The 72,089-nt window shown below is 40.0% G+C and overlaps 2 protein-coding genes across 2 annotated transcripts; one reads left to right on the top strand and one right to left on the bottom strand.

Annotated features, from left to right (window-relative positions):
- Positions 1-18,810: 18,810 nt before the first annotated feature.
- On the bottom strand, positions 18,811-32,218 carry LOC127527412 (uncharacterized). The gene is made up of 5 exons (XM_051926055.1): positions 32,078-32,218; positions 22,638-22,712; positions 20,300-20,616; positions 19,564-19,892; positions 18,811-19,467 (listed from the first exon to the last, which is right to left on the bottom strand). The coding sequence occupies exons 1-5, from the start codon at positions 32,216-32,218 to the stop codon at positions 19,271-19,273; spliced, it is 1,059 nt and encodes a 352-aa protein (XP_051782015.1). The 3' UTR covers positions 18,811-19,270.
- Positions 32,219-32,486: 268 nt separating this feature from the next.
- LOC127527411 (zinc finger and SCAN domain-containing protein 2-like) lies at positions 32,487-50,523 on the top strand. Its single transcript, XM_051926054.1, has 5 exons — positions 32,487-32,568; positions 34,446-34,515; positions 40,772-41,232; positions 48,978-49,343; positions 50,369-50,523. The coding sequence occupies exons 1-5, from the start codon at positions 32,487-32,489 to the stop codon at positions 50,521-50,523; spliced, it is 1,134 nt and encodes a 377-aa protein (XP_051782014.1).
- Positions 50,524-72,089: the final 21,566 nt, after the last annotated feature.

The following is a 72,089-nucleotide window of genomic DNA, read 5'->3' as shown; positions in this document are numbered from 1 at the left end:
GTGAATGATCTGAAGGCAGCTGGACCACCACAGTCCCCGAGAACACCAGTGGTGACACACTACGCCGTCATGGATTGAAATCTCGATGTGACTGCACGGTCCCCCTGCTCACAAAGGCATAGCACTTTCTCCTGAGCTGCCTTCTCTGAATCATTTAGATGTTTACTGGCAAAATTCATACAGGCCTGTACAGTACAAGTGCCTTCAGTCCAAAAATTGATTTCACTGCTGTATACTTATGGAAACGAATTCACATAAAGTAATTCTTCAAAATAAAAAAACAAAAAGTTAACTTTGCAATGCTCTTAATAAATGGATCATCAATAAGGAGTCAACAGGACCACCACGCTGCAATATATAAAGACCACACACAAATCATGAGGTATATGACCAGAGAGGTATTTACAAATCACAAGTTATCAGAAACAGGAATTGAATAAACCTCTGACACTCTCAGAATTACTAGACACTATAAACTCACTTCAGAGTGGAAAAGCACTAGGTCCGGATGGCTACCCTGCCGAATTTTATAAAAAAAATAAATAAAATTCAACAAAGTTAGCTCCCATTTTATCAGCAACATTTATAGAAGGCATAGACAAAAAATCCTACCTCAAACTTTTTGCCAAGCATTAATTACAATTTTTTCTAAGAGAAATAATGACTTATTACAATGTGCATCATTCAGACCAATCTCACATCTGAATAACTAGGGGGCTCCGCCCCCTGCTCGCTTCGCTCGCCAACCCCTGGTGTTGGGAATGACAAAGAGCGTGATGTATGAATGAGATATAGAATAGTGTGACGGTGTAGATGATGCAAATAGAAAGCAAACAATAAAGTGTGTGGCACAGTGTAAAGGTTTATTGGAAAATTTCTTTGTACACGCCGTTTAAGTGTAAAAGGTAATTCCAGGTCAGAACTTGTAAGGTCAATGAAGATGGTTATTGTTGTGATCAGAGTCAAGTTTGTCAGAGCTTAGAAAGAGTTGTGTCTCTCCAGGAAGTAATGCAATGACTTGGGTATTTATGTTTTCCACATTAATATTTTTTGGACATAATATAGTGCGTTGTGTTAAAAGGGGCATTTGGTCTAATGAGATTGCTGTTCCAAATGTCTCTGTAACTAAGTCATCGCAGATAAAGGCTTGAGGAATTGTAATAATATGTGGCTGAAGTCTATCTGTATTGGTGAGTGTACCATCTCTCAGTTGTAATAAGCAATTGTTATGATCTGGTTCTGGACATCGTATCTTTTTTACTAACTGTATCTTTTGAAAGCAATGCCAATTGTCTGTGTATTTTAAGGTGCACTGAACAATAGCTGAGTGCATGGCATCTAGAAGAATAGCTAATTACTGTTTAAAATCTCCTCCTAATAAAAGTACCTTTCCTCCAAATCGAATATTATTATTCATAAACGTTTGTAGAAGTTTATGAATGGTGTTGAGTAAGTGACTTCATGCCATTGTACATTCATCAATAAACAACATTTTTTGAAGACGGATGTCACGTGCAGTGCCACCGTTAATGTTCATAGTGGATACCGATTTGTAGGATCTAATGCAGTTGATAAAGATTTCACTTTCAGGTACATCGTCAGTTAGAATCTTCTGTAGATATTCAGTATATGAATGTAAAGAAGGCAGTCTAATTTGACCCTTTTGACAACAACGTCTAAATGTATTACTTGTATTGCCAGTTGTTTCTTCAGGGAAGTGAACTGAATGACAATGATCGCAAATGACATTCATTAATCCGAATGAATTTTCCCGGTGTATGTTTTGCTTGTGCCGTTTGAGAGGCGCGTTGTAGCATATGTAGTATTTGGGACGTGTTGTTTTGGAGCTGTAATCGATTTGCCTGTGCTGTGTGAGACGCCCGTTGTAGCCTTCCTTGCCGTTAACGTATGTCTGAGACGGGAGGTGTTTCGTTTTGAATCCGTGCCTGTTGCGATGCAGCACTTTGATTGATAGTTTGCGTCATGTGGATCCAGGATGTAGATTTGTGCATATTTGCGTTGTTGATTTGTTTCAGGGTGCACTGTTCCAATGCGATGCAGTATTTGTGCACATATGGGAAAGCAGTATGGGCCATTGCCTTTTGGTGGCCTGATATTTACTAAAAGCAAATGAACTATTGTAGGATCTAACGCAGTTCATAAAGTTTTTTACTTTTAGGTACATCGTTAGTTAGAAGCTTTAGTTGAGCTTTGCGTTTTTGGAGTCGAGACATTTTTTCTTTTAGAAATATGGATAAGTAATAAGGAGTATTGCACTCACTGTTAATATGGAGCCTTTTCTGCGGTTGAACGGTTAATAGTGCCTTATTGTAATGAGATCCACCTATGCTGCATAGCCGTCTATTTTGTTGTTTCTTTCGTGTTCGTGTGTTTGTTCCTGTTATCCTTTCCTTTTCGTTTTGTACCCGTGACCGTGTATTCATGACTTGTTTCTTTCTCAGCATCCGAAATATGGATAAGTAATAAGGAGGGTCGCAGTCACTGTTAATATGTTTCCTTTTCTGCAGTTGAACGGTTAATAGTGCTTTATTGTAAGGAGATCCACCAATGCTGACACCTATGCTGTCTAGTGTGAAGGTGTTCATGTTCACTTTAGAATATGTGGCTTTGGGTGTGACTTCTTATGGATGTGGGTGGGGGGGGGGGGGGGGGATTGTTGAGGATTGTTGTTGCGCGAGCGTCTTCTTTCTTTTTGTGTTCCTGTGTCTTGTTGAATCCCCCTCTTTGTGTGTGTCCCGTCCCTCGCTTGTAGGGTCTGTGGGGTGGTTTTGTGTTCCATGGGCTTGTTGAATCCCCCTCTTGGTGTGTGTCCCGTCCGGTGCCTGTAGGGGGGGGGGGGGGGGGGGGGCCTTGCTGTTGTGCGCGAGCCTCTTTTTTTTTTTTTCGGGTCTAGTTTCGTGTGCAATGTGTTTCGTGCTTTTCCTGCGTTTGACTTTGCGCCTCATTTCTCCTTTTTGTATGTGCTCACTCCTTTTTTCTGTGGTCTTGTCCGCCACTCGCGGCCCCTCATCCGCCTTTGTCGCCCTCTTTTCTCCGCCTTTCTCCGACTGTCGCGGACTCTTTTTGCGCCTGCGCCTCTCGCGGCCCCTCATCCGCCTCTCTCGCCCTCTTTTGTCCGCCTTTCTCGGCTCCTCAGCCGACTCTCGCGGACTCTTTTTGCGCCTGAGCAGTACGTCTTTTTGCAGCTACGGCCCATGGCCGGATGTGCCTGCGTCCATCATCCGGTTTAGCATTCTCGGTTAGTAATATGGATGATGCTGCATCCAAATGGTGCCATCTGTCGCATTTACGCCTGGTGCAGCTGCGTTGTTCATATATGTGGGTGGACGTTTCTTGTGGGTAGAGCTTCTGTTCTTTCTCTGATGTAGAACCCTCATCCTCATCTGAGAACTTGACTGAGAGAATAAAACCGACCAAAATAAAAAAGTGTTAACCTTTACAAGTACCATACATTTACACCGGCTGTTACAGACTCAAATCAAATGTATGTTTTTATTCTATAACAATAACAATAAGAGCAACTCGCGATTCAAAATGGTAATTCTGGCTAGCGGCCAGACTCAAACCCACGACCTCTTGATTATGAATCAACAGTTCTTACCGCTGCACCACCCAAGCGGTCGTGTCAATGTCGTACCCTAACCTGACTTCTTTTTCTTCAATTGTTATATTTTTGAATAAAAGCGCACTTGTTCTGTTATGTTTGTACCTTTTGTGAAAGTGTTTGTTTGATATTTTGACTTCAGTCTTCACACATTATACACTTCATGTCAAAATGTTGTCGTTAGTACTAAAACATGAAAAGTTTGTTTTAGGTATGTGTTCAACATTTCTTGCATTTCTCACATTTCCTGTCATCCTACATTTACACAGATTGTTGTAGACATGGAACACAAATGAAATGTATGCTTTACAAATGATGATATATTGTGTACCCTGTACAACTCCAGGCTCCTCACACCCAGATAATCAGACTTGAGCTCTGAGAATTTTCTGTGTGACTTGAACTGCATCGGTGGAGGGATGGGATAGCAGGCTGCTTGCTGCTTGTGCTGATCAACACATTTACAAAATAAAAGACGCTGACAGAGAGGTGCGAACGGATTTAAGGTGGCCCGGGCTTACGTGTTTTTTCATAGGCTTCAGGGATTCCAGTGTTAAAGATCCCAGAGTACAGTGAGAAAAGGATCTCTGGAGTGGAAGGCAGCCACGCACAGTTATTCAACTTAATCTTTTATGGAGCACATCTATCCCTATTAAAAATGTCCAAAATGTTTCCAGCACAAAATTAACCTGTGAACCTCGTTGCAGTCGAGCTCCAGCTTCACTGGGCCACATGTTCTGGGTGATTACCAAATTAACATCATTCTGCACCAAAATCTTTAAATGCCATTCAGACCACCTTGGTGTCCCAATCCCTCCTAATCCACTGACACCTGTGTTTGGTGGGCTCACAGAGGGCTTAAACTGGAGCAGGACAAACAAACTGTAATGGCCTTTACTTCATTTTTAGCATGTAGACGTACCTCACACAACTGGAGGAATTCTAACTCGTCTCTTTATAAGTCAGTGGGTATCTGATGTTATAAACTCTTTGAAATTGGTAAAAATCAGATTCGCACTTACAGGAGCTGTGCAGAACTTTTTTAAAACCTGGCAGGACTTGAACATTTTAGAATAAGCATTTAAATTGGGGATGAAGACTCCTATCTCTCTTTACTACTCTCAACTGTTTTACTCGGGCGGTTGGCCTTCCTCTCTTTTTTCATGGGTAGGGGTTTAAATAAATTTTGTTTTGTTAAGTTTGACTTGATTGTATTGAATGTTTTACATATTTTTAATAAATTCAATAAAAGATGAAATTTTTTTTAAAAAAGATAATAAAAATGTGATAAGTATGCTTTGATATGAAATGTATGGGTTTTTTTACAACCCTGTTTCCAAAAAGTTCTGACATTCTGTATAATATATAAAAAAAAAGAACCAGAATGCAACGATTTGCATATCAATTAAACCCACATTTAATTGAAAATAGTACAAAGAAAAGACATGACATGTGGAAAGTGGGAAAATGGATTGTTTTATGAAAAATATATGCCCTTTTGAATTTGACGCGTTTCAGAAAAATTGTGACAGGGCAACCAAAGACTGAGCACGTTGTGTGGTGCTAAATAAAAGCACACAGCTGGTGGAACATCTCACAAGTAATTTGGTGAATTGGCCGGAGTGTTACTCACATAGTTGGGTATGAAAAGGGCATCCCAGACAGGTGGGGTCTGTCAGAAGTGAAGATGGTGAGGGCTTCACCACTCTGTGAACGGCAAATAGTGCATCAATTGAAGAATAATGTTCCTCAACAAAACATTGCAAAGAATTACAGTACGTAATATTCTTAAAAGATTCAGGGAATCAGGAGAAATCTCTATGCACAAGGCCGAAAACAACTACTGGATGGCCGTGATCTTTGTGTCCTCAGTGGCACTTCATTAAACACAGACACAATTCTGTAGTTTAAATCTCTAATGGCACTGGGGAGCTTTAGTACACATGGCATGGGTATGCAGCATTAATCCTGAACAATACACTGCGGTTTTTGGAGCTACATGTGCTGCCATCCAGATGATGTCTTTGTCAGGAAAGGCTTTGCTAATTTCGGCATGTATCACACCAGCATGGCTCTGTACCAGAGGAGCCTGTGGTGCTAAACTGGACCTCCTGTATCCACTGAAAACATCTGGCACATTACGAAATGAAAAATTTAACAAAGGAGCCGCTGCACTGTCCTCGATCAGGCAAGAATGGGACAGCATTTAACTTTCAAAAATACAACAGTCGCTCTCCACGGTTCCCAAACGTTTACAGAGAGTTGTAAAAAGTAAAGGGGCTGCAACACAGTGGAAGACTGACCCCTGTGCCAACAATTTTGAAAAGCATCAAATTCAAAATGAGTATAGATTTTTGAAAAACCAATAGCATTTCTCAATTTCAATATCTGATGTACTGTCTTGATACTATTTTCAGTTAAATACGGGGTTTAAATGATTTGCTAAAACTCACATTCTGTTTTTATTTACTTTTTACACAGCGTAACGGCATTCTTTGGAAACAGGGCGGTAGAAAGGGGTTTGTAAAGCCATAAAACAGAAGGTGTGTCCAGCTTCGTTTGTAATTTAGAATATTCAACGTTGGAACATAAGAGCGTAAGAAATTTGACAAACAAGATGTGACCATTCAGTCAATGAAGCTTGTTTGTTTAGCTAATAGCTATGGTGTCCCGTCTGTTAACAGCTTACTTTCACTTTAAATTCAAAAAATGGAACAAATCTCACAGAAAAGCTTTGTCTGTGTTCCTCTGCCATTCTCATTTGTATTGTTTTGACTTTGTTAGCAGAAAATGTACAATCCAGGCCATGTATCTGTGAGAATGTCACCTGCACCATCAGTTGTCAAGGTAAGCTGACAAAATGTGCATTGAACTGTTATTCTAATTAGATAGATAGATAGATAGATAGATAGATAGATAGATAGATAGATAGATAGATAGATAGATAGATAGATAGATAGATAGATAGATAGATAGAGTGAAAGGCGCTATATAACACATAGATAGATAGATAGATAGATAGATAGATAGATAGATAGATAGATAGATAGATAGATAGATAGATAGATAGATAGATAGATAGATAGATAGATAGATAGATAGATAGATAGATAGATAGATAGATAGATAGATAGATAGATAGAATTCTATTTGTCCTCTAAGGTAAAATGTGCTTTTTTTAACAGAGGCTGAATGAATAAATAAATTAATATAAAATGAAAAAAATAGCCAATCCAATAACACTTTGAGCTGTCTAATGTTCATTCTGCAAGCAACAGTTGGGGCTCACAACTCTGAGGCAAAAGCTCAGCTGTAGAAGTGAGTGTCCCTTTGAGTGGAGAGGACAATGGGACATAGTAGACTTGAAAGTGATGTAGAAGACTTTCATCAATCTTTTACCATGGATTTCAGATAATATTACTTATCCAGGGTTCATTTTGAAAGCAGCAGATAGGGTGCACACAAGCGGATCTGCTCCAGCCATGGAAATGAGTGTTCCCTGTAGGGGATAGGATACAGACACATAGTGGAGAAGATTATATTTAAAACTATACCTACGACCTTTTAAAATCAATTTTGCATAATTTTACCTCTCTAGTGTTTATTTTTTAATCAGCAGTCAGAGGGCACACATTTTACGGCTCTGCAGCAGCCATGGAAATGAGCGTCCCGACCATGTGGATGAGACATGCGTTTTCATTCCAATAGTTTTAATGACTCACATGGCGGAGGTGAAATTTGAGTTCAACAACAAAGCCTTTCCCATGGATTTTTTTTTCCTTTTTTATCCCCAGGAAAAAACCACCTGTGCAAATGTTTAAGAGCAAGCTATCACTTATAGCATGACAATGGATTGCTACATTTATTTTAACGAGCAGTCTTTTAAATGTCTTTGTAAAGTGTTACTGGGTGTCGAGTAATGTATTGTTATTACTGATATTTTACTAAATCTTACTATCCACATTTCTTTGTTGATGAGACCCATTGAAGAATTGTTTGGTAACAGAACAGTAAACACGCCAAAACGACTGAAAATACAACTGACGACTGGTATTTTTTGTTTACTGTCTGCCCTCAATCACAGAGCACCTTGGTAAAACGTCAATAGCGTTTAATATACCTGCAGCCTTAGAACGCAGACATCAGGACATCGCTGCTCGTGCATGTTTAATAACAAGATATGACAGCATTTTGCACAGAGCATGCGTTAAAACAAAAGACAAGCGGCGCGCAAAGGCACGCGAACAAGAGGAGTTCCACAGCAATCACATCTCAGTGCACCTAAGAGAAGGGACACTGAATTCTACGAGGCACAGATATTTTAGAGCACCGGTTCAAATATATATTGATTGATTAAGATCAGCGATTTTCAACGGTTCACAGTTGTGGCGTAAGATTTTTTTAAGCAAACTAATTAAAGACTTCTTTGAAGAAATATGATAAAAAATAAGTCTACGACGCAGATTCTATACCATTTTATATGATTTTTTATATCATTATATTAAATGAAATGCTGCCAATAAGGAATACTAGAAATTACCGCGCTGCTTTCTATCTTTGACGAACTAACGTTTTATGGGGTGAAAAAAATGATCGCCCGTGACAGATACACTTAATCAATAGTGTGTGCGACCTACGATTTGTGACTTTGAGTGTGTGTGTGTTGTGTGTGTGTACGTGCGTGTGTGTGGTTTTGTCAGTTTTACAATAAAAACAGACATGTTATTTGTGAAGCAGGAATATTCTGATCATTCTGATCCTTGATCACTGATTAACATTCAGAAGAAACAGCGCTATTGCAGTGTTTTCCTCCATAACATCCTTTCAGCAAACAGGACTAATGTCCCTGCTGAAACAGATCGCCCTTTAATGTCACTGGTGCCCCTGACACATACACTTAATCAGTAGTATGTGGGACCCATGATTTGTGAGTTTAAGTGTGTGTGTGTGTGTACGTGCGCGTGTGTGTGCAGGTGTGTCGTTTTGTCAGTTTTACTATAAAAACAGTTAAACGTCAGTTATTTGTGAAGCAGAAATATTCTGGTCATTTTGATCCCTGATCAACATTTTAAAGAAACAAAGCAACTCCAGTGTTTTCCTCCATAACATCCTTTCAGCAAATGGGACTAAGTTCCTTGCTGAAGCATATCGCCCTTTAATGAAATGCTGCCAATGCGGAATAACAGATATCACCGTGCGGCTTTCGGTCACTGATAAACCAGCGTTTCATGAGGTGAAAAAATGGGACATACTGCGGTTGCGATCAATGCTTTCCGGTAACTCGGCTTTTGAGAAGAATCTGTCATGGGAGAGACAAGAGGGAGCGAGTGAGGCGGGTACAATGAGCCGGGGCGGGACGGAGCGGGGTGAAGAGGCGGGTATCTGTGCGAACGTTTTAAATAATGAAAGGAAAAAAAGTGCTTTGAAATCGAGGACCCCCAACCAAGAGGGCTTACGAAACAAAACGCGACAGACAGGCATATGCTACTTGCATAAAATATGCACAATAATTACAACAGTGTTGAAGCAATGATGAAGCGAAAGGGAGATGCTAAACATGGGTGGCCACGTTGTGCCTGCCCGTAAATCCCAACCAATGTATATATTTGAATGGATCTATCTGAACCAATATATATATCTGAACCGATGTATCTGAACCGATGTATATATTTAAACCAATCTATTTAAACCAATATATATATCTAAACCAATGTATATCAACCAATATATATATCTCAACCAATGTATATATCTGAACGGATGTATCTCAACCAATGTATATATATCAGAATGGATCTATGCAAACCAATTTATATATATCTCAACCAATGTATTTAAACCGATGTATATATCTGACCGGATGTATTCAAACCGATGTATATATCTGAACCGGTATATATATCTGAATGGATGTATTAAAACCAATGTATATATTCAAACCAATGTATCCGAACCGATATATACATCTGAACCAATGTATATATTTACTAACCAATCTTTTTTTCCTGAACGGCCCCTCATAATATGAATATATGTATGTATGTATGTATGTATATATATATATACCATACCATTACCATTTTTATTTGTTAAGCGCTTAAGAACACAGCATTACAACTGACCGAAGCGCTGTACAGTTAAAACAAGCAAGACTAAAAGCAAAATATTAAAAACAAACATTAAGAGAGAATTAAAACAGAGACATTAAAAACAGGTCAGGGGACCCAATAAAACAGAGAAATAGCAAAAAGCAAGTGGGAATAAGACAGGTTAAGAATTAAAAGCCAATGTGAAGAAGTGCGTTTTTAGGTGTGATTTGAATGAGGCGACTGAAGCGGCTTGCCTAACCACTAAAGGTAAGGAGTTCCAGAGCTTGGGTGCACAGACAGAAAAAGCCCTTTCACCACGAACTTTAAAACGTGCCTTGGGAACGGTTAGGAGCAGCTGATCTGCGGATCTAAGAACACGAGGGGGATTGTGACGATGGAGCAAGACACTCAAGTAGGCAGGGGCTAGACCATTTAGTGCCTTATAGGTTAAGAGGAGTATCTTAAAATCAATTCTGAAGCTAACCGGCAGCCAGTGTAGGGTTTTTAAAATCGGTGTAATGTGTTGGCTTCTGCTGCTTCCAGTTAAAAGCCTTGCAGCCGCATTTTGAACCAATTGGAGTCTCGAAAGAGTGGCTTTACTAATACCATATAGGCAGGAATTAGAATAGTCGAGCCGGGACGTAATGAATGCATGGATTACTGATTCCAGGAGGTGGTAAGGCAGAATTGGTTTGAGTTTGGCAATTCGCCTGAGATGGAAAAAGCAGGATTTTACTGTGCTGTTGACTTGAGCATCCATTTTCAGGACCATATCCATTTTGATTCCAAAATTGGAAACAGACGAAGTTACTGGAATGGGAAGAAAGTCGAGGTCAAGGGGTAGGGTCTGTTTGCGGTCGGGACTAAAAACAATGACCTCGGTTTTTGAATCGTTCAGGTGAAGGAAGTTTACAGCCAGCCAGTCCTTAATGTCAGATAAGCAGTCGAGAAGAGGTTTAGTGGAGTCAGTTGACTTGAGGGAGAAATAAATTTGGCAGTCATCAGCATATAGGTGATACGAGATTGCATGTTTTCTAAAAATTGCACCTAAAGGCAGGATGTAAATTGAAAAAACTAGTGGCCCCAAAATGGAACCCTGGGGGACACCACATGGGAGTGGGACTGATTCAGATGAAAAATCGTCTAGCATGACTCTAAGAGTCCTGTTGCAGAAATATGACCTGAACCAGTCGAGGGCTAAGCCAGATACACCAGCCCAGGATTCGAGTCGGGAGATCATGATGTCGTGGTCGATTGTGTCGAAGGCAGCAGATAAATCGAGAAGAACCATAATCACGTAGAGTCCTGAGTCCAATGCCAAAAGGACATCATTTAGGACACATATATTGTGACAGATTGAGGTCTCCGTGACCCCTTGAACCCTCAGACTAGACGTCAGACACCAGGTAAAAGTCCAAATATAATATTTGTTAATATAAATAAGTGCACAAAGCACCCTCCTCTCCACAATACTCAATAATAATAATAATAATCAATAAACAATAATCCTCCACACTCCCAGACACTTTGCCACCCTTCCTCCCAGCTCAGCTCAAATGTCTGGGCTTACCCAGAGTCCTTTTATAGCCCCTGACCTGGAAGTGGCTCCTGGCCAAACCCCCAAGTCCTTATCCCTTCCGGGTCAGGGTAAACAGTCCTTTTCGTCCCGGGAGCACGCCGCTTCCTCCAGTCACGTGACTGTGACGCACGCCCGGGTTATAGGGCATGCAAGAGCCCACTAGCCACCCTACAGCGACACCTGGCGGCCCCCAAGGTATCCAGCAGGGCTGTGTCACAACACTACAAAGTCCATGAGGCCCTGCTGGAACTCGGGGCACAAATATGCTGTCCGGAGGGCTCCTCCTAGCGGCCTGGGGGTGGCGACCGGAGTTCATAGCCGGTCGTCCATCACAATATATATACACATAAATAGATATATATCTATATATATATACTGTATATACACACATATATACATTCACATAAATACATACATATATATATATATACAGTATACACATATATACTGTACATATATACAGGTGCTGGTCATAAATTTAGAATATCATGACAAAGTTGATTTATTTCAGTAATTCCATTCAAAAAGTGAATCTTGTATATTAGATTCATTCATTACACACAGACTGATGTATTTCAAACGTTTATTTCTTTTAATGTTGATGATTATAACTGACAACTAATGAAAGTCCCAAATTCAGTATCTCGGAAAATTAGAATATCAATTTAGACCAATGCAAAAAAAGGATTTGTAGAAATGTTGGCCAACTGAAAGGTATGAACATGAAAAGTATGAGCATGTACAGCACTCAATATTTAGTTGGGGCTCCTTTGGCCCGGATTACTGCAGCAATGCGGCGTGGCATGGAGTTGATCAGTCTGTGGCACTGCTCAGGTGTTATGAGAGCCCATGTTGCTCTGATAGTGGCCTTCAGCTCTTCTGAATTGTTGGGTCTGGCGTATTGCATCTTTTTCTTCACAATACCCCATAGATTTTCTATGGGGTTAAGGTCAGGCGAGTTTGCTGGCCAATCAAGAACAGGGATACCATGGTCCTTAAACCAGGTACTGGTAGCTTTGGCACTGTGTGCAGGTGCCAGGTCCTGTTGGAAAATGAAATCTGCATCTCCATAAAGTTCGTCAGCAGCAGGAAGCATGAAGTGCTCTAAAACTTTCTGGTAGACGGCTGCGTTGACCTTGGACCTCAGAAAACACAATGGACCAACACCAGCAGATGACATGGCACCCCAAACCATCACTGGCTGCGGAAACTTTACACTGGACCTCACGCAACGTGGATTCTGTGCTTCTCCTCTCGTCCTCCAGACTCTGGGACCTTGATTTCCAAAGGAAATGCAAAATTTACTTTCATCAGAAAGCAGCAGTCCAGTCCTTTTTGTCTTTAGCCCAGGCGAGACGCTTCTGATGCTGTCTCTTGTTCAAGAGTGGCTTCACACAAGGAATGTGACAGCTGAAACCCATGTCTTGCATACGTCTGTGCCTGGTGGTTCTTGAAGCACTGACTCCAGCTGCAGTCCACTCTTTGTGAATCTCCCCCACATTTTTGAATGGGTTTTATGTCACAGTCCTCTCCAGGGTGCGGTTGTCCCTATTGCTTGTCCACTTTTTTCTACCACATCTTGTCCTTCCCTTCACCTCTCTATTAATGTGCTTGGACACAGAGCTCTGTGAACAGCCAGCCTCTTTAGCAATGACCTTTTGTGTCTTGCACTCCTTGTGCAAGGTGTCAATGGTCGTCTTTTGGACAACTGTCAAATCAGCAGTCTTCCCCATGATTGTGTAGCCTACAGAACTCGACTGAGAGACCATTTAAAGGCTTTTGCAGGTGTTTGGAGTTAATTAGCTGATTAGAGTGTGGCAACAGGTGTCTTCAATATTGAACCTTTTTACAATATTCTAATTTTCCGAGATACTGAATTTGGGACTTTCATTAGTTGTCAGTTATAATCAGCAACATTAAAAGAAATAAACATTTGAAATACATCAGTCTGTGTGTAATGAATGAATCTAATACACAAGTTTCACTTTTTGAATGGAATTACTGAAATAAATCAACTTTGTCCTGATATTCTCATTTTATGACCAGCACCTGTATATATACAGTATATAAACATATATACATATATACATACATATATAGAAGAGAAGGTCTGTGATACGGTTTGCATATTTGCAGCTGGAGATCCACAAAGGGAGAAAAAATGAATCACGTATTCTAAAGTAGTTTTTATTCCTGAGCTTTCAACCCTTACCAGGGGTCTTCATCAGAGGATAATGCTTAGACTTACAAGAATCAAAGGCAATATATAGCAACACATTAAGTGGGGGCTAAAGGTGACTAAGTCAATATGACCAAGGGGGGGGGGGGGGGGTTTGTATAGTTTATTTATTATGTACATGTTCTTCTTAAGTTAGCATATGCTGGAATTATGTCCAGGTGTCTATACAAACCCCCCCCCCCCCCCGATCATACTGACTTAGTCACCCCCACCCCCACTTAATGTGTTGCTATATATTGCCTTTGATTCTTGTAAGTCTAAGCATTATCCTCTGATGAAGACCGCTGGTAAGGGTTGAAAGCTCAGGAATAAAAACTACTTTATGATACGTGATTCATTTTTTCTCCCTTTGTGGATCTCCAGCTGCAAACATACATATATATATGTACATACATATACTGTATATATATATATATATATATATATATATATATATATATATATATATATATATATATATATATACAGTGGTGTGAAAAACTATTTGCCCCCTTCCTGATTTCTTATTCTTTTGCATGTTTGTCACACAAAATGTTTCTGATCATCAAACACATTTAACCATTAGTCAAATATAACACAAGTAAACACAAAATGCAGTTTTTAAATGATGTTTTTTATTATTTAGGGAGAAAAAAAATCCAAACCTACATGGCCCTGTGTGAAAAAGTAATTGCCCCCTTGTTAAAAAATAACCTAACTGTGGTGTATCACACCTGAGTTCAATTTCCGTAGCCACCCCCAGGCCTGATTACTGCCACACCTGTTTCAATCAAGAAATCACTTAAATAGGAGCTGCCTGACACAGAGAAGTAGACCAAAAGCACCTCAAAAGCTAGACATCATGCCAAGATCCAAAGAAATTCAGGAACAAATGAGAACAGAAGTAATTGAGATCTATCAGTCTGGTAAAGGTTATAAAGCCATTTCTAAAGCTTTGGGACTCCAGCGAACCACAGTGAGAGCTATTATCCACAAATGGCAAAAACATGGAACAGTGCTGAACCTTCCCAGGAGTGGCCGGCCGACCAAAATTACCCCAAGAGCGCAGAGACGACTCATCCGAGAGGTCACAAAAGACCCCAGGACAACGTCTAAAGAACTGCAGGCCTCACTTGCCTCAATTAAGGTCAGTGTTCACGACTCCACCATAAGAAAGAGACTGGGCAAAAACGACCTGCATGGCAGATTTCCAAGACGCAAACCACTGTTAAGCAAAAAGAACATTAGGGCTCGTCTCAATTTTGCTAAGAAACATCTCAATGATTGCCAAGACTTTTGGGAAAATAGCTTGTGGACTGATGAGTCAAAAGTTGAACTTTTTGGAAGGCAAATGTCCCGTTACATCTGGCGTAAAAGGAACACAGCATTTCAGAAAAAGAACATCATACCAACAGTAAAATATGGTGGTGGTAGTGTGATGGTCTGGGGTTGTTTTGCTGCTTCAGGACCTGGAAGGCTTGCTGTGATAGATGGAACCATGAATTCTACTGTCTACCAAAAAATCCTGAAGGAGAATGTCCGGCCATCTGTTCGTCAACTCAAGCTGAAGCGATCTTGGGTGCTGCAACAGGACAATGACCCAAAACACACCAGCAAATCCACCTCTGAATGGCTGAAGAAAAACAAAATGAAGACTTTGGAGTGGCCTAGTCAAAGTCCTGACCTGAATCCAATTGAGATGCTATGGCATGACCTTAAAAAGGCGGTTCATGCTAGAAAACCCTCAAATAAAGCTGAATTACAACAATTTTGCAAAGATGAGTGGGCCAAAATTCCTCCAGAGCGCTGTAAAAGACTCATTGCAAGTTATCGCAAACGCTTGATTGCAGTTATTGCTGCTAAGGGTGGCCCAACCAGTTATTAGGTTCAGGGGGCAATTACTTTTTCACACAGGGCCATGTAGGTTTGGATTTTTTTTCTCCCTAAATAATAAAAACCACCATTTATAAATTGTATTTTGTGTTTACTTGTGTTATATTTGACTAATGGTTAAATGTGTTTGATGATCAGAAACATTTTGTGTGACAAACATGCAAAAGAATAAGAAATCAGGAAGGGGGCAAATAGTTTTTCACACCACTGTATATATATATATATATACAATTAGGTCCATAAATATTTGGACAGAGAACAACTTTTTTCTAATTTTGGTTCTGTACATTACCACAATGAATTTTAAATGAAACAACTCAGATGCAGTTGAAGTGCAGACTTCCAGCTTTAATTCAGTGGGGTGAACAAAACGATTGCATAAAAATGGGAGGCAACTAAAGCATTTTATTAACACAATCCCTTCATTTCAGGGGCTCAAAAATAATTGGACAAATGAAATAACTGGAAATAAAATGTTCATTTCTAATACTTGGTTGAAAACCCTTTGCTGGCAATGACAGCCTGAAGTCTTGAACTCCTGGACATCACCAGATGTTGGGTTTCCTCCTTTTTAATGCTCTGCCAGACGTGTACTGCAGCGGCTTTCAGTTGCTGTTTGTTTGTCGGCCTTTCTGTCTGAAGTTTAGTCTTCAACAAGTGAAATGCATGCTCAATTGGGTTAAGATCAGGTGACTGATTTGGCCATTCAAGAATTTTCCACTTCTTTGCTTTAATAAACTCCTGGGTTGGTTTGGCTGTATGTTTTGGGTCATTGTCCATCTGTATCATGAAACGCCGCCCAATCAATTTGACTGCTGTATTTAGCTGGATTTGACCAGACAGTATGTCTCTGAACACCTCAGAATTCATTCGACTGCTTCTGTCCTGTGTCACATCATCAATAAACACTAGTGTCCCAGTGCCACTGGCAGCCGTGCACGCCCAAGCCATCACACTGCCTCCCTCCACCGTGTTTTACAGATGATGTGCTATGCTTTGGATAATGAGCTGTTCCACGCCTTCTCCATACTTTTTTCTTGCCATCATTCTGGTAGAAGTTGATCTTGGTTTCATCTGTCCAAAGAATGTTTTTCCAGGACTGTGCTGGCTTTTTTAGATGTTCTTTAGCAAAGTCCAATCTAGCCTTTCTATTCTTGAGGCTTATGAGTGGCTTGCACCTTGCAGTGCACCCTCTGTATTTACTTTCATGCAGTCTTCTCTTTATGGTAGACTTGGATATCGATACGCCTGCCCCCTGGAGAGTGTTGTTCACTTGGTTGGCTGTTGTGAAGGGGTTTCTCTTCACCATGGAAATGATTCTATGATCATCCACCACTGTTGTCATCCGTGGATGTCCAGGTCTTTTTGCGTTGCCGAGTTCACCAGTGCTTGCTTTCTTCCTCAGGATGTACCAAACTATAGATTTTACCATTCGTAATATTGTAGCAATTTCTTGGATGGGTTTTTTCAGTTTTCGCAGCTTAAGGATGGCTTCTTTCACCTGCATGGAGAGCTCCTTTGACCGCATGTTGTCTGTTCACAGCAAAATCTTCCACATGCAAGCAACACACCTCAAATCAACTCCAGGCTTTTTATCTACTTAATTGATAAGGACATAACGACGGACTTGCCCACACCTGCCCATGAAATAGCCTTTGAGTCAATTGTCCAATTACTTTTGAGCCCCTAAAATGAAGGGATTGTGTTCAAAAAATGCTTTAGTTGCCTCCCATTTTTATGCAATCGTTTTGTTCACCCCACTGAATTAAAGCTGAAAGTCTGCACTTCAACTGCATCGGAGTTGTTTCATTTAAAATTCATTGTGGTAACATACAGAATCAAAATTAGAAAAAAGTTGTCTCTGTCCAAATATTTATGGACCTAACTGTATATATACATGTACATACTGTAAGTACAGTATGCATATATGTGTATATATGTATGTATACAGGGTATATATATATATATATATATATATATATATATATATATATATATATATATATATATATATGTATATATGTATGTATATATACATATACATACATATATACATACATATATACATATATATACATACTGTACTTACACATATACAGTATACATATATATACATATATACATACATACACATATATAGACATATATACATATACATACATACATACATACATACATTATATATATATATATATATATATATATATATATATATATATATATATATATATATATATACACATATATTTACATACTTGTATATATTTTATACTTATACACATATGTACACACACACACACACACAAGAAGTAGTCACCTAATCTGTCAGGTTACCTTTATAAACAATTTTCTCCTGAATTTGCCTCCTTGCAGAGACGTTGGCTTATGCAGAGATACAGGAACAGTACATAAAAATATTAACAATTGCACAATATTACTCTTACTCAATGTAACATTAACAGTGATGGAAAGGGAAAAACTTTATAGCTACTTCACTTTACTTGTACAGTGACTCCTTTTGTTAAAAAGGTTACATTTAAGTTTCACTTTTGCAAATTTGAATGCGATACTTCATGCTGACCCTTCATGCCCATTACATTCAGTTTGTCTCAGAGTGGTTTTGTATCCCTACAAACATTTGTGAGATTTTCATATGTGAAAGTTTGGTTGTGTTGCATGTAACATGGTGGTTAGTGAAAATAGAGAATACTTGGTACAGAGCTTAGTCTTGTCTTCTCCAAAGTTCCTGTCTCTGACCCAGTCTTTGTTCATTGTCTGGCTTTACTAAACACAGATGTTAATACGTTCCAACTCAAAACTGGACACCAAGTATCCATAAAATATTTGACCTCATTGTTTGGCAGACTTTCAGATGTTGTAGGAAAGTCAGCCCGATGAAAACATTCAGTGTTGACAGTTAGGTGCAGACCAGATTAAGCAATAGACTAAGTATGCTCTGTTTTCACTAACCACCATATTAACTGTGACTCAACAAATTTTCAACTTTGAATCCCTTGATGATGTATGTACAGATACAGAAGGCATGATGTTGGACTGTTAATACTCAAAGCACATCATTTGCCCTTACTGTCTCTTTAAAAGTCAGAAACCTTGAACCCGTAGTAAACTCTTTCAGGCTTGACTTCAACCATTCAAGTAGTGTAATTTCAAGGCTCAAGTCATCAATACCTGCAAAGCAGATGAGAAAGGTAAATGAGCTACAATATACCTTCAAGGTCAACTCTCTTGGTAAAAGTTTATTATTAAATAAAACAATCATGCAATATTGCAACATGTAAATAGTGCATAAAGCCACAGATATGTTCTCAAAATTTCTGATTTAATCATAATACTCTGGTCATTTAAAATATTGTAAAAACTTGCCTTTTTCAGTTAATACTTTGATTTCATTGCCTCCATTCAAAATCTGCAAGTGCAGAAATTAAGGTGAACACTCTTGGGTTTACAGCATACCGTTTCTTTGACTTGCTCCGCTGAACTTTTGTGCCTCTTTCTGGGTTGATGTTGGCAAAACATCTAAGGTAAATAATTAAAGTTATAGTTTAAGTGAACATAAAAATTTGTAATGTTTTATACTTGGGAATCTAGAACTAATGGCAGATTCAGTCAAAGTGAAAATATAATAAGACACATGATACCAGTACGGTTGTTAATTCTTGGACATTGCTTCGGCATCGGTCACACCACAAGGTGCTTGTAACTTTCCAGTACAGCCAATGTCTGAAAACTGACCATCCACATACAATGATATCAATTATATCAGACCACCTTTTACAAACCTACAAACATACACACAAACACATATATGTCATCAATAATGCCATTAAACAACTGAAATGCATAAGCTACCTATAGAGTTTTACTAAAACTTGCCTTTGTATGAATTCTAGTGTTGATCCTACATCAGATGGATACTGAATATTGAAAATGTAGTAAGCAGCAAACATCATCTCGAAGGCCTCTAAAAATACTGGAATATTCTCTTTGACATCATTTTTATCAACACTTAACATGAAGCAACTTGCAGTCAGCAGAGAGTCTCCTGAAAAATATGAACATTGAACAAAATACTTTAATATTTAACATTTTGTTTTGGAAAATATATATAAAAGAGAAGTTCAGCATCTTATATACTCACCACAAAAAATGATACACAGTGATGCTGGAAGAGCAGACACAGATACCTCATTTGTTAAGCATGTGTCACTGACTTGGTAGAACATCAGATTTTCGTTTTCATTGAAATATGCAAAAAGGAGCAAGACTATGCCCGGAACCTCATGTAGCTTGCTGCATGTTGCTTTTTCAGCAGTCTTCAACAAGGCATTTACTTCAACTACTTTTCTGTGTCTATCACTTCTAAGGCTTCTCATGTAGGCCAGAACTCTCTTTCCTTTAGTTGAAAAGGATTCCCTCATTGTTTCTTCTAAATGAATTCCACTTAATTGCTTAAAGTGAACTATAATACTAATTTTCTCAAGAAGTAAAAGCTAGGGGCGGCACGGTGGCGCAGTGGGTAGCGCTGCTGCCTCACAGTTGGGAGATCTGGGGACCTGGGTTCGATTCCCGGGTCCTCCCTGCGTGGAGTTTGCATGTTCTCCCCGTGTCTGCGTGGGTTTCCTCCGGGCGCTTCGGTTTCCTCCGACAGTCCAAAGACATGCAGGTTAGGTGGATTGGCGATTCTAAATTGGCCCTAGTGTGTGCTTGGTGTGTGGGTGTGTTTGTGTGTGTCCTGCGGTGGGTTGGCACCCTGCCCAGGATTGTTTCCTGCCTTGTGCCCTGTGTTGGCTGGGATTGGCTCCAGGTGACCCTGTGTTCGGATTCAGCGGGTTGGATAATGGATGGATGGAAGTAAAAGCTATTCTGTTTAAAGCGTTTCCACTGCCACATTGTTAATTATATCCTTTCTCTGCGAATAATATGTTACCACCATTTTCTGGGATATAATTGCTGAATCTTGAATTCCCTCAAGAAACAATTTCTTCAATTCTCTCTTATGACATTTTTGGGTTTCTACTGTTTCTCCCAGTGGCATCTGATCAGGACACCAATTCACACAGCCATATGTGTCTTGTATGCAGGCATGCTGATGTGGTGAAACTTTGTCAGGATCACTTCCACTGGATGTTGCTTTCTTCCTTTTACTTTTTGTGTGGTCATCCCGTTTAACATTTCCTACTCTTGTATGAAGCTGTTTTAGTAAGGAGTCATATCCACTACACCATCACCTGTGTCATCCTCTGTGGGGTTTTCTGTCATATGCTATACTGGAAGAACTTTGGCCAGAGGTACAACAACTATTCCTAGAATTAGACGTGTGATTTCATGAGATATGTGCAGTGAACGAAGACTGAATCTTTAAACTCTTTGTGCAGCCTTTGTAAGGGCAGGTCACAACTTCATTCCTGGCCAAATGTAACTTAAGATGGAAAAAAAGATCCTTTTCATCTTTGCATTGCTCTTTGCACAACAATGAAGAGCATACAAATGACCCCAGAGTGTGTAGTTTGCATGGTTTCTGTAGACATGACTTTTGAGCGCATTGTATTTCATGAATTCACGTTTACAAGATGCAAGACCACATGAAAAAGTTGCATGTGTTTCATTTTTGTGAAGCATACAATGGTCTACATATGGCTTGAATGTACGGAAAACTGCTTTACAAAATTTACATATAAACATTGCAAAAAATGAAAATCAGTGCAGACTAATTGAAACATGCACAATAAGCAAGAAATGTAACTTTTTCGCTCACAAAGCACTGAAAAAGCACAAAAATGGGTTTAACACGCCGGTACTGTTACCAGTAAAAGAACGCAAATTTCTCATTTGCGTTTGAAAACAGCTTAGCACGTGCTTTTTTCTCCCCAAGGCCTATCTATCTGTTTCGGCTCTGAAAAACTCTATAACACGAGGGCAGTAAACGTCGTGTAACCAATTTAGCTTCACTTAAATGTTTATATAACCATATTACGATTTTATTAACCAAAAGTATCCGATGACAAATATAAAATTCCTTGCTTTTCTATCTTACTTTAAAATTAATATTGTTTACAGTACATCATTTCAAGAGCAGCTGGCGAAATAAACTAAAGTGTATCTTTGCATTTCAACAAAAGAAAAAAAACAGATAAAGGGAACTTACTTGTTATTTCAGAACAAAAATAAATAATTTCAATTGCCCTCAAAAGGTAAAGTAATTTAAACTGCTCCCTATTTTAAACACACTTTATAACTTTTCTGTAACACACCAACTCTTTAACAAGTTTGGAACGCCAACTACTTAAACAACCACGTGACATAATGAGAACGAGAGGCTTGCATCATGGGAAAATGACGAACGCGTGTCAATCACATTAGGTAGCCACTCGTCGTGTCGGAAGGTGGAGTCAATTATAAGGCAAAAGTAATAAAACACCTGTTACTGAGCGCTGGCTGTGGAGGAATGATTCAATGACGCCCCGAGCAAACAGCAAAGTGTAACTCCTTGAATTTATACTGCTGTGTTGTCGACATTTGCGGTTTCTGTAATAAATGAAAATAACAGTTTCAGCGAATGTGTGAATACAAATAGCGTATGTGACAGAATGAAGCATGTAATTTTGTGGCCCACTTCATGCATTTGGGGATGTTTGGTTTTGCCAAATGCCAGCAGAAGTCAGATAAACGTCAACATACATAGGCAATTGAATTGGTAGTTTATTTATGTATTTATTTACCATAATATATGCAAGCTGAAAGTTTGTCGCTGTTAGTTGAACAATACAAATTGAATCGTGTATATTAAAATACATGTATATGCATGTTTGGAAATGGCTGTCTGCAAGTTCCCTTCTTCCGACCTCATGCGGCGGGGGCACGCCGCTACTTTTTCCACAACGGATGGGTCTTTAAAAGTTAAAGGCTTTAAAGATAACGTGTAAAACACAAGATAACTAATTCAATATAAGCCCTTTAAAAATCACACAGAGGTATGCAGCAGTTCCCTTTTAAATCATGTTTGAGACGTACGTATAAAAAATCTATCCTCGGATGTATAAGTTGTATAAAAAAGTACAGTATATCTTAAAAAAGCCCAGTTCTATCCAATACCTCCCATTTTTAAATAATCAGCAGAGCTAAAGATTCATATTGTTGAAGAAATGCATTAAGATTCTAAACGTTAAAATTGTACTCAGATAATCCCAGAGTGAATGGAGCACAAATATTTACCAGAAGCTGGATTCGAACCCACTCTGGCATTTGTCCTGTGGATCTTAAGTCTAAAGCCTTCAACATGCAGTCATTCTGGGGATATAAAAAAGGCGTTTCAAAACACTCTTTGGAAAGCCTCTCTTTCCAAAGCACATCGCCCCCAGCTCCGGACGTCTGAAGCTAAGGGGGGAGGAGGTCGGGACCGATTCACACTTGAAATATGCATCAGTTCCTTTTTAAATCACGTTTAAAAAAATATATCCTTGGCTTTATAATTTGTATGTATAATTTAATATTTGTATAAAAAGTGTATCTATGACAACCCCTTTTTCTATCCAAGACACCCCACCATTTTAAATAAACAAGTACAGTTATTCATTTTCAGCTGAGTTAAGCACTTTTCGCCACTCCATGAAAACTGGGATCCTTCATTCAGATCCTTCAGAAACAGTTGGAGATTCCTCTTCCGACACGGGAGGCCAGAGGCGCAACTCCCACTTCAACTGTGGGTACTGCTCAAGCATTTTGCTGATACGGGTAATTGGGCAGCTGACACAAGAAACAGGATCACAAACATATAGGCCTTTAACAAAAGTTTGTATCTTCCTGTGGTCAATGTAAGAGGTCTTAAAACGGGGCTAGCGGCACACATTTGCTAAATTAAATCACGGCCCAAATTTGAAAAATACAGCTCTTTTCGGAATATAAATAAGCGTTCAGACCGGGCCATTACTCAGCATGCCGTTGTTTTGTCTTGGTAGAATAATCTATACTAATAAAAGGCAAAGCCCTCACTGACTCACTCACTGACTGACTCACTCACTGACTCACTCATCACTAATTCTCCAACTTCCCGTGTAGGTGGAAGGCTGAAATTTGGCAGGCTCATTCCTTACAGCTTACTTACAAAAGTTAGGCAGGTTTCATTTCGAAATTCTACGCGTAATGGTCATAACTGGAACCTCTTTTTTGTCCATATACTCTAATGGAGGAGGCGGAGTCACGTATCGCGTCATCACTCCTTCTACGTAATCACGTGAACTGAAAACAAGGAAGAGATTTACAGCAAGACTCAAACGTGGGAAAGAAGGTAAATGACGTTAATTGTTGAGTGTCTTTTAATACTGTGTAAGCATACATATTAACACATGTGCAATTAAACGTGTGCATTTACGGGGTGATTTCTCAGGCTTAAAAGCTCGCCTTTTATTAAAAAGTTAAATGCAAACTGTTTTCATTCTGAAGGGCACAAACCACATTAGATTTCAGCCGTTAAACGTGCAAAAATGTCGGTACACCAGATAAATAAGCGCAACATATTATCAGTTGTATTGTATGCTTACAATACATATAGAAATGTGTTAATTGTTAACTAATATTATGGGATGGTGTTTTTCGACTCCATCGTCTTGATTTAAACGATTGCATGTCTTGGTGGGTTTGCGTAGCTTATTGTCAATATCTTTACACCTCTTTTTAAGACTTAATTTAAAAAGGTTTTCTTTTCTTCTTAATAAAAATTTAAAAGCAGTACTTCGCCGGTGCGAAGCGCTCACTTCACTCCCTTACGGGAATCGAACCTCGGACGTCAGCGCTAGAGGCAAAGCCCCTAAAATTGCGCCACGGCTTGTGGTTCATTTATTTGATGCCATGTAGATCGGGGTAATTACATTCACGGCATTCGTAGTCTGATTCACAATCTGATTGTATGGGTGGTTACCTACCAGGTAACGCTTATGGTTAGCCAGCAAGTCAGCTCGAAGTGATCACTCGAGTGAAGGCAGCTTCACAAAAAAAACAGATCCTTAACAAATTGTTATTGGTATATTTTCCCTCAATTTAAAAAGGTTTTCTTTTCTTCTTAATAAAAATTTAAAAGCAGCACTTCGCCGGTGCAAAGCGCGGGGATTTGAGCGACTGACGCATACAGACATATTCATGAGTGCAGGTACTTCGGAAAGAAAGCACCGTGTAAACCTAAAGTTTAAATTAAGTTCATAGACCTACAAAAGGTTGCCATTGATTTTAGGCAAGATTGCTTTTCTCCTGTACAACTATACATTGCATTCTCAAGAGTGTGCTTGCACAGCTTGGTCATATTACAACCGGAGTGCTGAACTGACAACGTGGTATACAAACAGAACTATAACAATCGTAATAAACGAACAAAAAAACAGCGGACAAGCCGTGGATTAAATAAAAAGGCTGCTTCCGTTGGCGAAGCAACGAAAAAGGAAGACCTTATATGGCGTTCGTTTATAAAACAGCGGAGAGGCTGTGTGAAGTCAGCTTCACAAAAAACCAGATCCTTAACAAATTGTTATTGGTATATTTTCCCTCAATTTAAAAAGGTTTTCTTTTCTTCTTAATAAAAATTTGAAAGCAGTACTTCACCGGTGCGAAGCGCGTGGATTTGAGTGAATGACGCATACAGACATATTCATGAGTGCAAGTACTTCGGAAAGAAAGCACTGTGTAAACCTAAAGTTTAAATTAAGTTCATAGACCTACAAAAGGTTGCCATTGGTTTGAGGCAAGATTGCTTTTCTCCTGTACAACTATACGTTGCATTCTCAAGAGTGTGCTTGCACAGCTTGGTCATATTACAACCGGCGTGCTGAACTGACAACGTGGTATACAAACAGAACTATAACAATCGTAAAAAAAGAAAAAAAAGAAAAAGCGAAGAACACTTGGATTTAATAAAAAGGCTCCTTCCTTTGTGAAGCAAGGAAAAAGAAAGACCTTATATGGCGTTCGTTTATAAAACAGCGGAAAAGCTGTGTTAAGGCTGCTTCACAAAAAAACAGATCCTTAACAAATTGTTATTGGTATATTTTCCCACAATTTAAAAAGGTTTTCTTCTAAATAAAAATTCAAAAGCAGTACTTCGCGGGGATTTAGATATAGATATAGATATATATATATATGTATGTATGTCTATATATATCTATATATATAAGCTTATAAGTATTGCCTTACTTCTCTTTAAGAAAGGAAGATGTAATGATACTTGATTTAAACGATTCCATGTCTTGGTGGGTTTGCGTAGCTTATTGTCAATATCTTTACACCTGTTTTTAAGACTTATTGACTGAAACGGGCTTTCACGAAAAAAGTTAGGGCTTTGCTACAGGATACACCCTCCACAAGTTAAGGAAGTAAAAATAAAATTATATATTTCTGTTTTATTTAAACCTTTTAAGTTCGTATGCATAGCCCCATTTGGCTGTTTTAGTTTATTTTTTCTTTCTTCAGTAATATTTAATCTCCTTAAAGAAAAACAACATATGCATTTTACTTTTTTTGTATCCCTTTAGTAATATTTTAGTGTAAAAGGATAACCAGTTTTTAAAACTTTTATGTTACTTTATAAAGTTATTTTACACAATGTTGAAAAATTTATAAGAAAGCTACATATTTTGGCAGCTGCTCCTTTAATTTTCAATGAAATGAAAACAGGTCTCCAAGAGAAAACCTCAATGAAGAAGAAGCAGTTTGCACTATCTAAAAAGGAGAAACCCTCATTTATAAAGGTTTGCTGCAGATGACTTAACTGAAAATAAATGAATAGTTCCTATGTGTATAATACATATTTATCTATTTTACTTATGCCTTTATTCCAGCAACTTGCAACATCTGAGGTACAATTTCTTACATTACTTTTGTTTTTTGCAGCACAGGCAGGTGAAGTGACTTCCTCAGGGTCACACAGTGGTGTCAGTACCAGAATTTGAACTGACAAGCTCTGGGTTTACTGAAATATTACTGAAGAAAGAAAAAAAATGAAAACGGGCAAATAGGGCTATGCATACAGATGTCCATCCATCCATTATCCAACCCGCTATATCCTAAATACAGTAACCAATCCCTGCCAACACAGGGCACAAGGCAGGAAACAAACCCCGGGCAAGGTGCCAGCCCACCACAGGGCGCACACACACCCACACACCAGGGACAATTTAGAATCGCCAATGCACCTAACCTGCATGTCTTTGGACTGTGGGAGGAAACCGGAGTACCCGGAGGAAACCCAGACAGACACGGGGAGAACATTCAAACTCCACGCAGGGAAGCGAACCCGGGTCTCCTAACTGGCACCTTTCACTGCGCCACCATGCCGCCCACATACAAACTTAAAAGGTTTAAATAAAACAGAAATATATACCTTTATTTTTACTTCCTTAACTTGTGGAGGGTGTATCCTGTAGCAAAGCCCTAAGTTTTTTCATGAAAGCCCCTTTCAGTCAATAAGCCTTAAAAACAGGTGTAAAGCTAAACTTGCAGCACCGCTATTCAATTACACTCGCCTAACGCCTCTCCTAAGGGGACATACTGTGGGATCTGGGCATCAGTCAAAGCACCAATCACAGGCCCAATTAGAAAGCGGGAAGCTGTGATTTGTCGTCTCCCTCCCATGTAACAATCACAGCCCGTGTTACAACGCACTATGTATGTATGTGTATATGTATATATGAAGAGGATGGATGGATGGATGGATGTATATGTGTGTGTATATGTATGTGTGTATATGTGTGTGAAATATATGTTGATATGTGTATATATATATGTATATATATGTGGAAGGGTATATGTATATATATATATATATATATATATATATATATATATATATATGTATATATATGTATGTGTAGATATGTGTATATATGTATATATGTATATGTATATATATATATGTTTACATAACCTCTTTAACACACTACTTCTCCGCTGCGAAGCGCGGGTATTTTGCTAGTACTGTATATTGCTCTACTTTCCTCTTTTGTCTTATTAATATGTAGCCTTTGTCAGAATGCCTAATCTAACAGATTTACCATTGTTTATAAGGAATTATTGTATATAACTTATTCCTGACCGGCACAGTGGCGCAGTGGTAGTGCTGCTGCTTCGCAGTTAGGAGACCTGGGTTCACTTCCCGGATCCTCCCTGCATGGAGTTTGCATGTTCTCCCCATGTCTGCGTGGGTTTCCTCCGGGTGCTCCGGTTATCTCCCACAGTCCAAAGACATGCAGGTTAAGTGGATTGGCGATTCTAAATTGGCCTTGGTGTGTGGGTGTGTTTGTGTGTGTTCTGCGGTGGGTTGGCACCCTGCCCGGGATTGGTTCCTGCCCTGTGTTGGATGGGATTGGCTCCAGCAGACACCCGTGACCCTGTGTTTGGATTCAGTGGGTTGGAAAATTGATGGATGGATGAACTTATCTCCATCTTCCCTTCTATACTGTATCTATAACCTCAGGCAATTAGATGTAGTAAAAAGACAAACAGGAATTAAGTTACACATAAAACAATGTATTATTGGTAATATTCATAAATAATAACAATATGCAAAGTACATTTGAATATCGGCAACCATACAACCTGATTAAATGGTGATATGTAGTTCAGGCAGCGCACAGACATGTAGTTACTTAAATGTCTCTAGTTAAGGCATCATTGGAGCTCAGCTTTCAGCCACATGTCTGTTCAAAATGGCTGCTAAACTGTGCTCTTCATTGTGTTGTCTTCATCATCACAGATTAGCAAGAGAGATGCTTCTTTCAGATGTTGGTTAGTAAGAGAGAGATTGTGAGGTTAAACATGTACATTTATAGATGTTCTGTCCAACCCCTAGAGCCAATAGGACATCATGGTACTTAAAGGCCTCTGAGACAAGCCAATTTCAAACAGCCATACCTCAGACCAATGGGGGAATAGAACATCTTAACACCTGCCCCCAAACCATACGTTAAAGTACACTTTAGCCTCTTTGCGGTAGGGGGCTAGAAATGACTTAAGCAAAGAAACACTCAGCAAACTGGTTTAAGACACATCCCCCAAATCATGTCGTAAAATTCAAACAGACCCATTCCTAAGGGAGGGCGGGAGGGTAAACACTAAATTACATTGCTTTGCCTAAATTACAAATAAAGACATACAAAATATTTTTCAAGTTATATGTAAAATCTCACATCACAACAGCCGTGAATACTGAAAGAGAACTCTGAATTTCGTCGGGAAGATCGAGGATCACGGTATAGCCTATTATTAATTCTTATATGCGTCGAATGAGTATGTTTTAAAAAAACGGAGGGCTGAATCCTTATATTGTATCCTTAATATTAATATTTCCAAGTTGATTCTCCGGTAACACCCTTTTAAAAATGATATTTGTTTACAACTTGCAGGATTTAATTAACAGCATGATGTGCGTGCGTGTGCACATGTGTAGGAGTGTGAGTATGCTCGTGCGTGTATAAGTTGTAACATATTTATATCTAGCTATCAAACTGTCTATCTATTTACGTGTACGACAATTAATGTACAATGTTCATAGGACTGAAGTAAGCCATAGTAGTTTTTTTTTTTTTCTGTTACCGAAACGGGTTATCCAATCAATAAAGTTTTGTCTCGGTGTCTGAAATTTCAACCAGGGTCTCTCCTCTGAGAATATTCAGGCCTGGTTTAAAAGTGCAGGCCGGGTGTGTATTAGCTCTGACATAACAAGACGTCAGTATTCTGAACTAAGTACTGAAGGACCCGCTTGTGAAATGCGCACTCGTTCGAAACGGAATCTCACAGGATCCGAGGATTCTCTGCACGGAGCCGCCTGTTTTTAAAAGTCTGACATAACGAAACATTTTTGCCTTATAAAAACTCTCATTTGTACAGCCGGTTGGAGGCAGATTGACTGAACCCTGAACAGGAACCATTGTTGAATCATTGGGTAAATTATTATTATAATATGTACCTGTATGTATGAGATTATATCTTAATACACAGGGAACCTGAGACCAGGCTGTCTGATTTTATTTACGTCTTTAGATTTTAAAAAGTTTTCTTGCGAGTGTATTCATAATTATACTCACAATCCTATTAAACTCGTAATGGATGCACTTAATAGGGCTCTGAGAAAACCTCTTTTCTGATTTTTTTTTTTCTTTTTAGCGGTAATTTTATCGTTGAATATTTTAAACAGCGCAGCGTTGCTTCTTCAGCAGAGGTTTCTTGAGTGCGTGTGTGTTTACTGGGGTCTGTCTTAAGCTACATTACCAGGAACAGAGTATCCAATATATTAACATGGTCCTAGTCAGGGCTATTGAGGATCAGGATTTTTTATTTTCTTTTTCTTTTTTTTTTATTTTTATTTTTTTGTAAATCTGACACCTCCTTTTTCCATCTCGTGCATTGTTCAGTGGTGGTGGATCAGAACATTTTGCTTACACTCCACTCATTATTCTCTTTAGGCTTCACTTTTAAAAGCTCTGCTCTGAATTTACCATTTCATACAATATGACAACTTTGGATCCATCTCACCACTGCAAATGGAACTTCCTCTTTGTACATTTAGGCTGTAGGGGTTTATTTGTAAAACACTCTGTGTTACTTCAAGGTAAATTAGATTTCCTTGGTTATTCAGCTGTCCATTGGTGTTCCATTTTTGTTATAAATTGTATTTAGTCTCTCTTTATTTACTAAACATTTTATATGTTGAATAGAACACAGTCATCTTGTTCAGGCTTTAATTTAAAACAGCATTTTCATCAACCGGCTATAACCACTTTGGTACTCAGGGTGCTTTGTATAATACAAAGTTTTAGAAATTCTGTTAATGCTTGTTAAAAGCATTCCATTTTACAGCAGTTATGAACCCCTGAAAATAAGCATAGTTATAGTATGTTATATGAGCCTATACACTACGTGGCTGATGATTAGGCTTATTGTGGACATGTTAGGCAAATCAAGAAGGAAAATGTTTTAGTGAATAGTTACATAATATCTATTATATACGGTAGCACAAGGATTAAAAGCTTACTAAAACTGTGTGGGTTAATCTTTCATTTAGGTATTCCATGTTACATATGGCCACTATCCTTGAAAACGGCTTTTCCCCTCTGTTTGTGAAAAAGCACCCTTTGTTTTAGTAGCATTCAGGGTGAAGGGGATGTAAGTTTGAACTGGGATTCCAAGAGTCAACAAGTGTCTGCAATCTTCTTGAATACGAGTCAAAAGATCAATGTTTGTGTGGTGAGCATGGTCAAGGGCAGAGTTAAGCTAGACATTATTATTCCAAAATGAAACATTGACTCTTCCATATCCATATCAAGCAAGTATCACAAAAATAAGACAGTAAAAAACTAAATTTACAAATACTAAGTCACAGAGGAGATTAAAAAACATTAAAATCGGATCAACAAGGGATCACCCCCAAGCTCCCAGCACACTGCAACTGAACCGACGTGTTCTGCGGTATATTATCAGCTAAACGGTCATCTATTTAGCCAGTTCCACGGGGCTACAAAGAGTTGGGGAAAACATTATTTAACATCTGCTAATATTATGTTAATTAACATTAGCCTGCTATTGTTAGGACCTTATCTGGCACTAAAAGTTGGGTTTGTGTTCCTCCTGATTCAAGAAGAACATGAAAAAGTGGAATTCTAAAGGAATTATTACAATTTGAGAAACAGCCATGATGTATAAAAACAGTGATAGGTGACAAAAACAGCATGAAAAGAAACCTTTTGAAATAAATAATAAACTTTTTTGACATGTGCATTCTGGAATAGTCTGAATATGTCTTAAAGAGATTAATTTTAAATAAAACATGCAAAAGACAAATTAAAAACATTAAATATTAAAACTGAATAAAACACAGAAGTAACATTTAATGATATCAATTAGTGTTAAGTATTATCAAGCACTGGGTTCTATTTATAAGGTTTATTTATTTAATTTAGTTATACACAAGATGATTGGCGGCATTTTGCTTTGAAATTAACAATAGTTTGATACAGCTTTAAGAATATGGACCTGTGCGCTAACCCCATGAGTCTGACAAACTAAAGGGTCTCCACTTAATTGTCCCACTTCCTGCGGGTACTATGGATCTTGTAATGGAGAATGCAAAAGATTCTATAATCTTTATTCTTTAAAGGTCAATATGATGGAGATATACCGCCTGTGTCCACAGGTTTAACCAGTCCTAGGACATGATGTTCAAAATTCACCTATTCTTTTTTCAGAAGAGATAGGACAAGTGCAGCGTGTGTGCTGTATTCTCCTTTCTGTATTAAATATACGCAATGACCAAAGGCATGAATCTTGTGAAAAGGTAGAAAGATGTTGAAGCAGCCCAGAGTCTTTATGACCCGGCTCCTGAGCCACGGTTTGCGGAAAAAAGCCAGAACCTCTTGAAAGCGGCCAACCCGATAAACAGAGTTAGTTTCAAACAGACATGTGGACCGTGTCTGGCTGGGTTGGTCTATTCAACATTCCTGACCGGTACTTTTAGGTACCGATCCACTATTATATCCTGCAGAGCCACCATCCAACTCTAGCCCCGCTTCACAGCCTTTCGAAATATTTCTCCCAGGGATCCGTCAGTTTGTTCAAGGGCCATGCCCGCATAATCCACATCCTTGGGTGATATTTTCCCAGCGGTCAGAGCCTCTAACAGTTTGCCCCACGGCCTCTTCTTGTGGCCTGGCCTGAATGGCTCTCTCCTCAGCTCCTGTTAGGCTCCCCAGGACATCATTAGCAGGTACAAAAATATCAGGTACTGTGCGGTTCTCCAGGAAACTATCTGACCCATACATATCACCAGGGACAGGTAACGGAGGCTCAGGCTCCTAGATCTGGTCAGTTGAAGGCATAAGAAGGTCCGGCCAAGAAGGCTGGTCCAGAGGGTAGCTGTTAGGCACAGAGTACTCAGAGTCGGGCACGATAGCCTCAGTAGTATATGCTAGGGTGTTTCGGTCAAACTGTCAATCAAATTTGATTGATGAACTTAAGCCCCGCCCTTAACTCTGATTGATGGATGTGCATGCTGGCCCCACCCCTCCACCTGATTGGTGGATGTGAAGGATGACCCTGCCTCCTGGCGGTGGATTGGTGAATGACAACCTGTCCCCGCCCAGACTCCCTCCCATCCACCTGATTGGCCGAGGTAAGTGTCAAGAGCAGACCTGATGGATGTCTGCCCCCTCCTTCACCCCCAGCCCCCTCTCCCAAGGACATGCCCAGACACGTCGAGGGTCCGTACGCAACATGTCCGCACATGAAGGGGCCTGCCTTGGCCCCCGGTCAGGCAGCACTTGTTTGTGGGCTGGCCCCCCACACCTCCCAGACCCTTCTCCGGATGATGTGTTCTCCCTTGTGAAAGCCCTTCTGAAAGTGCTGTATAGAAAAGCTGCTCATATTCTTCGGCTCTATCTATGATTTTAATATTAACACGAGATTAAAATATCTATCTAACCTTTGCTTTATCATCTGTAAACCGCTTTTTCTATCTAAGTCAAGCAGCTTTCCATTTTACGGACAGACTCTGCAGTAAAAACAGCCTTAGTGGTGATTCAAGCTTCCCATCTCACAGAAAGACCAAATGGCATGTCTCAGCCCCAGTCAGCTTTGAGCTGACAACCCCTGTGAGCATGTCTGTGTGCCTCCTCTCTTTCTCTCTCGCTGTACACATTGCTGCGGCAGACTCACAAGCCCCTGCGCGCTCGCAGCCCGTTTCGAGCAGCCACCCGCCGCTGGGTGAGTCCCTGCACACGCCCGCGAGTTGGCCAGGGCCTGTCTTCTGAGCGGCCGCATGCTGGCCAGTGTCTATAGCTACTAGGTCCCACCCCTGCTGGGGGTCCACTTATGCTTGAATAACCCTGCCCCCATGTTGTCTGATGAATTCTTTGCGGTCCGTCTGGTGATAGAAAAGGCACTTTAAAGCTTTTAAACACTCTGCCAAGCCATGAAAACGGAGGTCATTTTTCACCTCTTTCCAAAAAATGCGCCGCTCGCATGAAGCTAAGGGGGGGTGCTGGTTCACACTTCAGCTGTGAGGTATGGTACAACCTGGTGGCTGATACTAGAAATTTTCACACATACATACCTGTAACCTAGGGCTGATCTTCTGGGGTCTGTGTAAAATCAGACAAAAGACAGTTACTAAAAAATAGCAAAGGTGACGTTTCAAAAAAATACTGGACTTTTCGGTGTCTGGCCAAAGGCTTAGATGTAATTATTGTTCATACAGACTATTCTGCACAGAGCGCTGAGAATTTGATGACAAACTCTTTCCACTGTGGGTCTCTTTCTGTGAGAGAAGCTGTCAAAACTGACCAAGAACAAGGGAACAACACGGATCAAGTGGCCTTGTGTGCTGCTGCTGGTGTGTGTGGAGAAACTGTTAAAACAGAGATATCGATTGCCAATACAGTCTAAAGCATAAAATATAATCTTCAACATTCCTGAAGTATTAAGATAGCAGACCCAGGGAATGGTGTTAGAAAGTAGCCCTGGATAAGCAAAGTAAACCCTAATACAATAGTAACAGCAGCAATAAACCAAGGGTATGATGTCTAACTTTGTTTAAGCTTTTTATTTTTTTTATGCCGATGTTTTGGTTCGTTTATCGATCTACATTTATGTTTCTCTACTTGTCTGACAACTTTAACATTTTTAATTCCTTGGGACTAGGGTGTTGTACCCTGTTAGCCATTATGAATGTAGTGAGATGGTGTCATTTTGCTTGACTTCTCGCTTAATTCTGTGTTTAAATTCAAAGGCAGCTTAAGACACTTGGGATATAATTGGTTTTGTTTCGTTTTCTTAACCCAATTGAAGCAAAGGCTCAAGGCCACAGAGTGTCCCACGGTGTCAGCAGATACATTTGCACCCACAGCCTCACGGTTTTTAGTCCCAAGCCGTCACCTCTGCGCCATTCTTCCTGTCTGCTCCTTCTACTTGTTGCTCCACCATTGTGCCCTGTGAAGTGTTATTCTGTGCTATACATGTCGACATAGCCGTGTGTTCTTTCTCTTTACTCAGGTGAGACTCTGGTTGGACTTGGTAACCCACCCTGCACTGGACGAACTGCGGTGGTCAGCAGGAATCTGAGGTGAGTAAATCCCGTTGTGTCACCTTTTAAGTACCCTGTAAACCCGAATAAGTTAGTAAAACTCAAAAATGAAGCAATACGTCACCACAAAATTATAATAAAGTTAAATAACTTAAAATGATAAGTTTTCAGACCTACTTTATTGAGTAAATAACATGTGCCAGATCATTCTAGACAGTCTACAGTCTGGGTGACAGTTTGCCATCTTCCAAACCCAGCAGAATCTTTTGAAAGAATCCAGAAGTGTTTGTCAGCCCTTTGAGATAACTAAGATGTAGTGTGTGTGTGTGTGTGTGTGTGTGTGTGAGTCTGAACATAACCACAAAGGCGTCGACAGATTTAAGAAGGGTAATAACAACTTCATTTTCAGACTGGTAGTGAATTGGACTGTTGGTGTTGTCACTGATGGCTGTCATAAGGACCAGAGGTGCATTGATAAGCTCTGCCTCATCGATATCCTGACAGAAATGAAAATGCAACCCTCTCACAATCAATAACTTGAAAGAATACACAGTCACAAACAGGACATTTAATGTCTAGCAGGTGTGATACAAGTTTATAACCAATCTTCCTTGTTTTCAAGAATCCAGACAAGTCCTGTCGCAGAAACACATGAAGTGCATGGAGAACATTAGAATGTTTTGTGTGTCTATCATGTAATTCATAAGGAGAACAGAATTGTAGTTAGAATTGCAGTTTATTGTATAAATTAAGTGCATAAAGTGAACAACAGCTAAGATTGTCTAAGTTGAAAGTATAACAACGTAAACTGAACTCAATAAGAATTAGGGAGTTTTGGTGTTTCTTTCAAACTGCATCCAAACTATGGTGACTAAACCAAACCGACAAGCCCTGTGTTGTGATCCAAACTGTGAGATAATTGAACTATTCCACCCTTAGAAGCAGCAAATCAAGGTGTGATCAATGCTGTAACCCTGAAATATCCAAAGTATTCTATGGGCCAGGAAATACAAATGTAGTGACGTACAGTAAAGAGACAAGCAGCCAGTGATTTAGCTCTTCACTCCAATTGAACAGCCTTCCAAACAGTAACTAAGGACAGACATACAAGTTTGCTAATTCCAAAGCTCAGATGTCACTGCTGTCACTTTGAAATAGATAGTGTAGTACCTGTGTGTCATGGACTTTCAAGATGCCAGCCTAAGATTCAGAAAGCTTTCCAGTTTTAGATGCCTTCTGCCTAAACAAGGTCATCAAGTGTGTGATGTGATGATCAGGTTCTTCATGGAGTGTGTCATGCAGGTTCTGGTTTGTGACTCACTGGAATTCTGCATCCACCCAGATAAACAGTAATATGAGAGCAGTATACTGTATATGAGTACAAGATAAATATTATTTACACAGAATGGGACATATAAACAAAAGAGCATCATGGAAACAACAGATAAACCACTTCACCTCAGACTCAATGTGCAGAGCAGGCCAGAGGTCCAGGGTCTCTTTCACTGGTGGTCTGGACAGGATGGTGGTCTGTCATCTCAGGGCCAACGTGGCCTGCATCACAGGTTGATGTCTCTCAGTCTTCTTTATTTGTTCAATGATCTGTTAAGTTAAGTGACTGCACACGCATTGTGTGTGTAACTGCTGTGTTCATGATGTCCTGACCAATGAGTTTTCAAAGCATTTAGTGTCTGAAATGTGCACATGCAATGATCATACAGCACTGCAGTGGGCCGACTCTTGAGAAATGACTCTGCTCCAGTCTATAATATGTAAAGAATTGTGATCTGGAGCTCAAAATATCAGAACAGAAATTACAGTACTAAGCCATTCAGCCAGAATACAGCACCCTGAAAACACATAGAAAACAAGGTTATTAATGTGTGAACATTTGAGGGATTATTGTTATGATGTCAACAATGTGCAAAATTAAACAGAAACTCTTAGTTTGAAATGCACAGTAACTTTTAGAATGTATAGATGTAATTCATTTTTGTCAAACTGTCACTGAAACACTGGAAGCTTGTTACCTCATCAGTAATATTTTAAAACAGTTTTTGCTGTATTTTCAACTGCACCCCATTGCAATGCATGAAATATTGAAATGAACTCAATAAAACATTCAATCCATACCTTAAAACTACATTATTTCTGTAATAGCCTCAGCTCTGTTTTAAATCTTAAACCTCGATACATAATCCAAGTTCATCAGGATGCACTTTAGTACTTCGTATCGGCTCTTCTCACGGTGCACACTCCACTTCCCAACAGCGACACCACAACGACACCCCACCTCCATTCTGAAGCCACTGATCCACTTCCATCTAATACAAGCTTTAAAAAGTACGAGCTGAAAGTCACAACATGTTGCTCATAATAATAATATATCGATAATCATAAAGAAATTGTGAACTTCTAGTTACATTAACGTTATAGTGTAACCCACCTGATATCGTTAAAATGTCACTTAAAAACTGGCGGTCGTCGTTGGCTGTTAATCCACACTTCTTCAGTTTGTCATTTTTCGGCAACAGAAATAACATGGATATACAGCAAAGACAACGAAACATAAATTCAATTTTACACAGTGGAGTGGCTGGACTCATACATAACGAACTAACAAGACTTTGGTTCTTTTTTAGCTTACAGTATATGTTGCTGTTGTATTAGGATAACTTCTTGCTCTGCGTTCTTCCTTCTTTCTCATCTGTTCCCACATCGAAGTGGGGCAAACAAATGATCAAGTTTTGGGCTTTTGAAACGCAGCTGCGAGACTTGTTTCAATGTTCCTGTCACGTGATTTTGAGGCACTCTAGCATAGACATATATATAGGTAGATGGCACATTCAACGTGTTGCCCAGTTGACACGATACGTCAGTACATCCGCCATATTGCGAGTGGCAAAAGTGCCATTTAAACTAATACAGGCAGACGTGGAAACCGGGTTTTCTGATGAAAAAACAGCAACGTTTAAAACAGTATCGTTTACATACAACAGATTTTGGTGAATCGTTTAAATGCAATTATTTATATCCATTTATATCCATTTATACACTAATAATGTCAATTATTAAATAATAATAATAATAATAATTATTATTATTATTATTATTATTATTATTATTAAATAATTCCTCCCATATAACATTTCTCAGACTGCCTTCTTCCATCTCTGTAACATTTCTAGACTTCGTCCTGTGCTTATGCAACACAGTACTGAAGTATTGATTAATGTCCAAGTCACCTCACGTATAGATTACTGGAATGCTATTCTATCTGGCATCCCACAAAAACGTATCCATCGCTTACAGCTTCTTCAAAATTCTGCTGCCAGGATAATAACCTGCTCTTCTAAATCCACTGAACATATTACACTGATTCTCTCTCATCTTCACTGGCTCCCTGTTCACTACAGAATACAAAATTAAATCCCGCTCTGAACATTTAAAGCTCCCTCCTACCTCACTGATCTCCTCCAGACTTACACTCCCTCTCGCTCACTCAGATCCTGTAATTTGTGACCATTCAGTCTGACAATATGGTGCAGCCTTAGTTTGTAGAAGACAGACACAACTAAAGACATGAGCAGAAAATGATGGTTGTCAATTTCAAACTGTGTTTCCTCGATGTGCTCCTTGAGAAAAAACACATCATCTGAACCAGTCTCAGCCCAAACAAACGGATTGATCAAAGATACACTGACAGCTTGCCCTAATGTCGACTGTCAGATAACACACTCATCTACTTTGACCACCTTGACTGTACCCTCAGAAGGAATCATCAGACCTTCTCTGTTTTTTAATGTGAGTGACTGGTAGGCTTTGATCATATGATGCTGGTACAGCATCTGCTACCAAACTAGCACGGCACACATCACAGAACAGCTTTCTCCAAATCCTGTCTAAGGGTTACCTCTCACTGCTTCCTGAGGTGGATTTCTTTGGGAAACCTTCAAAGTTTGAGAAATGTTAACAGCTAACAACAATGTACATAGTTAGTGACTAAATACATTTAGCCAAAATGTTGTTTGGAGGCTCATTTGAGCACATAAATGCATAGCTTTCCTAGCTTAGCCTGGCGTAGCTAAAGTTAAGATTGTAAAACGGGATTTTCTAATGTAACCAAATATAACCAAAACAATTGTTCAGCCTTACCTATGAAATGTAATCCCCCGGGATCTGGTTTGGGGCGTACAGCGGTTTGTACAATCCCAAGCAGCACATGTGTGAGGCATCTTATCCATTACTTCACTCCACAGCAGTGCCACTCGCAATATGGCGGCGACGTTGACGTACGATGCTGCCGGTCATGCGGCGTCTAGTAATTCTATGTCTATGCGCTCTAGCGCCGTGACGTCACTGGAATCTCCGCAGTCAGAAGTCCAATTAGTAAACCAGGCCGCCTATATTGTTTTGCTGAAAAAGTAAAAGCAGTGGCCCTCCTCCATCTGCGCGGTGTTCCAACATGAGTTTGAATCTTGCGTTTCCCAGAGGCAGGACTAGTGTATGGAGCACAGTTTAAACAAAAATAGATTTTTCTTTTGTTGTTGTGGGTAACTGATGTTATATACTATTTGGAATTGGAAAAAATGTAATTCTCACTTCGAGCATCTGTGCAGTATTTTTTCCAAACCTGGAAGGATCTCATCGATAACACTTTAGAATAAGCTTTTAAAGCACTGAGGAAGCAGATTCTCTCCCCTTTTCTTTTTCTTCTCCATTTATCTGTATTCACTTATTAATTCATTTATTTCCTTATTTTTACTACCTTTAATATAAGTTTAACTGCTGGCCATGCTCTCTTTCTCAGGGGTGGGAGTTGATTTGTTTTCGATCCTATTTTGTAAAAATTGATCTGTTTGTATGGAATGTTGTGTGATTTCAATAAAATCAATAAATTAAAAAAAATAGTTAAAATAATCTGTAATTGTCTATAAGCTAATAAATACATTCAAGAGACATTATAAAAGATTCCTACCTGATACCACATTTCTTGGTGTGGATTCTTGTCTACGTAAATTGATGAGCATACTGTATTTGTCTTAAGGCAGCAGGCGTATTGTAACAGTGCAGCTTCTCTTCTACCTCATGTCGATCAAGTCAGAGAGGCTGAGAGACGCCACACCTTAGAGTTTACAGAGCTGACGTGGTCATCACAACAGTACAGTATGTGTGCAGGACACTCCTCATTAAATGTTTGTAGTAATCAGTGATTTTCAGGTCTGTAGCTGATACTTATTGTTGATTTCCAAAATCCAACGCGAGTCAAAGTGTGTGCTGTGGAACTCATCACAAATGTCTTCAAAACACAACCAGTGCCATCAACAGTGCAGTGACGTGCGGTGAGGTTCATGGCTGGTGAGGCACTGACTCCTTCAGAGTGAGATTTATAAATGTATGAACCTAAAAGAGTAGTGCGCAGTGCACATTGACTACTGGTTATGTTTCATATCTCATCAGCATTCTTTACACACACATACAGTAGGTAAGGAACATATTTGGCTGAGAAGGAACGTTACATTTAGAGCGGCGAGAGAGCAGAGAGAGTGCATTTGCTCCGCTCCCTCCATGTGTTCTAAATTTGCCTTTTGAGTTCCACAATTCATACTCATTCAATACAAAAGAAAGTATAGAGAGATGTACAAAAAAAAATTAATTTTGACCTTAGTTGAAATATTTAGTTTTTTTAAAGCTTTTAATTCTGATGCTTTAATCAATTTTACTACAGACTGTTCAACTTAAAGGATAACAAGAAAAACAAAAGAATATTTTATTTAAGGTTTACATTTAGTTTTTAAATATTGGATTTTTTTTTCATAGTCTGATGTCATTTTTTTTTTTTATAATATTGAAAACCGTTTACGGTCTTACCTTTATTTGTAAATGAAGTCCATGCGCCTAACCTTCTCCACAAAAATCTCTGTCACTTTCTTGTAAAAGTCCTCTTTATTTTCTTTTAGTTTTAAAAGTCTTAATCTTCCATTTTGGCAGTCAGTCGAAGCTCAAAATAAAAATTAACGGACCGCTGCAGTGCATTTGACTTTCTGATATCGCTGACTTGTTGGCGCTCAGAGCCTCTGCGTAGAAGAACAGCAACAACGAGCGCCTGTTGGGCTCACATGCGCCCCCTTCAGGGCGGCACAAGACAAAAATATGTCACACACATTAATTAAAGATATTAGCCATACTAACTTTACATAAACCATAACATAGAGCGGGTTCTAAAATGACATTCACGTGTCTTTAGACATAAGTGATGAAGTTTAAATGAAGTTGATTCCTGTTCTTTCTACAGAGATAAAGAAAAAGCTGCTGTTTACTGGAACATCTCAATGGATGTGAAACAGGAGAGCTGTGATGTGGATACAAATATCATGGAGAAAACTGTAAATATTAAGGATGAGGACTGTGAGTGTGAGTCCATCTGCCTTAAACAGGAAAGTCTGAGCATCAAGGAAGAGAACAGCGAACTGCAGTCAATGAACAATAAAGAAGAACCTGAAGAGACGTCTGTCAGTATTGAGACGCACAACCATACAAATCTGGACAGTGCAAAAGAAGACAACCTTCATGATGGGTGTCAAGATGGAGTGGTGACCAGGTTAGACACTTCTCAAAGCAGACACTGTTCATCTCCAGAGCCTTCTACCAATGTGGAGTCTGAATCCTTAGAGTCTGAACCAAACAGGGCTGAGGAAACTACATCTGTTAGGACTCAGAAAAATAAGCGGCCAGCTACAAAGAAGTCTGGAAAAAGTAAGTGTAAAATAAAAATGTGTAAGATTTGGAGTTGGGGTTTATGAGCTTAAAAGGTTGGGTCTTGTGATTTTTATGAGAAACTTAGAAATGGAGAGAAAATACTCTATTTTATTGTGTGTTTGAATGTAGTGTGAGATTTCATCTATTGTAATGTAAGGTTTAGCAATTTGTTTTTCTTCCATTATAGTGACTCAGCATGTCCTCGATAAAGAGTGCTATACTGTACAAATGTCCAAGACCAAGACAAAAGTAATGATCCTTCTGGAATTTCCTAGGTATCCATATTAATTCCTCTTAACAGTGTGGTCCGATCTTCAACTAAGCTCTGATTACAGACAACCACAGTTGTCCTAAACTACTGTAATAACACACAAACAACTGGACGGCTTCTTGTCAGTCCTGAACACATCATTTAAACATTCAAAGTCCACTCCATGACCCTCCTATCTTTACAGACTGGTTAACCCTTCCTTAACAGTAATGACCTCCACAAAACTATTTGTAGCTACTGATCAGCAATGAATTTTAACCCATTCCTTCATCCACACCTTTATAGTTCCTTCATCCCTGAGAGCTCTTTTCTGATCATTTCTCTTTAGGTCAGGCCACAGCATCGCGTGTCTCTTATTGGCCATTCCAGAACACCAGTTACCGTATGTTTAACCCTTTCTGTTTTCGATTTCTTCCTGTGTTTGGGCTCATTGTCCTGTGTCATTACTCAACTTTTGTTAAGCTTCTACTATCCTGATATTTTTCTGTCAGATTTTTTGATAATATTTTCAATTCAGTGACCATTGATTGTGTCAAGTGCTCCAGGCCATGAAGAGCAAGCAGGCCAAACCATGATGCTCCCTTCACCTTGAGTCTTTAGTATCAATGTGCACTTTTGTGTAACCTCCAAACATGGTGTTGCATGTTTTGACCAAAGACTTCAACTTTTGTCTAATTCATTCTCAGAATATTGTCTGTTCTGGAACATCAAGATGATCTTTTACAAGTTTTAAGATGTGCAGTGATGGGTTTGCTAGATTGCATTAATTTCCTTGGTGTTGTCCTTCTGTAAACAACATTCTCCACTTGGACACATGGACAGAGACTTTCTCAAGTCCCCGAGATTTCTGCAGGCCCTTGGCTCTGCCTGTCTGGGTTCCTATGCACCCCTACTTTCATGCTGTGATCTTTCTTTGCTGCCCTTTCCAGTAGTGAGTTTCCTCCATTTTTGTAGACAGTATGGCTTTCTATGCATTGACGGACACCCAGGTCTTCCAAAGTTCTTTTTATCGCATTTGCCAGCTTTACACATCTCTTCAGTTCTTCTAAGGTTCTTGTGACATCCTTTCAGAAGTATCTGGATGAAACGTCAAACCTTTGGATTACACATTGAAGCTCTGGATTGGAGAAACAGCTTAGACTGACATGCTGACATCCTTCTTATATCATAAAGTGAAAAGGGCTGTGTGTTCTGTGCTAGTCTGTGCTCCTTCTGTGTGAGTGTGCATTAAATTTGACTTTTGCTCCTAAACACTTTATTTTTTTTGGTAGCTATTAAGGAGCAGTGAAGCAGTTTTAATAGTTTTTAATGTTTTTTCTTTTCACAACTGGGTTTTCTTTTTGTTTTTGTGATTCACACAACAGCAGGTGTTACTCCAGTCTTACTCCAGCCTTTGGGATTGTGGGGCAGACGCTGGAGAAAGCTTTTGTGGTAGCCGGCAAGTCAGTGTGATAGCAATAAACAGGCAAGAGTAACTGTGATTCCTTAGCAGAAAGAAGTTAAACATTTTACATATGATGCAGGATGGATTCAAAGTAATTAAGAAAATCTCTGGAGTGGGTAAATAAAAAGGTAAAAAAAGAAACTACAAAGGATAAAAAGAACATCTGAATAAGTTATTTAAGATGAATAACCCCAAAGCTGACAGTAGTGCATTTGAGAGTAACCATTAGGAAAGTTATGAGGTCTCTAAAAGACAGTAAAAGAGTAATATTGCAGCCAAAGACATTCTTTCATTATTTTCGGAGTAAAAGAACAGTCAAGGAGGAAGTGCAGTGCCTCATGAACAATAAAGGGGAATTACAATACACAGATAATGAAATATAAAATACTCTAAACTTTCCAGTTTCTGAAGATTTCATGTCTGAAAAAGTGGATAACCTCTCAGTTGTAACAGGGACTACTAAGGAGGTACTGAGGGATTTGGAAATTGTCGAGAGAGAAGTGCTGCTGAGAATAAATTGGTTAAAATGAAACAAATCTCCAGGAACGATGCTATTTATCCTCAAATGCTTACGGAGGTTAGTAAATATATATATAAAACTTTGATGAATATTTTTAGGTAGTCGCTGCACACTGGGACAATTTCTATGAACTGGAAGATGTAATCCCATTATATAAAAAGGTTGATTGGGAAAATTGAAGTTTCAACAGGTCAGTAAGCTTAACGTGCATCACAGGAAAATGAATGAAAGGAATTATTAAAGAAAAGATTGAGCGACACATGGCGAGAACAGGAGTTTTACTAAACAGTCAGCATGGATTCAGATGAGGGAGGCTGTGTTTTACTAACATGCTGGAAATCTATGAGGGACCAGCCAAAGGATATGATCAAAGTGGAGCATATGATATTATTTATCTGGACATTCAGAAAGTGTCTGATAAGTGAAGTGAAAGTTCAGGGTGTGGTGTGCAGATGGGCTCAGAATTGGCTAAACACAGGAGGCAGAGGGTTATGGTGCAAGGAACCCAATTAGAACTGGGTGGTTGTAAGAATAGTGTCCTACAAGGGACGGTGTTTGGGCCACTGTTTTATAAATATATTATCCATATTACTAACTGAGAATGGTAAACCGGATAGCATGGACGCAGGTACACGGTGATGGGACCATGAGACGTACCGCGCAGACGCGTACAGTGCCCGTCTCATAAACCGCAAGCGATGTCGTATCCACCGCGAACAAAGGAGTCACAGCCCAAAAACGAAAGAGCTCAACTGACGTGAATGAGAAATGAAGCAACAACGCGCCCATAGCTAACGACAAACGACACAGCCACACAGAAAAGAGGATTCTGCGCTGCAGCCCAGATTCAAATGGAAGAGGCTATGGCGGCCCCACAGGTCCACAAAGATTGTATGTCACTGCCATATTGTGTGTGGCACTACTACAGAAGGCGCAGGCGTCACCGCCATATTGTGAGTGGCACTACTGCGGAGTGAAGTTAGGAATAATGTGCTGCTTGGGATTGTACAAACCGCTGAACGCTTTACACCAAATTCAAACACAATACAGCTCAACGATACAAACACGAGCCCACCTGGATAACATCAATGAACGCAGGCGCCTACAACGCACGTCTGAAACTGCTGATGCAAAGCAGGCACGGGTTCAAAACGAACGAGCTCGACTGACGGATATACAGACACGAGCCCTCCTGGATAAAATCAATTAACGCAGGCGCCTACAATGCGCATCAGAAATGCCGCGAGCAAAGCGGGCTCGGCTCCAAAACAAACGAGCTCATCATATAAGAGCTCACCCATCAAAAAACACTCAGTCATGTAGTACACACAGATCATGTGCTCTCAGCACATATAAAGCGTATGAGGACAATATGGAGAATAGAGACCCAAAGGCATTGCAGAGAAAAAAAGGCGGATAAGATATTATGAAAGCTGTGGAATTCGAAAGGCTCCAACAAACGATGGCGCGATACACATGCAGAGAAAGGTACAGAATATGAAAGCAGTAAAATCCAAAAGTATTGTGGCATCCCAGCCAGGTTGAGGGCTTTTTGGTTTTAAGTGACTGTTAGGTCCGATTGAGGGAGGGCGGAGTTCAGCACGGAAGACTGATAGCGGGGTGTTGATTGATGCGGTAAGGGGGGGCGTTGGAGAGGGTGCTAGAAAGTTGTGTTTGGGGTTAGGAAGTCGGCGATTGTTCAAGTAAAACTTTTGTGACATTTTATCATGTCAGTCGCTACAGTATCAAAGAAAAGATAGAAAAGATTGCATTACTGCAAACAAAAGGTAATTAACCATCAGAGCCAGGAGTAATTGAAAAAATAGCAGGACAAATCGAGGTCAGAAATAAAAGGCAAAGAGTAAACAACAAAGTCTTTTCACATTTGCATCATTCAATGCACAAATCGTGGATTTACACAATAATGGACCATGCGCTATGAGAATCTGTGGTCCCGGAACAGTTAAAGCAACAACAAGTTTGAATGACCTTTCAAAGAATACACAATTCGGTCAGGGGTATATTGATGATCACGGAGAAGTGATGCAAATTTTAACAGGCAAAAAAGAAATGTAATGTGTATATTCCGCAAATAACATTACACACCAAAGGAGATCGTGACATGCCATTCATATTAAAATGTTTACAGTTTACTGTGAGAATAGCATTTGCTATGACAATCGATAAATCACTGGGACAAACATTACAAACGGTCAGATTATTTATTAGACAAACAGAAACAATATTCACTTACGGGCATTGTCACAATGTGTCTCCAAAACAAATTGTTTTTTATGAAGCTTTAAAGTAAAAGTGCAAATAATGAAATTGAAACAATTCCAAAGAAAAAAAATGGATAAGATCAATGGACGCATGCGTCTACAACGCGCGTCTGAAACAAAGCAGGCACGGGTTCAAAACGAACGAGCTCGACTAACGGATATACAAACACGAGCCTGCCTGGATAAAATCAATGAACGCAGGCGCCTACAACGTGCGTCTGAAATGCCGCACGCAAAGCGGCATGGCTCCAAAACGAGCGAGCTCGACTAATGCATTTCAGAATACCCAACGTCGGGGGTAGGCGAGTGAAGCAAGCAGGGGGTGGAGCCCCCTTGTATAGTTATAATCCACCCTGCCTGCACTCTCTTCTTCACTTCTCTTCCACAATCCTCATTACTCTGTACTGTTGATCCCAAGTATTTAAACTCCTCCACCTTCGCCAACTCTACTCCCTGCATCCTCACCATTCCACTGACCTCCCTCTCAATTACACACATGTATTCTGTCTTGTTCCTACTGACCTTCATTCCTCTCCTCTCTACAGCATATCTCCACCTCTCAAGGGTCTCCTCAACCCACTCCCTACTATCGCTAAATATCACAATGTCATCCGCAAACATTATAGTCCACGGGGACTCCTGTTTAATCTCGTCTGTCAACCTGTCCATCACCATTGGAAATAAGAATCCCTAATGTAATCCTACCTCCACCTTGAATGCATCTGTCACTCCTACCGCAGACCTCACCACAGTCACACTTCCATTGTACATATCCTGTACAACTCTTACGTACTTCTCTTCCACTCCTGACTTCCTCATACAACACCACAGCTCCTCTCGAGGAACCCTGTCATATGCTTTCTCCAGGTCCAAAAAGATGCAATGCAACTCCTTCTGGCCTTCTCTATACTTCTCCATTAACATCCTCAGAGCAAACACTGCTTCTGTGGTGCTCTTTCTTGGCATGAACCCACACTGCTGCTCACTAATCATCACCTCACTTCTTAACTGAGCTTCCACTACTCTTTTCCATAACTTCATGCTGTAGCTCATCAATTTTATCCCCCTGTAGTTACTACAGTCCTGCACATCCCCCATATTCTTAAATATCGGCACCAGTACACTTCTTCTCCACTCCTCAGGCATCCTCTCACTTTCCAAGATTCCATTAAACAATCTGGTTAAAAATTCCACTGCCATCTCTCCTAAACACCTCCATGCTTCCACAGGCATGTCATCTGGACCAATGGCTTTTCCATTCTTCATCCTCTTCATAGCTATATAATATAATATACATATTCTGCTGCATTTCATCTTAAAAATGATATCGTCATCATATGTAAATATGCGCTTTATACAGTGGCTCAGGTTGTCCAATATTATAACTGTATCGCAAGTTTACAGTGAGGTGATTGTACTTATAAGTACAAACAGTTCTACAAGGAGCACTTAATCTGATTGAGTGTGTTTAGAGCTCTTGGGATGAAACTGTTTTTGAACTGCAATGTCCGTACAGGAAAGGCTCTGAAACGTTTGCCGTATGAGAGCAGTTCAAATAGACAGCATGGCTGAGGCAGCTGCTGTAGAGCTGTGATTCCACACTCAGATAAAATGGGATGAATACTTGAGAGTAACAACGCTAAAGCTACTATGGTATTTGGAATAGTTTGGCTATTCCGTGGACCATTATATTGTTACAGGTTAATTACAATCAGATGCCTTAAATGAATTAACAATATGTGGTTCATTTCAGTGTATTTGATGAAGCTGCATCAGGGATGTGGATCTAAAAAAGAAAGGGGAACCAAACTGGAACAAAAGCACTGCTTTGATGCTGGGTGCCACCAGTTTGCAAAATCAAGCGGGGAACTTGCGTATGCCAAGGATGTAGCTGGCGTGAAAATGTGCGTGGCTTTACACCAAGTTTAGTTTTTATACACCATGATGTGAGCGTGGTAACGGGAGTATGCAACATTTTTGTGCATACACACCATTTACACATGAGGCCCCAGGCATCCAATGACTTTCCTCCTGCAGCACCTCCTGATGTAGCGGAAGTGCTGCTAAACAGGGCCCAGTAATCATCCAGGCACCTCCTGGCGGTGGCAATGGGCCCCAGCAAGGTTGAGCTTCCATGCTCCAAACTGTTGCAAGCCAAGGGGGCTGTCCTCTATCATTCTGGGGAAGACAGTATCCAGAATAAGCTGTGCCAATGAAAGTCAAAGAAGCCATTATGAAGCCGGAAAATAATAATGAAATTATTAGAGACATCGGAAAACCTTAAGATTACCCAGTTCAACTGTCTGGAATATCAATAACAAGAAAGAACGTACTGGTGAGCTCAGAAATCATAAAGGGACTTGTAGGCCAAGTAAGGCCACCACTGCTGATGACAGAAGACGTTGCTGCAGATTTCATTTTGATCACGACTTGCATACCCTGATGGTAACGATATCACGTGTATCTCTGAAGCATCTTAAGTAGACCATCTCATACAGATGGCATTACGTGGCTCAGGGTGACTGAGAGATTCCTCACCAGTCAGGCAGTTCACACCGAAAAGCAGCCATCGCCGAATAACACACAGCTAAGACCTGTAAGAGAACTGGGATTGTATGATTTCTGTGTGATGGTCTCTGTAATGAAGGCTTCAGTTCAGCACACAGTTCAAAGGATGACAGTAAGGAGTCTAAATCAGCTTAGAATTCAGTCATCATGATGAGCCAAAATGTCATTGTGATACATCAAAACTCACTTCTTGTGTAGCCTGTCAAACGTCAGAATGTGAAATGTGTAATGAAATGAGATTTTCTGTTCAGTTCTTCGTTTTGCCACCTGGAGTTGATAAAATGCCAACACAAATAAAGTCTGCATGTGACTTGCAAATGCTCAAAACTTGAGGGAACTTTGAGCCAATTTAAATGCCAAGTTCTAGTTTTATAAATCCTAACTTTGCATAAGAAACAGCTTTCACATATGTTGCTGAGCATAAGGAAGTTTTATACAGTACATGTGGCCCTGGTGAGAAGTTGTAATAGAGAATGTAAAATGAACAAATTAAGTGTGTTTTCCAAGTACAAAAAAGTTTTATAATTGCTTATGCTGATGAAAGGTTGTTCCTAATTTCAGCCGTCGTGTATTTAATGTGAGTTAATGTTGATAATAAGACAGTGAATTGAAAATAAGAGAATATTTTTTTTCCTTTATGTGTTAAATTTTACACAGGAAAGAAAGATCACCGCAGTGTGGAATGTGGCAGAGAATTCTCTAACAGGAGCGCTCTTCAGAAACACACGAGAGTTCACACCGGAGGGAAGACATATTGCTGTACTGAGTGTGGTAAACAGTTTTCACAAATGAGCCATCTTAAGAGCCACACTAGAGTTCACACCAGAAGGAAGCCATATTGCTGTAATGAGTGTGGTAAACAGTTTTCAAAGATGAGCAATCTTCAGATACACACTAGAGTTCACACCGGAGAGAAGCCATATTGCTGTACTGAATGTGGTAAAAAGTTTTCACATAAAGTCAATCTTCAGAGCCACAATGGAGTTCACACAGGAGAGAAGCTATATTCCTGTACTGAGTGTGGTAAACAGTTTTCAAAAATAGGCAGTCTTCAGAGACACACTAGAGTTCATACCGGAGAGAAGCCGTATTTCTGTAATGAATGTGGTAAACTGTTTTCACATAAAGGCCATCTTCAGAGACACACAGAGGAGAATCAGATGTTTATTTCCTTTTTCCTTTTCCAGAAACAAAATAAAGAACAGGGCGTCATACAGAGAGCTTCTCACCAAAGCCCTACAGCCTCCACCGTGCGCCCAGCTCTGCTTTCATAACATACGTATTACATATTGAACTATTTACAATATATTATACACATTTCTTTAGAACAGAACTCTTTACAATATACATACTGTAACCTCACATAATAAATCATAGTTCAGTTTTATAATATTATATATTTTGCTATTTTAATATAACAAAAAATAAAATAACATACTTTGACAAAAACAAAAAAAACAAGAGTGTCATACAAACAGCTTCTCACCAATGCTTATTAAATAATAAAATCAAATCAATTATTAATAATTATAAACACAAAGTATTAATACAAAATCAATAAAATAAAATGTAAAATACAAATTTAAATCCACAATATACACATGCTCATGCTGTGCACCATGCTGAATTATGTTTTAACACTGTGGCAGAACACTAAAAGAAGAAATGCTTTTCTTAAATTTTATTTTGTTTTGTTTGTTTGCTTTGATAATAAAACATACAAAAACAGTATATGAGAACTTAGTGGAGGGGGGGCACATAACTTATTTAACACTTGAGAATTACCAAATAATATACATGTTAAATAAATAGAATAAAATTAGAAATTAGGGCTTGGGGAGAGCTGACAATACGACTTACCCCTACAGCACCCACCACGCTTCTGGGGGTGCATGCAGCCTGTGGACAGTAACATTAATTAGCATCCGTACTCCAAAATATGACTCGACGTTTACACAAACAATTGCTTTTGGGAAAATTCACAACTAAAAGATACAAAAAATTAAAAAGACAGAATATACTTTGCTACACGTTTTGCCATTTTGCAGTACTGGATGTGGACGACGAGTCTCACAAATCAGAATCTTCTGGGCCAGAACAGAATTCAGACTGGGTGCCACCTGCAGAAGTGGGCTTAGTTGGAGAAGATCTACACCGGGGGCTATCAGCCCTTTGTCATGGCGTACCACCCCAAAAAATATAAATGTTCTGAAATACCTGCATTTTATTTTGGTGTTAAATTGTTAATTACTGAACTGTTGTTATGTTAAACTAAAGATGGAATTTCTTTTTCCACCCAGAAAAATGTTCTTTCAGAGAGCTTTTATAAGGTAGTAGCAATGGTCGCCTGTCAACGACGTGTTTTAGAATGAATTTCAAAAGGACTTGATATGTTATGACTGATAGGCACTGAGTGTGTCACCGTGAGGAGGTCACTTCAGCTGTCTGTACTAATAGTGAAAAGACAAAAGAAATGCCAGCAATTGTGTCTCAAACGTTGTAAGTCAGTGTCAGTAAATATTATTATTATTGTCATATAGTTTAGTAAAGTCACGCTTTTTGACTAGAAGGGGTTTCCTGTTCCTGAGAGACTCTGCATTCCGCTGTCTTGGTTTACCTACAGTGTGCTTACTTTATTGTTGTATATTATTTGTTGCATTGAATAAATTACAGTCACCTGTCTGTCATCTCCAGTCATCTGTCTGTGACTCCTGCACTTGGCTTTCTGTTGGCCAAACCCTGTGAATTAGCACATTTTCCAGAGGTCCGTGAAACCCCTCTTTTACATGGTCTGTCGAGTCAGAAGCCAAGGCAGTGTGTGCGGATTAGCCTAACCTCATCTCTAGTGCACTGGGCATCAATGTAGAAGAGAACATCTGAGCTGATATCTCCACGTCATTCAGCCAAACCCCAACTGACACACTGCAGACCACCCATCTGTGGGCGCCGCTACGGCCTTTCAGACAACGGGCTCAGTGCACTAAGCTTGAAGTGCTCGGCCGAGGCTGCTGAGAGACGAGGATTCCATCTCACCTTTCAGACTGGGATGTCAGATACTGTCCTTAGAGAGGTAACGTGTTGTCCATCATGAGCTCCAAGCAAAGAGCAGATAGCAAAGTGAGAAATGCAGTTAAGTAACCGATCACTTAAATCACATCATGGCAGCAACACATGTAGTGTGCATACAGCTTTACTCCGACTCCTCATCGGGACAAGTGAGGAAAAGAAACGCGCTGAACTGGAGGAGATTAGGATTTTGTAAGAAATGAGCAATGGAAGGAATTTAATTTAAGTAACGTTTCCCAGCACTGGTCACTTGTGAACATTTGTGTTTGGATCTTGGATATCATCACTTAAACAACTGGTGGAAATAAACTGAAGTCTGCTTAAGCAACTGGCTAAATAAATAGGCAGAAACGCAATAATGTTTCATTATTCATCTTCATATCATTTTAAAGACAGAATTATTGACACAACCAATCAAAGTTCCAACTAATTTGCATTGTTGTGTCGCTCAGAAGTATTAATGAATGAATTAATCCTACTTTGAGCCATTCACTAATTATTGTTGTACTGTTTGTTCATTTGTTTCTGTTACACAAAACTGTTCAATAAAGAAACCAAAATAATTTAATATACATAGGTAACTGATTATTAAAACTGTTTTGTATTATTAAGTAATCCCTGAGTTATTTCTGCTTTAAAGAAAAATATTAATTTGCTTGAAGAAATATGAGAAATTGCAATAAATACTTAGTGACTTTCAATTACAAATTCGAACTGAGAGATTAATTGCAATTGAATTTTTAATCAGTTGTCCTCATGCAAACACATAATTTAGAAACATTACAAATGATGAAAATCATAAAAAATTGTGTACAGTATACAGTCTCTACAGAAGCAGAGGGCCATCGAAGCCACTAAGGCCCCCCAGGCTGCAAGTTCAGCCTCAGTATATTCGGGGAGTCTGAACATTACCTGTCTGTTTGTAGCCAGCTGTAGTGTATTGTAAGTCTGGACTTCTGGGGATTCCGTAGTAATAAGGAATTGTGGGTATTGGGGAGCTATTAGGAAGTAGATAATAAAAATAATAATAATAATAAGGCTGTGTAACGTGTACTCTGAAACGATCTTAGTAACAGGACCTGTTAAAGTTTACTACTTTGAACCTGTCTCCGTCTTCTTCCTTTTTATTAGTACAAATTGCCCATAGATATAACACCAGCTAATCCCCATCATGTGTTTAATGAAGCACTTATATGCTTAAAAATTAAACATTTGATTTAAACAAAACTAAACTACAGTAGCAGGAAAGCTTTGGCTTGTGTTTGTGGTGTAATTAATTCAAAATCAATGATTATCACTAGACAGTCGTGTCGTGCAATGAGTGACGTCTACCGCCGGGTATGATGGGAAGACTCACTGAGAGTCAGGAGGAAAATAACAGGAGCGAAAGTCACATTGACACCCAAGATGGCATGAAAAACGGCTTATCCCTCTGGTGCTGAAAAACGTAAAAAGAAGAAACTTGAAGAAAAATGTGCACAGAATAAAGGTAAAGCATTTGTTAATGATGAGGCAATGGATCAGAGGTGGGAAGAATAGAAATAAAACAACTTCGTTACTGTGCGTAAGTAGAATTTTCGGTAGGTTATCTGTAGCTTTACTTGGGTATTTTATTTATTTGAGACTTTTTACTTGAACTCATTGCATTTTAAAGGAAAAAAATCGGATCCCTACAATATAAATAAAATAAATAAACAAAACATCCGCAACTTACTATGTAGCCAACAAGTGTCTGTGTGTCAGAACAAATACGGTAATCTAGATCAGATAACTTTTATAAATTATTTGCATGTATATGCGAAATTGAGGGATTATTCCATTATATTTATTTGCACAATGTATGTCTTTCATTTCTATGTATATAAAACATTAAGCGCACGGGAGAGAAGCAAAAGGAACAGCAACTGTGGTGATTTAAACAGCGAGGATGTCGTCAAACCAATGTGAAGCAATGCTGGCCATATTGATGATATCGAAGATAAAAGTTGGTCAGCAAATACGCCCCTTACAAGTGGTTGGCACAAAACGAACCTTGGTGAATGAGTCGCCTTTTGTCCCAGCCATAAAAACAAGAGGTGATGGCGTTCAAAATTCAACTTCCGATATTAAAGAAACACACAGGAGAGAAACAACTAAAGGACTTCTGGTTGTGCAGGAATAGTTGGCATTCGCAGCAGGGTGCCAATTAAAACACTTGGAAAGTAGATTTCAGATCCAAACTTTAATTTGCAGATATAGACGTACATATACATCCGTGTGGTATACAATAAAAAGTTACAGTAGAACGAGTCTTAGTTCTCAAATTATACAGAAAGGAAAATAGATAACGTTGCAAAATCTTACAAAAATATTAATCAGAAAATGACAATACTGAAATTGGTCATTAGATGGCACCATTGTTACTACAGGCACTATTGAGAAGCGCTTTACAGAGGTAATGATAGATAGATAGATAGATAGATAGATAGATAGATAGATAGATAGATAGATAGATAGATAGATAGATAGATAGATAGATAGATAGATAGATAGATAGATACTTTATTAATCCCAAGGGGAAATTCACATGAAATTACAAGCGTAACAAAAATAACGTTAATAATTTAAATATTCTGAGTTAATGGTAAATTATAAGAATTGCAATTAAAGTTCTCAAAAATATAACCTTATCACTTTCTAGTTCTTTATTCATGTAACTTTAACAAGGGAATAACTTATTGGTTCTAACAAAAATATACAGGTGCTGGTCATAAAATTAGAATATCATGACAAAGTTGATTTATTTCAGTAATTCCATTCAAAAAGTGAACCTTGTATATTAGATTCATTCATTACACACAGACTGATGTATTTCAAATGTTTATTTCTTTTAATGTTGATGATTATAACTGACAACTAATGAAAGTCCCAAATTCAGTACCTCGGAAAATTAGAATATCAACTAAGACCAATGCAAAAAAAGGATTTTTAGAAATATTGGCCAACTGAAAGCTATGAACATGAAAAGTATGAGCATGTACAGCACTCAATATTTAGTTGGGGCTCCTTTGGCCCGGTTTACTGCAGCAATGCGTTATGAGAGGCCATGTTGCTCTGATAGTGGCCTTCAGCTCTTCTGAATTGTTGGGTCTGGCGTATTGCATCTTCCTCTTCACAATACCCCATAGATTTTCTATGGGGTTAAGGTCAGGCAAGTTTGCTGGCCAATCAAGAACAGGGATACCATGGTCCTTAAACCAGGTACTGGTAGCTTTGGCACTGTGTGCAGGTGCCAGGTCCTGTTGGAAAATGAAATCTGCATCTCCATAAAGTTCGTCAGCAGCAGGAAGCATGAAGTGCTCTAAAACTTCCTGGTAGACGGCTGCGTTGACCTTGGACCTCAGAAAACACAATGGACCAACACCAGCAGATGACATGGCACCCCAAACCATCACTGACCAGTGGTGTAGCGTAGTGGGGGCGGCCCGCCCCGGGTGGCACTTTTAGGGGGCGGCAGAATTTAACAAATAATAATAATAATATCTTCTAAAAATTTGAACCATTTCATTTCAGATTTTTGTTGCTCCTACGATTCGGACTAATTGAAATGAGCACAGAATTTTTCATTACTTATTCTGTGACGAAACTGGGGAATCCCCTTTCTTTAAATGAATGTACGCATCTGCCAAAATTGACGAGCAGGACTTCAAACTGGAACGACTTCGACTGCGGACTTTTATTACTGCCACAGGCAACGAAAATAAATTAATTAATGCGGACCCACTTGAATTATTAAAATTTATTGTGAAATCCAAGCTGGAAGATACTCTGCCCAATATTATAATAATGCTCCGAGTATTCCTCACAATTGCCATAAACAATGCCAGCTGTGAGAGGAGTTTTTTAAAATTGAAATTGATCAAAAATTATTTAAGATCAACAATGAGTACTTTAAGGCTAACCAATCTGGCTATCTTGTCTATTGAGCATGAGGTATGTGATGCTATAGACATTGATAGTGCAATAAAAGACTTTGCTCTTAAAAAAAGTAGACGTTTTAGTTAAAGACAGAAGTTTTGTTTTTAATTCTAACAATTATATTATTTTTCAATAAAAATATAAATAGTAACAGCATCGTTCTAGTTCTAATTGGAAGTCGATTTGTGTTTTATATTCAATTCGCTAATAACTTCATCTTGTCGATCGTCAAGGTATAATCATAAGTGTTCTATACCTGTTATATCAATGTAAGTGGCATATGTGTAAGAATTTTTGTAATAAATGTGATTATTATATTGTAAAACATATATACATTACTTTTTTATTTGTAACCTGTACAATACACAATAATGATGATTGTTCTTGCCGAAAAATTCTTTAGAATTACTGTATATTTTAGTCTTTTAAATTGAAATACCTAAATAAGGGGGCGGTGGAATTTTCCTCCGCCCCGGGTGGCTGACACCCACGCTACGCCACTGTCACTGACTGTGGAAACTTTACACTGGACCTCACGCAACGTGGATTCTGTGCCTCTCCTCTCTTCCTCCAGACACTGGGACCTTGATTTCCAAAGGAAATGCAAAATTTACTTTCATCAGAAAGCAGCAGTCCAGTCCTTTTTGTCTTTAGCCCAGGCGAGACGCTTCTGACGCTGTCTCTTGTTCAAGAGTGGCTTGACACAAGGAATGCGACAGCTGAGACCCATGTCTTGCATACGTCTGTGCCTGGTGGTTCTTAAAGCACTGACTCCAGCTGCAGTCCACTCTTTGTGAATCTCCCCCACATTTTTGAATGGCTTTTGTTTCACCACCCTCTCCAGGGTGCGGTTATCCCTATTGCTTGTCCACTTTTTTCTATCACATCTTGTCCTTCCCTTCACCTCTCTATTAATGTGCTTGGACACAGAGCTCTGTGAACAGCCAGCCTTGACGAACAAGCCAGTTTCCCTTCCGGTTCGTATGTGCCGATGATTTCCTCACATGTTCAGTCTCTTCCTGTGCATTCGCTGTGAACTCTTTGTGCTCTATTTCGTTTCCCTTCCGGTTTGTACGCACCGCTGATTTACGCACGTGTTCAGTCTCTCCCTGTACAGTACATTGTTCTCGGTCAGACGTGCATCACGCAGAGGGACTTTACCTCAAAACTGTAATCTCCTCTCCACACATCTTCCCGCTCACTTCCTTCATGCCAGAACTCGACTCCTGTAAGGTTAGTTTTCTTGGTTGTTTATGGTTAGTTTTTGTATAAATTACGGATTTTTCAAATTTTCATTTTTTTCCCTGTGCTTAAAACTCATTAAAAAAAGTGTTTACAGCGAGCGGTTCGTAAGGCTATTAGCGTGAACTCTTGCAATGTTAGTTTTCTCTGTTCAAGGTTTACTCAGTGTTATACAATGTTTTTACATTTAGTTTACTATTACACTGTGCATTCTATGGTATAATTAACTATTTTTGTGCTTAAAAATCTTTAAAAAAAAATACATTTACATACAGTTCGTACGGTCCGGAACAGATTAATTGAATTTACATACAATCCTATGGAGGAAATTACTTCGTGTCACAACCAAATTGGGTTGCGATCAGAGTTTTGGAACAAATTACGGTCGTGACCCGAGGTTCTACTGCATATATATACATACATACATAATCGGTCGTAACCCGATTTGTACGTGTTCAGAGACGTTCGTGACGCGAGGTTCCACTGGGTCTATCTATTTATGTAGATAGATACATATACAGTACATATATATACATTACTCTTCTTTTGTGTGCTATTCCCAAGTCTATTACTCTGTATTTCATCATTTTTCCATAAGGTCTCTGAGACCACCATATATTCTTGCACAAAGCGGGGACGCATCCAGTGCTCATTGTGCATGACGTTACAAATGGCATACATACGGACAGGCTAACAGTTCTGCAATTCTACAGAGTTAGGTGCCAAGTTGAGGGGAAGAAATGACTAGGTGGTCTTCTCTGAAGTTCTACCAGCGCCATCCACCAGTCTAGATTAGACGGAGGCAGTGTTCTCATCCTGTGGAGACATCTACAAGAGGGTCGCGAAAAAAAAAAGGAAATCGAAGTAGAAGCTATTTATTGAAACAAACTCCTTTATTGCAACTGTTTATGGTAGAAAAATCACACCGAGTATGTCGACTATCGGCCCTGAGGTATTAGCGTAATGACCGCAACAGTGATATGCCGTCTGTGAACAAGCCGACTCTAAGAGCCGATTCTGTGTAGTGAACGAGAAGAGCCGACTCCCATCGGGGAGAGCCGAATCTTCAGCTGCAAATGCAAACAATCAAAGCTGGCAGGGGTGGGACTTGATTTTGATGGGCACACCATGCGGCCAATCAAGTGCAAAGAAAGACTAGGATCGTACCATTATGTGAAAGAAGGAAGGGAGGCAGACGCTCCGTAGACAGCGAGTGTAGTGGTACAGGCCAGGCATACAGAGAGACAGAGAGCCGGATTGAAATGCAAGCGCGTGGGGAAAAAGTGATGAAATGAGCGAGAACCGAAAAAGAAGCAACATCTGGCTGCATTTCAATGATATTGGAGACTGCAAAGCTGTGTGCAGAATTTGTAAAATAAAATATCCGTCAGAGCAGGGTCAACAACAAACCTGCACAGACAGCTTGCCCTCTCTCCTCCAGCTGCCACCCACTGACCCTGGAAAAGTGTCCTGTTTTGAGCCAAGTACTTCTGCTGCAGCATCCGCTGACATGCCAAAATCTGCAGATATATTCACAGCCTTCTGCAACTCAAACCAAAATAAGCACATTAATTCTAAAACTAATGACCCCAACCAAACAGAGAAGTGTTGATGAGGAGCTGGCTAAAATGATAGCCAGTGACATTCAGCCATTTTCCATTGTGGTGGACAAAGGATTTCAAACTTTTGTCCACACCTTAAACCCCATGCATGTTCTCCCCAGTAGAAAAACCTTGTCCCCAACAATTATTCCAGGACTATACAACATGGAGCGTGCATTGTGGCATGACAGGGTCAAAAAAGCTTCAGCTGTTTGCCTGACAGCTGACTGCTGGACATCCAGAACGACACACTCATACATGTCTGTCACTTGTCACTTTATTGGAAACTTTAAGATGACATCCTGCCTTCTTGAGTGCTGTGAGTTTGCCGAGAGACATACGGCAGAAAACCTGGCAGAGAAGCTACTAAGAGTGGCAAAAGAGTAGCGAGTAGACGACAGAGTGGTGTGCCGTGTTACTGATAATGCAGCAAACATAACAAAAGCTTTCCAAATTTTGCAGTGGACCCACCACCCATGTGTTGCGCACACAATAAACCTGATGATTAAAGATGAGCTGAGGGCGGTGAAACCAACTGTGGACAAGGTGAAGGCTGTTGTAGAGTTTTCCACAAAAGCACAGTTGCCACAGAGAGGCTGAAATCTCATCAGCCCATCCAAGCGGAGGCATCTGGTATTTCTGAATGCCAACCTGCACTGAAGCCTTTTATCTAAAGTGTCATAATGTCAAGACTTTGGCCTTTATTTGTTTGATTTCTTTAATGTGGTTGCTGTGGTTCTGTGTTCAGTTGTTCATTTCACGATTTGATTAAAATGTTTAACAATAGTTGGCTAACTATGTATTTTTTTTGTAACAAAAAATGCATCAAATAAGGCTTTTATGAAAACACAGAATAAAAAATTGCTTACCGACACACCAACCATTCATAATCGCTACATTAGGCTAAAATAGAAGGCTCTGAGTGATACTAAATGAAGACCCATGGGGGCCGACTCTTCTAAGGGAGCCGAGTCAAAAGAGCCGGACCTCCAATCTCAAGACCGCAATAATCATTCCGCACGTAGGGGACGTAATGACGTAGAATACCGGAAGTGTGGAGAAACGGTGTGGAAATAACGCAAGGCAAACGCTGATCTCAAAAATGGTAACCTTTAAAAGTGTTGCACCCTTGGTAAATGATGAGAGGTATGCAATTGATTATATGTTACTTCATTTATTCTGTTTCTTTGTAAAATGTTAAAACAATGTATGTTTATATCAGTGGTGTAGTGGTGTCTGGAGAAGTGGGCATACTGTACATTTAGCCCCCAAACTTTTTAGCGGCCTACACAGCAAAAGAACAAAGTACCCCGTTATTAATAGTGACAGTCTTACATATTTAGTTCCCACTAGAAACGGACAGCACTGTTGACATCTGCTGCCTGACTTCATTCACTTCAAGGATCTTTATGAGATCAACAAACCAGAGGTGCAGATTTTGCAGATCTGTCTGGTTCATAGATTGCAGAGTGATCCATTCATCCATTCATCCATCCATTTTCCAACCCGCTGAATCTGAACACAGGGTCACGGGGGTCTGCTGGAGCCAATCCCAGCCAACACAGGGCACAAGGCAGGAACCAATCCCGGGCAGGGTGCCAACCCACCGCAGGACACACACAAACACACCCACACACCAAGCACACACTAGGGCCAATTTAGAATCGCCAATCCACCTAACCTGCATGTCTTTGGACTGTGGGAGGAAACCCACGCAGACACGGGGAGAACATGCAAACTGCACGCAGGGAGGACCCGGGAAGCGAACCCAGGTCTCCTAACTGCGAGGCAGCAGCGCTACCACTGCGTCTCCGTGCCGCCCTTACAGAGTGATTCGACTGCATAATGCAAACATTTTCTTAGACCATAGGGAAAGCAGATTCTTTTGTAAACAGTGTCTTAGAAGAGTGAAGGCCAGAGAGTGAAGGCCAGAGAGTGACCCAATTCTAAAATTAAAATGATTTGTCAGTGGCAGTATGCGAAAATTATTGGTGGTACAGAGGCCCATTTCATTAATAGTAGATATATTTAACATGAAGCCAACGCCTTTTCAGTCAGAGATACATTTATTTTTAAAAATTTAAACAGCTGATTTTGAAAAAGAAAATACTTGGATTTGACCAATCTGAATATCCATTAACTATGACAACAGAGAGCAGTAACAAGTAATGTCATTTTTCATACTTTGGCAATGCATTCTTGTTCCTGTTTCACCTAGTGTAAAAAAGAAAAACACCCATCATACTCTTTCCAAGTAAATTCAAAACCCAATCCTAAAACTGAAAATAAAATAAATAATTTGGGTTGGGTATCAAACATATTTGGTGGATACCTATGTGTACAAAAATATCACATTGTATTATATAACAATGCATTCACAATAATGTGTTACAAAATGACAATATGTAGTTAATAAAACACAAATATATATACTATAAATATATACTGTATATTCCACCTCATTCATGAAGATGAATGTGATATACTTTCTCAATACAATGAAGGATATCTAAATAAGTGCTTACATTTTTGGCTCAAGAGAATTAACAGCAGGTACTTAGATAAGCAGTGGTACACTTATATCAACATGAAATAACAAATTGCAGATAAGAACACAAGATTTAGAGTCAATACAGATTTGTAAACCTGTCCACAGCTTCTCTAGACTTGCACTACAGTATTCTCCAGACTGACTTGCTCTCCACAGCGGTTTTCACCCGGCACTGCCTAGAACGCATAGAACTAGCAGTACGGTGGCTCAGCAGCCTGGTCCTTGTATATTTTTGAGGTTCAAGCTTGGAAGTAGGGGGGCTGTTGATGTTAATCATCATCAAGTTTGATATGTTTGAAACCAGTAGGACAGCCCTTTTGTCTGTGTTTAGATTGTTCACAAGGCTAAAGTTCCTCTCACACTCTGCTCTGCTGACAGGGAATGTTTTCATTCAGTTAATGAGTGGTTTTAGGTCCTTGGGCTTAGTGTTGGGCTCTTCCAGCCAGTCCCACATCCCATTCAGTGCTTGGTCTTGGCATAAGTTAAATCGCTTGCAGAGTCTCTTAATTTGTTCTTCACCATGGCGAATGCTGGGGTTTGATGGCCATTTACTCTGATCAAGGATGCTGAGGTCCTTGATGATCTCGTCTTCAAAATACAAGTGTTGTTCAAGATTGTTCACAATGCTTTGCAGGAATTGTCTGGGATGGATAGAGATGAGCTTTGTTTGCATTTTGTTTCAAGGCAACAGACTGATACATTCCCCTGTCTTTTGCTTCTAAAGTCTCACTGTATTTTTGCCCTGGACTCTCTTTAAATGAATGTACCACTCTTATTGTGTGTTTTAGTAGATGGTCTGCTCTAAGAAGAGTAACAGAACGAGCCTGAAGTTCCTGTGACAGGATACTTAGTTCATGGAGTGTGTCATACATAAGCCCAAGATCACACAGAAATTCAGGACTTTGAACACGGTCTAATAGACCTCTGTACATTTGCTTCTCTTTGTTGGATCTTGTCTCATCAACACCCATAAAGTGCTGCACAAACAGTTCGAAAGCTACTGGCCACCCAGCGGACATCTAAAACTCTCCCAATATGAAGAAGTTGTGAGTCTACTTCAGCTGCCGCATCTTTAAGTTCATGCTCATTTTGTTTGACATACTATACAGAGAGTACAGCTTTAAAGAGTTTACCTCATCAACTACATCTGACACAGCCAGCTCAAGTCTGTGGTTCATGCAGTGCCATACAAAAAGCTTTGGGAATATTGAGGTCATCCTGGACTACACTACTGAGTTTACCTCTGCTATAGCGCGTCTATGTGAAAACAGCAGGGGGTAGAGGGTGTGATCGTGAACACGGCTGAGAGAATAAAACTGAATAAAAAAAAAAACAAAGCTAACCTTAACAAGTATCATAAATTACACCGGCTGTTACAGACTGGAATCAAATGTATGTTTTATTCTAAAATAGTAAGAATACGTGCAGCTCACTTCTCAAAACGAACACGTCAGGGATCGAACCCGTGAAGTTTAGATGACCAGACAACAGCTGATAACGTTGCGCCACCACAGCGCTCGTAGCAAATGGGTGTCAATGTCGCACCTTAACTCGGGTTGTTTTTCTGCAGTTATATCCTTGAATTGAAGCGCACTTGTTCTGTTATATTTGTACCTTTTGTGAAAGTGTTTCTTTGAGATTTGGACTTCAGGCTTCACACCTTATACACACGTCGTAAATGTAAGAAGGACGGTCTTTTAATATTTGAATCTGATGATTGTATATAGTGCGGAACTGACCTGTCTGTACATTCTGTCCTCTGCATCTCCTGGAGTTGAAAAGAGATACCAACATGCAGCAACATGTGGACACTGGCCAAGATAAAAAAACAAACAAACGCAGTCACGTCATGACTACAACCACATGAAGGTATGGAAATGAATATAATGTTGCATTAGTGAATCAACGTTTTCTGAAATGCACAATACAGGTCATAAAATGAATTATTCTAAATGTCATATATATCCAAGTCTCTCTTTTTTTGTCAGAGCGGCTTTGACATCATGGATCAGAAGGCGCATCCTAATTCAGCGTGAGCAGGAACACTCAAGAATAAAACTGAATAAAAACAATTCACATCCACAGTCATTCTCAGTCACGCACAACACTCACACCCTCGTCCACAGTTTTCCCAGTCTCGTTTGCGCACAAGATCTGACACGGTTTTCAAATGAAGAGGGGGTACATTAAATGTACATTTTTATTGTATGATATAAACAATAACAGCAGCTCACTACTCAAAATGGTACATTTGGGAAGCAGCTGATATCGAAACTGCGACCTCTTGATTGGAAGGCAGCAGTTCTTGGCATTGCACCACACAAGCTGTCTGTAGTATATTGTAGTCTGGACCTTTGGAGATTCCATAGTGATAAGGAATTATGGGTATTGGGGAGCTTAAAGGAAGTGACATAAAATATAAGACTGTGTAACGTGTAATCTAAAAAAGGACCTGTTAAAGTTTATTACCTTGAACCTGTCTCCGTCTTCTTCCTTTTTATTGGTACAATATTATTGTCCATAGATATAACACTGGCGACGAGGATGCGATGGATTTAAAAGTGCACCACTATGGCTACGCAACGTGTAAAGTAAGTTTTTTTTTTCCGCTGGAGAGGAAAGAGAAAAGCTGCAAGGTTTTTTTTCCTATTTCTGTGGTAACGTTTCTTAGTCATTCACTGAAGATAAGCACAAGGGATACAATGGCAATGATAACGGGACATTTCGGGCCATTCGATGATTCAGTTGAGCAATGGGGCGATTATACAGAGCGATTTGAGTTTTTTGTGAAAGCCAACGCCATTGACGATGACTTGAAAGTGCCGACATTTCTTAGCGTTATCGGGGCAAAGACATTTAGTCTACTGAGAAGTTTGGTATGGCCAGGAAAACCCGGTGACAAGTCATTTGATGATATTGCAAAGATTCTGGACTCACATTTTTCGCCTAAGCCGTTATTAATAGCTGAAAGATTTAGATTTCACAAACGGAACCAGGAAGAAGGCGAGTCTGTTGCTCAATATGTAGCGGTACTCAAGAAACTTACAGAATATTGTGAATTTGGTGCTAATTTGGATGACGCCTTAAGGGACAGTCTAGTGTGCGGATTGAGAAGTGAGGGCCTTCAGAAGCAGTTACTCACTGAGGCCAACCTCACATTGCAGAAAGCGATTGAGATAGCCGTGTCTATGGAGCTGGCTGCTAAAGAAGCACAGCAGTTAGGGGCAGCTGCTAGAGTACACAGAGTGCAAGCAGACTCAAACAAACAATCAGGGGGCACCAAACAGTGTTACAGATGTGGAAAGATGGATCACCATCCAGCGAATTGCTGGGCAAAAGAACTCATATGCCGTAGCTGTAAAAAAAAAGGGCACGTGGAGCGTGCATGTAGAGCAAAGAGAAAGGAAGGCACAGACAAGGGGGAAACAGGGAAAGATAAAAAGGCATCCTGGTCTTATAAAAAGAAAAATTTGCACGTGGTACAGAAAGAAAATAAAACTGACAGTGAGACTGATTCTGAGGCTGAGCTACTAATTAAAACACTGAATAAAAAAAGAGGCTCAGCAGCATATACTATTACTGCCATGCTGGAAGGGCACCCTGTGACGATGGAGGTGGATACTGGAGCAGCGGTCTCCCTAATATCAGAGAAACTGTTTAAGAAAAAATTAAATCACCTTCCACTGAAACACCCTAAGATCATAATAAAGACATACACTGGGGAGAGTGTGCCTATGTTGGGTAAAACAAAGGTTCAGGTTGAACTAAATGGGCAAAGAACCAAATTGCCTGTATATATTGTAAAAGGTGATTATCCAGCTCTGATGGGCAGATCGTGGCTAGAAAAAGTACAGTTGGATTGGACCAAAGTGAATGCTGTGTCTGTTGAACAGTCCGAGTTGAATTTGGTCCTGAGAAAGCACCAAGCTGTATTCCAAGAGGAACTGGGGAGTATAACAGGGATTAAAGTGACACTCCGGGTGCAACAAAATTGTCAGCCAAGATTTTTAAAGGCAAGGAGTGTTCCTTACGCTTTAAGACCTAAGGTGGAGGCGGACATTGACCGGCTTGTCAAACTAGGAGTCCTAGACCCTGTTTCTCATTCTGAGTGGGCCACACCTGTGGTTCCGGTGGTCAAGTCTGATGGATCTGTACGATTATGTGGGGACTTTAAGGTAACAGTTAACCCTGTACTCATAGCTGAGCAATACCCCCTTCCTGTGATTGAAGATATTTTTGCTGGATTAGCTGGGGGAAACAAATTTAGTAAAATAGACCTCAGCCAAGCATACTTGCAAATGCATGTAGATGAGGACTCACAAAAGTACCTCACCATAACAACACATAAAGGGCTGTACCGTTATTGTCGTTTACCCTTTGGAATTACTTCAGCACCAGCGTTATTTCAGCGTGCCATGGATCAGATCCTTAGTGAATTACCAGGGGTACAGTGTTACCTGGATGACATCCTAGTCACAGGGCGAGATGACAAGGAGCACATGGCCAATCTGGATAAAACCTTAAGCAGGCTAGAAAAGTATGGGCTGCGTGTAAACAAGGAGAAATGTGACTTTTTCAAAATGTCTGTGGAGTACCTAGGACATGTTATTGATTCTGAGGGGTTGCACACAGCTCCTTCAAAAGTGAAGGCAATAGTAGATGCCCCTGCTCCAAGCAATGTCAGCCAACTGAGATCATTCTTGGGTCTCGTGAACTATTATGGGCGTTTCATTCCACAGCTAGCAACGTTGTTGAAACCACTCCATGAGTTGCTGTGTGAGAGTAGACCCTGGAAATGGTCACAGGAGTGTGAAATGACATTTAGCAAAACCAAGGCCGCGCTGGCTGATAAAAGAGTTTTAACACATTTTGACCCATCCTTACCAATTCAGTTAGCTTGCGATGCATCCCCTTACGGTGTTGGGGCTGTGGTGTCGCATATTATGTCAACAGGTGAGGAGCGACCAATTGCATTTGCGTCAAGAACATTGAGTAAAACTGAAACAAAATATCCTCAAATTGAAAAAGAGGCTTTAAGCATCATTTTTGGAATAAAGAAATTCCACACTTACCTCTTTGGTCGAAAATTTACCCTGCTAACAGACCACAGACCTCTCACGTCTATTTTTGGCTCACACACTGGTGTACCATCTATGGCAGCAAGCAGACTGCAGCGCTGGGCATTGCTCCTTGGGGCTCACAATTATGAGATCAAATATAGGCGTTCGGAGGCACATGGAAATGCAGATGGTTTGTCAAGACTTCCCCTACCTGACCAACCCAGAGAACAAGGGCAAAAGATTTTTTACTTTAAGATGGTGGAAAATGCACCTATCACTGCCCACCAGATTAAGCAAGAAACCAAGGGTGATTATACACTGTCAAAACTACTCACCTGCATTCTTAAAGGGCAGGACCTTAGCACCCTTAATGCACTGCCTGATGTTCAGCCTTACTTTTCACGGGGAAAGGAGCTATCTGTGACAGCAGGATGCCTCATGTGGGGCATGCGAGTAATTATACCACAAAGGTTGAGGAAACCCATTCTGGATGAGTTACATCTTGGACACTGTGGTATAGTCTGAATGAAAGAGCTAGCCCGGAGTTATTTTTGGTGGCCTGGACTGGATCGTGATATTGAGGAAAAGGCAAATTCATGTTCATCATGTCAAGGCCTCAGAAATATGCCAAGTCCAGCACCATTGCATCCATGGGAATGGCCTGCCAGTCCTTGGCAACGCGTTCATTTAGATTTTGCAGGACCTGTAGAGGGTGTTATGGTTCTGGTCGCAGTGGATGCACATTCTAAGTGGCCTGAGATCACTGTCATGCCCGACATCACATCAGAAAAGACAATCCAAACCTTAAGAGAGATGTTTGCACGTTTTGGACTGCCAGAGCAGATCGTGACGGATAATGGGCCTTCTTTTGTATCCCAAGAAATGGAAGAATTCCTAAAAGGTAATGGTATTAAACATCTCCTATCCAGCCCTTATCATCCTTCAACTAATGGCCTGGCTGAAAGAATGGTGCAAACCCTTAAACATGCTCTTAAAGCATCCAAAAGTGAAGCACCATTCAAACAACGTCTTTATACCTTTCTTCTTAAATATCGTAACACACCCCATGCAACAACAGGTATGTCACCAGCTGATCTGTTCCTAAAAAGGCAGCTGAGAACACGTCTTGATTTGTTGAGACCAGCTACCACTCAAATGAGAGTTTATGATAAGCAGCACGATCAAGTAAAACAACGTGCCAAGCGGGCTAAAGATCGTGAGTTTTTCAGTGGAGATGCTGTCCTTGCTCGTAACTATTCCACCACTGAGAAATGGGTACCAGCAACCATTCTTCAAAAGACTGGACCTGTCTCTTATAAGGTATGCACACGAGACCACCAGACATGGAGACGACATGTTGAACAGCTGTTACCCTCTATACCTGTTGAAGAAGCCGGTAGCACAGAAACGTCTGAGGAACCTAGTTTTAGTGAGTTGATCCAAAGCCAGCCAGGAATACCACCTGACTCTCCTGTTTCAATTCCTGCCGATGCTGTCGTGCCAAGGTTACCTGAGGTTGCCTTAGGGGATGAACACACCTCAGCTGTACGACGTAACCCTCTCAGAAGCAGGAAGCCTCCTGACCGTCTTAACTTATGAAAACTAACTATATGTATATGGAGATAAAGGCACAAAATAATACCTTACGTTAGCAGGATGTTGAGGTCATTTATCCTCTTTTCCTTTGTTGGAATGTAATTGCATTGATAACAGTATGTGTTCTGTTTCATGTTTATTTTCCTGTTCTTAATAGCAGATGTTGTTTGTTATATGTTAGTCGAGTTTACAATTTTAAGCGGGAAGGAATATGTAGTATATTGTAGTCTGGACCTTTGGAGATTCCATAGTGATATGGAATTATGGGTATTGGGGAGCTTAAAGGAAGTGACATAAAATATAAGACTGTGTAACGTGTAATCTAAAAAAAGGACCTGTTAAAGTTTATTACCTTGAACCTGTCTCCGTCTTCTTCCTTTTTATTGGTACAATATTATTGTCCATAGATATAACACTGTCGTATCAGCTGCCTACCATAACCTGCTTTCTTTTTTCTTCAGTTAAATTCTTGAATAAAAGTGCACTTGTTTTGTTATACTTGTACCTTTTGTGAAAGTGTTTATTTCATATTTGTATTTCAGGTTTCACACATTATACATTTCATGTCTACATTTTGTTAATTATTAGTAATACATGAAAAAAACGTTTCTGTGTTAACAACATTTTTACAGAGATTGTTGATGACACTGAACACACATGAAATGTATGTATTCTAAATGACGATGTACTTTTTTACCCAATAAAGCTCCAGCACTTCACTCAAAGATAAACACTGAGCACTGGGAAACTTCTTTGCAAATTGAACTGCGGCGGTGGGTGGGGGCATGGAATAGCCGGCTGCTTGCTGCTTGTCTTAATTGGCACATTTACAGGACAAAAGACGCTGAGGGAGAGGTGCAAACGGATTTAAGGTGGGCCAGATTTTTGAGTTTTCTCGTAGGCTCTGGTAATTCTAGTGTTAACTCTCTTGGGCATGGAGTTCACTAGAGCTTCACAGGTTGCCAGTGGAATCCTCTTCCACTCATCAATGATGACATCACGGAGCTGGTAGATGTTAGAGACTTTGCACTCCTGCACCTTCCGTTTGAGGATGTCCCACAGATGCTCAATAGGGTTTAGGTCTGGAGACATGCTTGGCCAGTCCAGCACCTTTACCCTCAGTGGTCATCTTGGAGGTGTGTTTGGGGTCGTTATCATGTTGGCATACTGCCCTGCAGCCAAGTTTCTGAAAGATGGGGATCATGCTCTGCTTCAGTATGTCACAGTACATGTTGGCATTCATGGTTCCCTCAAAGAACTGTAGCTCTCCGGTGCCGGCAGCACTCGTGCAGCCCCAAATCATGACACTCCCACCACCACCATGCTTGACTGTAGGCAAGACACACTTGTCTTTGTAATCCTCACCTGGTAGCCACCACACACGCTTGACACCATCTGAACCAAGTAAGTTGATCTTGGTCTCATCAGACCATGGGACATGGATCCAGTAATCCATGTCCTTAGTCTGCTTGTCTTCAGCAAACTGTTTTTGGGCCTTCTTGTGCATTATCTTCAGAAGAGGCTTCCTTCTGGGACGACAGCCATGCAGACCAATTTAATGCAGTGTGCGGTGGGCGTATGGTCTGAGCACTGACAGGCTGACCCCCCACCCCTTCAACCTCTGCAGCAATGCTGGCAGCACTCATATGTCTATTTTCAGAAGACCACCTCTGGATATGATGCTGAGCACATGCACTCATCTTCTTTGGTCGACCATGACGAGGCCTGTTCTGAGTGGAACCTGTCCTGTTAAACCGCTGTATGGTCTTGGCCAGCGTGCTGCAGCTCAGTCTCAGGGTGTTGCCAATCTTCTTATAGCCTACGCCATCTTTATGTAGAGCAACAATTCTTTTTTTCAGATCCTCAGAGAGTTCTTTGCCATGAGTTACCATGTTGAACTTCCAGTGACCAGTCTGAGAGAGTGTGAGAGCGATAACACCAAATTTAACACACCTGAGACCTTGTAACACTAACAAGTCACATGACACTGGGGAGGGAAAATGGCTAATTGGGCACAATTTGGACATTTTTCACTGAAGGGTGTACTCACTTTTGTTGCCAGCTGTTTAGACATTAATGGCTGTGTGTTGAGTTATTTTGAGGGGACAGTAAATTTACACGGTTATACAAGCTGGACACGGACTACTTTACATTGGAGCAAAGTGTCATATCTTCAGTGTTGTCCCATGAAAACATACAATAAAATATTTACAAAAATGTGAGGGTGTACTTACTTTTGTGAGATACTGTATGAAGCTGATTGAAAAGCTCCTCAAAGCACCAGTGCATGTGCTGGTGCTCTCATTTGGCCGTGTGGCAGCACCACAGAGAGTTCTAGAATGGCAGAAACACACCAAGTCCTCCAGGGCACTAGAGGACAGACAGAACAGCAGTGGTCAGACATGCCTGGCTCTGTGAGGGATAAGAAGATTTCAGTTTTGGTTTTTTGGATTTGTAGTGTGATGTGACAGTCAGCTCACCGTCATTTTACTGCACAGATCAGTAAAGTCCGAAGGTGTGGAGTATCTGCCCCAGACACACACAGACACAAAGACACCAGTGCTCAATACACCCTTTCACTTTCTTTTTCTTTGCACACAGTGCACCAATCACCGCCAATAACCTCAGTTTCTTCCTCTCTCTTTCTTTCCTTCTTCTCTTTACACTCCTCCACACAAGCTCTGTCCTCCACCTCCTGGAATGGAGTGAGATGGTGCTCCAAGTGCACTCCGATCTTCCTTCAGCAGCACTCCCGAGTGTGGTGGAAGTGCTGCAGTCCATGGCTCAGTCCAGGCGCCCCCTGGCGGTGACCACGAGACCCAACAGGGCTGAGCCTCCAAGCTCCACGCCCGTGGCGCCAGTACTAGGATTGGCGATTCTAAATTGGCCCTAGTGTGTGCTTGGTGTGTGAGTGTGTTTGTGTGTGTCCTGCGGTGGGTTGGTATCCTGCCCGGGATTTGTTCCTGGCTTGTGCCCTGTGTTGGCTGGGATTGCCTCCAGCAGACCCCCGTTACCCTGTGTTCAGATTCAGCGGGTTGGAAAATGGATGGATGGATGGATGTAAGATTCTAAATCAGCCTGATTGAAGCCTATGGCTATAAATGAATGTGATATCACAAATTAATTCTTGTGTTTCTTATAGAGAAATCTCCAATTTTCATGATCATATACAACTCAGTCTGATCTTAAAGCATAGATTTTACAGTTTTTGTGTTAGAATAGGCTAATTACCTGGGTAAAATGGTGTTATTTTCCTATGTAAGATGGCTGTTATACGGGCGTGATATCTCACCTCTTCAAGATGGCATTAGCTCCTCACTCACAATGGCGTATGCAATATAACAGAGACGCTCACCTGAGCAAGATGGTGTACGATACTTACCCAGCCAATCTGGTATCCATTTCATGGTCGACAGTCAGCTACATGAGATGTGATTAGCGGTCATCTGAATTCCAAGTCGTGATCTGGAGGATTTGAAAGGAAAACTTCCTCTTTCGATTCGGCGACTGAGGAGAGCGGACGTTCCAGACGACTTGAGCAATACAGATGATAAAAGTTTGTTTATACTTTACTTCTGTGACTTGAAATTCTTTGAAATATTTGGTGTCTTATTGTGATACTGAGGGGTGTGGGGCGGAGAATGCTTAAATTTTTCACACTAAGTTTAAAAGGTTTGATAACCTGATTGTATAAAAACTAACTCTAACCGTAAGCCTAACCCTATCCCTACCAAAAATGGGGAAATGGGGATTGGATTAAGTGGTTGGAACAATGGGAGGAAGAGATGGGAGAAGTTGGATTACAAAAAGGGATGGATGGTGAGGAGTCTAGGGTGAAAGAAAAAGAGAACATAATCCTGATGATTTTTACTTTTACAAACCAGGCACAGGGAGTTGCTCGGATATTGAAAGTGAATTTTTTAGAAACACAAACAGAGGATAAGGATCTGCAACAGTTTAAGATTTTGGCAGCGTATAGAAAGAATAAAAATTTAAAAGATCTGATGGTCAGAGCATCCTGTTCCATCAGGCACAAAAATAAATGCGCATGGCAGATCTCCTACAAAAATAAAAAAATTATTAAAAATCCTGTGACGCTAGTAGAATGTCCGATTTTTCAATCTGTCTCCCTAACAACAGTAAATTGTATTTATGCTATACAGTGTAGCAAGTGTGTCCTAATATACATCGGTGAGACAAAAAATGCACTTAACGCCAGGTGCACACAACACCTTAGTCATTTTTTGCTGGCTTTCTATGAGTCTATCCTTTATATCCATTTCAAAGATTCTGACCACACTCCTATTTTCTTCAAACTGGAGCATGAGCCAATGTGGAGTAAAAAGAGCCGCCTCCGCAAGGAATCACAATGGGTCCAAATATTGGGAACAATTTATCCCAATGGCCTAAATGAAGTAGGCAGTTTACTGAATACAAAGTTGGAGCCAAATCAGGTTTTTGTTAATTTAATTGTTATGTTTTGATTAGGCTATGGAGTAACTAAAAAGTTAAGAATAATTGATTGAAATACTGGACTTGGTGAACCCATGCATATCAGTCCAGCTGATATCCCCCACCCTCACCCTAATCCTATCCCTACCAAAAATTCTGAGCTTAACACCACTAACCAGGGCAGCAACTGTAACCCTGACACCTTAAGATAGATATCAAATATGCATCCACCCAAGTCAGGTTA

Source organism: Erpetoichthys calabaricus, chromosome 4, assembly GCF_900747795.2.
Source record: "Erpetoichthys calabaricus chromosome 4, fErpCal1.3, whole genome shotgun sequence".
Classification (NCBI taxonomy): Eukaryota; Metazoa; Chordata; class Cladistia; order Polypteriformes; family Polypteridae; genus Erpetoichthys; species Erpetoichthys calabaricus.
This window is presented reverse-complemented; position numbering and strand designations above follow the sequence as displayed.

Excerpts from the sequence above, each read along its gene's own strand:
- LOC127527412 (XM_051926055.1), bottom strand. The coding sequence starts at position 32,218 with ATGTATGGGTCAGATAGTTTCCTGGAGAACCGCACAGTACCTGATATT. Across the intron at positions 20,617-22,637 it reads GGGTTCGAATCCAGCTTCTG|CTTCATACAAGAGTAGGAAA; the intron begins GTAAATATTTGT and ends TTACTAAAACAG. Across the intron at positions 19,468-19,563 it reads ACTGTGTATCATTTTTTGTG|GAGACTCTCTGCTGACTGCA; the intron begins GTGAGTATATAA and ends CATATTTTTCAG.
- LOC127527411 (XM_051926054.1), top strand. The coding sequence starts at position 32,487 with ATGACCCTGCCTCCTGGCGGTGGATTGGTGAATGACAACCTGTCCCCG. Across the intron at positions 34,516-40,771 it reads GTGGTCAGCAGGAATCTGAG|AGATAAAGAAAAAGCTGCTG; the intron begins GTGAGTAAATCC and ends TTCTTTCTACAG. Across the intron at positions 41,233-48,977 it reads TACAAAGAAGTCTGGAAAAA|GAAAGAAAGATCACCGCAGT; the intron begins GTAAGTGTAAAA and ends AATTTTACACAG.